The 62,741-nt window shown below is 43.8% G+C and overlaps 2 protein-coding genes across 2 annotated transcripts; one reads left to right on the top strand and one right to left on the bottom strand.

Moving 5' to 3' along the window:
* The first annotated feature begins 3,694 nt into the window (after window positions 1-3,694).
* Window positions 3,695-16,842, top strand: LOC142817796 (uncharacterized). Its single transcript, XM_075895526.1, has 3 exons — window positions 3,695-3,886; window positions 10,833-10,934; window positions 15,322-16,842. The coding sequence occupies exons 1-3, from the start codon at window positions 3,740-3,742 to the stop codon at window positions 15,781-15,783; spliced, it is 711 nt and encodes a 236-aa protein (XP_075751641.1). The 5' UTR covers window positions 3,695-3,739; the 3' UTR covers window positions 15,784-16,842.
* A 6,028-nt stretch (window positions 16,843-22,870) lies between these two features.
* Window positions 22,871-29,588, bottom strand: LOC119174507 (uncharacterized). Its single transcript, XM_037425439.2, has 3 exons — window positions 29,095-29,588; window positions 25,979-26,849; window positions 22,871-23,198 (listed from the first exon to the last, which is right to left on the bottom strand). Exons 1-3 carry the CDS (start codon window positions 29,101-29,103, stop codon window positions 22,894-22,896), a joined length of 1,185 nt encoding a protein of 394 aa, XP_037281336.2. The 5' UTR covers window positions 29,104-29,588; the 3' UTR covers window positions 22,871-22,893.
* Window positions 29,589-62,741: the final 33,153 nt, after the last annotated feature.

The following is a 62,741-nucleotide window of genomic DNA, read 5'->3' as shown; positions in this document are numbered from 1 at the left end:
GAAGTGACACAACATCATCACCTCAAAGGCTTGGCTAATATTTGCGCAGTTCATTCATTGTATCCTCTCTATCAAGTGGCAGAAGTACAAATTAATGATAACTGCTGCGGTTTCACAGCCCCTGCAACGATATGATTATGAGAGGCGCTGTGCAGGTGGAATCCGGAAATTTCAATCTCACGGTGCTCTCTAACACGTAACAAAACATAAGGATACGAACCAATAACACTTAACAAATGCGGCCACCGCAAAGAAAGCTTACTTTGATGTCACTGCTGATACTAATTAAAGAATTGTATAATCAAAAACGTAAGGCAAGGAATGCCAACAGAGACAACCGCTGTAAGAAAAAGACCAGTACAACATCAGCGAGGTGCTTGCGAGGCTGTGCCCTCTGAGATACGGCGTTGATTTCCTGTACTTCCTATCTAAATACTTCTGTGCATTCACTCGACTGGACGATAATCACTTTACTAAGATGATCTTGGGTGCATGGTCTTCAGGTGCATCAGCCCAGGAAGCCACACGAGCCCTTCTTCAATTCTTGAAGGTAACATCACTGATTCACCACCTGTGAAACGCTGTACCATGCATGTAGTGCGAAATGTAGTTCTCTCTTTTACAGATTTGAGTGCACGTTAAAGAACCCCAGGTGGTCGAATTCCCGGAGCCCTTCACTACGGCGTCTCTCATAATCATATGGTAGTTTTGGGACGTTAAACCCCACAAATCCAATCTGTATAATCTCTTTTAGTTGCTCACTCCCCTCTTCTAGCGTGTAGGGTAGCAAACTGGACGTAGTCTAGCTAACCTTCCTCATTTTCTCATATTCCTTCTCCCCCTATCTCTCTAGCAATGCACTTGCATGCATTCGTCCTCCCTATCGCAAATCATTAACATATCCAATCATTCTAACAATGATAAAAAGGCAATTTGCTAAATGTTGCTATACGGGGCTTCAACTGTTCACAGGTGACGTGCTCGCTCTATGGTTTATTAAAAGATCCATGAGCTATCCCGAAACCGAGTTACTTTTCACATCGCGAGGAATAAAGATGAAAAAGAAAGCGACTACGGAAATATTAGAAGTCATGAGAGTCAAGGGGTGATACTATCAGTAAGAGAGAATCCATCACATCTCTTGAAATATATAAAAACACAAACATAAGTGCAACAGAAGTTTCTAATGTGCCACTCGACAATATGAAAATGATGAAGAAAAAATCACATATTTCGGCAGCACCAGGAAACGTTTATTTAGGTGTCCTGTCTTTTTGGGTATTCGAGAAATTTTACAAGCATATATGAATGAAAAACTGCAGTTACATTATCAAACCTTAAAGAGCCCACACAAGCGCTTTCGCTTAATATCTAGACTTAATTTTTCATTGAAACGAAGACCAATGCTCTCAGAATCAATGATCTACTGATATTAATGTTTGGGGCTTAACGTCCTTAAGCTATGACATGACCAAGAGAGACCACGTAATGGAGAGCTCCGAAATTTTTGGCCATCTCGTGTTTTTCTTCTAAGTATACGGGCCTCAAAAATTTTCAACACCATCGAAAATGCGGCTGCTGCGGCCAGGATTTGATCACGTGACCTGCGTGTACACAGGTGAGCAACGTATCTACAAGACCAGTGTAGCGGGTGAAAATGTTCTGACAAGCAACATTGAGATTACCTTCTGCGAAACTTAAAATGTTCTAACTTGCCCAAAACTTCTTTCTGGCTAAACCATTCTAGCGAGTCGCTGCCTTCAATACAATAAATAAGCTCGATTTGATATGCTCTCGAAATAGCAATTGCGTTTAGCTTTTGGCGTGGAATGAACCAGTATTAACCTGGCCCTGTTTTCTATACCAAACTTCCAGCTTCAAATCCTGCGTACAGCCAAAAGCATCATAAGCGACACTGAGTAAACAACTGAAATGATTAACGATGTAGATTATTTGAAAGCAGAATAAAATATACAGTCAGCTAGAACAATTCAGCGAAAGAATGAAAACGCTACCTTTGTTGACCATGCGGAATAGCAAGGGCACGGTGAGGTTTAGAAGACAGCCAAATGCTTGCTTTTTTATATTTGAAGCACATATTGTCAGTCTGACTGCATGATTAGGTGGCTCAAGCCTTATTGTACTGTACTTACAGTACGGGATTGCAGCAATGCATTACAGACTTGATCGATTTCTTTAAGGCGGGGATGTATGAAATCGAAACGACGTCAAGGCAGCCACCATGACTCGTGTGAACAAAGGATCTCGCTTCAAGAGCGTACGAGCAGTCACAGTCGAACACCTCTAATTAAACTTGGACGTATAACAATAGAGAGAGTTTATAAGAAGTAGAAAAACTAAAGAGTACTCGTGTTCTGACGTATCATAAAGCTCGAGGCATGCATAAGTTAAAGGAATAACAACAACAAAATGGAGGTGAAGCGAATGTAAAGACAAGATGGCCGTGGGTCAAGTTCAGGTCAGCGTGTCGTCTTAGCGCTAAATAAAAATTGGCCACACCACGATAGTAAACCAAAGATCAAGTGCAGCGAGAGCATGAGAAAGTGCTTTCAGGATCAAACAAAAAAAATGGTGAGGAGGAATTGATAAAAATTGAAATCAAAGCAGACCGGCAGTGTTGTGACAAGAATACCGTGGCGCGATTTCGAACTACGTGTGACGGACAGCGAAGGAAAAATAACGAGATTATTGCCATCTCAGCCACCGCCTCGAAAACGCCAAGTTGAACAGCCGCGCTCATCGTGCCCTATCAAAACAACTCTGGTCGCTCGGTGTAGTTGAAAAAGAATCAGGCGGAGAGAAAATGAATAAGGCATTAAAGTCAGCTTTTTTGCCCGCGTTATTTCAACTGCTACAACTGCAAAAAGAAAGAGAAAGCTCACAGGGGAAGTACTCACCAGAATCTGAATCTCGCGTGAGAACTCCCCACCCCCTCCTGTAAGCTCTTAATACGCTTGAAGCCTAAGTAATTTTCCAAGCCAGGATTCTTTCTTATCTAAAGCTAACCCTGAAAAATAAGAAAAAAAAATAATCAATCGCGGCTGTTTCTGCACCCGCCCGTCTCCACCTTCCCTCCCTACCTCACGTATTTTGGCTCAATTTTGTATGGCCTTACGTACGCCGCTTATACTTGCAAGCCGCAAACGGCTCGGAGATGTATTGAGTGGCCATATCATCAAGGGGGTAAGTGGAGTGAGGTGCTTTGAAGAGGGAGGAAACAAAGATTGTGATTTGGCGCCGAGACGCGGCTCATGTGTGACGTCCCAGAGCCTCCCCTCTCGGCGATACGGCGTTCAACATTCCACACCATGAGCGCGTGGCATTGTTCCGATCCGGCTGTGCTCTCACAGGTGGCATCCTCTCTCCTCACCTTTTGAGACACGCGGAGATAAAGTAGGAGGTATGTAGCGAGTATAAATAGGCGCATAAGGCTCACAGGGTGTAGCTATACCGCGTATCCGTGGCTTTGACGAGCCCTCTTCGTTATCCTTGAACGCACGACACGAAGTACCTGGACGGGGGCCGTACGTGCACTGAGTCGTTGATGCTTTGATGTGAGCGTCGTGTTTTAAGCTGGCAAAAGCTGGGCAGAGGGGGCCGGTCACTTTTTTTTATTGATTTGAATTTTGTTTAGCTTTACATTTGTGAGTTGTCCGCGTTGGTCGTAGATGAGCGCACGAATCGGAGTGTGAGATGCTTGGTGAGTGGACTTCAGGCCATGCATAATTTTTTTCTTTCTCTTTTTTTCCTACCCGAATTCTCCGTCGAGTCGCCGTATAAAAAGCGAGCCAGGAACAGAAAGGGTGTGCTATTTGGATTTCGGTTACCCAGCAGTTCAGGATTACCAGTGCAAGCAAAAATGAAGGTAAGGTGCGCGCTCGGAAGGATACTGGAAGTTCAAATAATTTTTCAGGTCTTGCTATATAGAGCATATTTGCGAACGTCATTCGGTTTATTTGCATTCTTTCTTGTAAGGACAACCTTGTATAATATCGGGTGCAGCCTGCTGGCGTAGAGACAACATGGCATCACCTCTACACAATTTTTCCGAACACACCAGATTCGACAGTCTTTCCTAGTGGGTCAGGCAAAGCAAGATGTTAAGCTCAGTGACAAGCTTTTGGTTAGGTTATTGAACAAAGACTTTCTTTTCAATTGCTCAAGTACCATTGACATGCGCAGATGTCTGCAGCCTATGGAGGTATACGTTGAAGACACTCGTTCTACTCTTTCTGTACGTACTTTTCAGTCATGGTCAGCCCATGTTCATTTCATATGAGAAAAGTAAATAACATGGTAGGTGGTATGTGAACAAGCAATCTTAAATATTGCTTTTTGAAACCCGTGAATACAGCTTTCCCCATTGCGGCCTCACTTCAACGATTAAGTGCAGTAGTATAATAGTATAACTTTTCAAGCAAAAAAACAAAAAACTTCAGTGCTACAGACGGTTCAGCGACGTGGTTTGCATTTATGGCTCATTGTGTTAAGGTTCAGAACCGTGTTATTATGATGCAGCATATCTGTTACTGATGCAAGCTCGTGTTATTGTTAACAGTCTCCTGCTCTTACTCATAATCAACGAAAGTGTTTTAATAGCTCTAGGTTTTCATGAACAGGCAGTGGTTTTGAATCGGTAGCGACAATATACGCCGATATACTAGTGATAACAAATTCAAAAGTGGCTGAGAATCTCAAAAATGAACTGTTTGGAAGGCAATGTATGCTTTGAATAGTTGTGGTGGTCGATGAGATGCAGCCTTGACGCATAGTCGATTAGAAAGCACGGCGCTATACAATGTACAAATAACTTCGATGTAATTCTTAGTAACTGTCTAGTGTGATCTCTACGGTCCGAGGTGTGCATGCTGCCTTTCGGCCGCATGGTTTTGCTTCATTCAGGACAACATTTTCAATATGAGTTATGTGATTGTAGTTAGTCCATGTACATCAACAAAATTGTGTTGGTATGCTTTAGCGCGTTCATACTGCAGAGAGAGGCGATTCTCAACTAGAAATAATGCTTCAGAAACAGTGTAGTATTTATGGCACGCATAAATCCACATTGTTAAAGTGCTAGAGTTTTCTGCGGCTACGGACATAACTTGATAATAAGACAAAAATAGAGGTATCGGTGCAGTAAATCTTAAGTATTGTATTTGTTTGTATCGAATACGTTAAGATAGCTCATGAAAGTAATAGACCTCTGGCATATATATCCTTCCATATGAAATGTACCCGGAGAATTTTCGACCGTCTCGGATCATGTTGAAAAAATTGTCGAGGTATATGTAAATGTGAGAAATTGTTATTGAGGAGTAATATTATGCAGAAAAAAATTCTGTTGCCTAGACAGCGCTTCAAACTATCGACACCCTATTGACACTATGTCACGCAATATAATTTATAGAACGTTAATGGTTCGAATAAATAACACGTAAAAATTTTTTCTGTTAATCTAAAGGCCCTAAAGTTACACCACTATATTATCTTATTCACTTTCCTTTTAATTTTTTTTCACTCTGGCAGAAACTTGCAGTGCGCTGCGTATTTTTAATTTTATAAAAAGCCCAATTTTTTTCGGCAGTACTATATTTGCATTTTGTGTTTTATATGTTACTGTATTAAATTATTAAAACACTTCTGGTGCGAATTAATAAAAAACATTGCCGAATTCTGTCGCAAAGTAAAAAAAAACAGCATTTTGAATCATACAGTGGCCTCATTTTCACAATGTAGTGGCCCAAGTAAAAATATGGCGTTTATATTGTTGCATAGTATGACTTTTCAGTAAAGTAACCAGATAGTTCCAGAAAGTATATTCTGTTTCAAGGGAGAAAAAATTCCAACTGAACAACCACAAGGTAATGGGAAGCCTCCCTCTGCCTCATATTCACTGTATAGCACGTCAGTGCGATGTTCCAGGGGTGGCGTTTCGGCAGGGAATATTTAATGTTATACAACTCCTTGTCACTTGATTTAGTAATACTGCTGTATATGTAGTCAAAATGGGGCAGTAGTGCTTTCCTTATGGAATGGTATTTTTCCCCTTGGACCATCAAAGAGCAGGTTACATTGAAATGCTTCTTCATCTTAAGCGGCAAAATTCTAAGGCAGTCGATGGCCTGCAATATCGTATGGAGGCGCTGTGTGTGGCACCTGATAATTGTTACACATGGTCTTAATAACGGAGACATGACTTTGGCGTTCGAAACGTACTATAACAGTTTATTTAGCTCTCCCTCTGATGATCTTGACGCTCACCTCAAGGCTAGTTTTGTTTCTCTTGTGAACCCCTTGAAGGACAATGATTGTGCAGTCATTAATGGGCCCATTACTATACAGGAAATCGAGCAAGCAATCGACAACTTGCCTTTATTGAAAACAACGGGCCCTGATGGCATCTCAGGCGAATTTTACAAATCTTTCAAGAAAACACTTGCTCCTATATTGCTGAATATTTTTCAGATGAGTTATGACTTGGATACACTCCCACAATCTTTTTGCAGAAGTCACACTGCGTTAATATCGAAAACAACTGACAAGGAAAAACTTCGCTTCGTCGAGGGCTACAGATCAATATCGCTGTCAAACGTGGACTACAAAATTTTCACAAAAGTATTAGCAAATAGATTGCAATTCGCTATGTCGATCCTCATTGGGTCTCATCAGACATGTGGGATCAGAGGTCGATCCATACAAACCAATATACATGTCGCTAGAACAGTGCTTCAATACTGTCATGGTTCTCAAAAACTTCTTGCAATGCTACAGGTAGACCTTGCAAAAGCTTTTGATCGTGTTCGTCATTCCATCCTTTTTTCTCTTCTCGAACAAGCTAATGTTGGCAAAGTTGTTCTTAAAGGCGTTAAACTATGCTATAATGAATGCTCAACTCGTCTGATAGTTAATGGTCAACTCTCCAAGCCAGTTTCTATTCGCTCTTCTGTAAAACAGGGATGCCCGATGTCACCTCTTTTATTCGCACTTTATCTAGAACCACTGTGCATAATACAGTCGAGTTGCATTCGTGGCTTTAGTATATTAGGCAGTGAGGTTTAAGTATTGGCTTATGCAGACGATGTCGCATTCTTTTGCACAGATAAACCAAGTGTCGAAAGTGTGGTATATACTATTGAAAAGTTTGGCGTAGTATCAGGAGCTCGTTTATATGCCTCTAAAAGTTTAGGACTGTGGTTTGGCTTGTGGGGTAGCACACCGAACCACTTTGCAGGGATTAATTGGACAAGAACTTCTCCAACATACCTCGGTGTACCGTTGCATGCATATAAATTCAGTGCGCATTACTGGAAGAAGCGCGTCCCTAAGCTTGAACGACAGGCCCAGACACTTGTTCCCTATCAACTTTCGATATTTCGGAGAGCTGAAGCTTGCAATACTTTCTTAGCGACAACGCCTTACTATGTATTGCAACTTAATTATTGCGCAAGATTCTATATACAACGCTTTCATCGGATTTTCGCTACTTTCATATGGTCTTCGACTTTTGAGCCCATGCGTCGTGATAATATATTCAAGCCAGTTAGTGAGGGTGGGTTAGGACCGAAACACCTTTATCTATGGCAAATAGTGTCCCGATTCTTTTTTTTTTTTCGAGACAATTACCATCCTGTAATCCGTTCCTTCTTGCAGGTTACACTTGTTGATTGCTTACCAGATTTAATTGTTTTATCGAACTTCTCCGAACGACCATGCTTGTGGGGATTCATGCAGGAAGTTTACCTCACAGTTCAGTTCCTTAAAGCTCGATTTTTTGTAGAATACCTGTACACAGTATCGCGCAAGGTGCTGTAAAAGGACCTACTGAGTACACTCTTCCCACCTCCATTGTACCGCTCCCTGTACTCCAATCTTCCAGGCCATGATGTGTTGAAGCGAGTGCGCAAAATGTACATTCCATCGAATTCAAAAACAGTCTTCTATAAACTCCACTCTGAAACATTGACGGTAAACACATGGTTAGAAAGAAAAGGTATTTTCATTCCGTCTGTTAACTGCCGCCTATGTGATGTGCCGGAAACGATTGAACATTGCTTTGTTAGCTGCAAAGATGCCATGATGTTTTAGGATGTCCTTCAGCGAGCACTGAAAAAACGTTTTGTCATAAATTCTCACACAATACGTTATCTTCTACCAGCAGCACTTGATGATGTACCATATATGATATGTTTTTCCTCATGGGTATGCACAGCTTGTGGAAGACACGAATGCAAGACCAAAATGCAGAGCCCACCACCTCTTCAAGCGCACACTTCATTATAATGGCTATCCACCTAAAAAATTTTTACGACGAGCTAGACTTTAGACAAGACTGGTACTCTACCTTAGAAAACTGTTTGACCTCACCCCTTTTTTGTTTGTATAACACGATGTGAAGAACTCTCCATGTGAGGAACTCACGCTGTGTTAGCCATTTAGTGTTTATGAGTAACGCTTGAGCGCTTGCTTTCGCGATTTGATTGTACTTTTGTTCACTTGATTTAGTCTTTATTGCGCAAATACTTTAATAAATACCATGAAAAAAAATAAGAATTAACAACATGACGGAACTATATTTCATGTAAGCTTTTTTTATAACGTTTCATGTATGCGTGATTGCTTAACCACTGGTGTGCATGATGAAATGATGTATTATAGAGATGTTGGCGATGATTCAATATTGTTCCTATAAACGACACTTAATTCACTTTTGCGGTCGTCATTTAAATTTTTCATCCATTTTTCAATGACTCAAGGGTGTTGAAAACGTTGAGAGCACGTTACAATTATCGGATGGGCTTACAATTCAAACGTTTTCAGTACCTTTAGACATTAAGAAAAAAATCACAGCATATTCATGGAGTGAATGATGATCAGTGGGCCGAGGCATCTATCAGTCCGTCCGCGCTTCCGTTCATTCATTAGTTCTTGCTTCCGTCCGTCTGTGCATCCATACATGTGTCCGCCCATCTATTCATCCACCCGTCCGTCCGTCTGTGCATCCAACCGTCCGTCCTTGCGTCCGTCCGCGCGTCCGTGCATCCATCCCTCTGCTTGTCTGTCTGTTCATTTGTGCGTGCATCCGTCCGTCTATCTAGTGAACCCTCCAAGTAGTGCCATCTCGCATCTTTTCATCGCTATCCTAGTCACGCGATCGTCTCTATACTTCCCCTGTAGCACATACCCGTCTATTCCCTTTGGCACATACCCGCTCTCTCGGGTATGTGCCACCGGCGATTACGCACAACGACAACGGGGGAAGCACAAGCCACGCCATAAGTAGCTTCACCCCTAAAAGTGGAAAAAAATGTTAACATTTCTCCTGAAGTGGTGACTGAAGTATCATTTATGGTCACTATATCGAATCGTCTACAACGTGTGCAGGTTACGTTAATTCATCATGAACACCACAGGTTAAGCGATGACGCATAGGCCTATACCTGAAACAGCATAAAAAGAGCTTAGATGAAGTATACTCGATTATGTCATTGATTACTTTTATTATGGTCGTGGTACAACGTGAACAAAGCACAGGTATGGCTTGAGACAGCGAAATCAGCGTGTTCTCAACAGCTGAGCCGCAAGATTGTCTTCTTCGTTCTCGAGTCAAGCCAGAGGCCCACTACCTGGTGTCCGCTAAATCCCACCATCATCGTTTCTGTCCACATGTAGACACGGGTCAATATCATGTGTAATAAATATCAACAGCCACACACAATGCATCGATACTGTAGTGCAGGCCATCGAATTCATTAGAACTGCGCCCCTTGAAAATACGAAGCGGTTCAATATAGCTTGACCTTTCATTATGCAAAGGGAAAGATACTGTTCCACAAAGAAATCACCACTGCCCTATTTTGACATTATATACAGTGTTATTACTAAAACGAGGAGTTGCATGGTATGCATTACTCGGTGCCAAAACGCCACCGCTGGAACCTCACACTGACGGGCTATGCAGTGAAGATGGGGAAGAGGCAGGCTTTCTACTATTTTGTGGTTGTTTAGTTGGAAAAAAATCTTTCTCCCTTAAAACAAAAAAAAAATCTGCTGTTCTGAGTGTTTTTATTTATCTTACTGACAAATTATAGTAAGCACCAATGTAAAAGCCAAATATGTACTTCAAGTGCTACATTGCAAAAATTATGCCACAATATGAGTCAAATTGCTCTTTTCCCAAATTTGGCACAGAATTGTGGCAACATTTTCACTTAAGTTCCAGCCGAAGAGTTTTATTCATTTATTATAGGAACATGTAAAGCACGAAATAAAAAAATGGTACTAACGGAAAAGTGTGCTTTCTATAAAAAATAGGTAAACACGCAGCATATTGCCATTTTTCGTGCAAGTGAGAACATTAAAATGAAACTGAATAAACTATCGTATTGATGAAATAGTATTGCCTTGATAATATTGGTAAAGTATTTTTGTAATAATTATTTAAACTAGCTTTATTATGTATATTGTTTAGTGTGACAAAGTTTCTCTTGGGTGCCCAAACTTTGAAGCGCCCTCTAATCAACACATTTTTTTTTGCAAAATATAATGCCTAATTAATCCTTGCTCACGTTCAGAAATAATTCAAATATAATTCCACGATTTCTTTCATATGGTCTAAAAATGAGCGGGTACCCTTAATATAGACTTCCCTATAAATATATATATATATATATATAAGAAGCCGTTCTGTGAGGGCAAATGTTTTGATGGCAGTCAAAAATTATTCGTGGTTTATTACTTATTACCTTTTTTCTCTACGTTTCTCGGTAGTATCTTGATAGTTTCAACATTTGTCGTCACATTTCTTTCAGACTTCAGCCTTATTCCTGGCAGCCGTGCTGGTGCCGGCAGCAGTATGGGCAGTGCCTGCTGTCCCTGCAAGCGCTGTGACGAACCAATACTTCATCAATAGTGTACGTACAATACTCAGAACATTTTCAGGTGACCCTTGCCAGAGACACTTGTACCAATCTGAACTTACCTACATTTATTATTGTGGCAGATTTTTCTTTTGGTGCACAAACCATTAAACCACTCTGTCATTAAACCACTCTGTGTTTTTTAAACCGTTACTCAGAGCGGTGCAATCACTGGTGACCCGGACGTGATAGTACTATTGTTGTGCTAGATCTCGGCCGTAAAATTCAGTGTCCATTAAAAGCATGTAAAGTCGACGGGGCCGTAGGTGTGGAAACATTTTAGATTGTGTACTAGCTACCCTGGGTCTGTGAATTCACTCGTAAGTTGGCTCACTCGGACTAACTCGGACTTAGATCGAGCTGTGAGGCTGAGTATAAGTGAGTTCGCCTAGTAATATTTTGGTGAGTTTGAGTCCAAGGGAGGCATGTTGAAAAAAATTTCGTCAGCGTGAGTCCGCGTAACTTTTGCGCAGGAAAATTTTTGGGAGTCTGAGTCAGAGTGAACCTTAAATGCAAAATATATTTCATATTTCTCTGGGTCTGAGTTAGCTGAGAGTCTGAGTTAACATCAATTAGTTTGCGGTCCTTTGATACGGGGAAGGAGAATCAACAAGGGGGAGAGAAAATTGAGTAGAATGAAGGCTGGGTGCTCGAAAAAAAAAAGCAGGCGTGACGCGAAGGTAGCTTGTCAAGTATGTCACGGCATCTCAACAAGTTCAATCAAGCATTAATAGATTTTTAATTGATTTCCACTGCAACAACAGATCTGGTCGGCATTCTAGTAGTGACTGTTCCGAGATAGGTTGGTCGTCAAGACGAGCCAACTAAGTTGCCACAACAGTCTCGTGTGCGCTGCAGCGAGGAGGAAGAGACTGCACGTTTTCTAAAGTTTCTTCGCTGCCACAGTGATGGCAAGCATCACTGCTTTTTATGCCAATTCGGAAGTAAAAAAAAAATTGGTGAAAGCGATACCATGCCCCTGTCAGCAACACTCTCTTCTCTAGCCGAGGGAGTCCGGGCGGGGTCCGGAGTCGGCTAGGCGGGTCCAGTCAACGTGGTCGAATACGCTCTAAACTTGGTGTCTTCGATAAAAATTTTCTGTGCTAATTTTTAATCTGACAAATTTCTGTGGCAGCTTCGGTTCTTGAGCATTTAATGGAATATTTCATGTCATCTTCTTGAGCAATTCGACCAGCAGCATCGTCCAGTTGATTGGCCAATATGCTGCAGTGACTTATGAGCTACTAAAAAGAGATGTGAACCATTGGACGAAGATGCGATGGAGCAGCTCTCCAATTTCTAACACGACTTTTTCTTGGGGTCCTTTGTGAAAGACAATAACAAGCACTGATGGCCTTGGCACTCGTGAACACGCTCCATTTATTGGGTGTTTGATCGTGAATTACTCAAAGTGTGCTACGCGGGGCAGTAAGCTTGGTAGATTTACATGTCTTGTGGTGCGATAGCCTAACCTAATAATTATGATTACCGCAAGAAATATCACCGGTGCTGCAGACACATCCACGGTAGTTAAAGCCTCAGTGCGGTATGCTTACAATCGGTATGCTTACTTTATTTATATCAGAAGCAGTAAGAGGAAATAAAGCTCTGCGGCTTGAACAGTGAATTAGACATGACACTGGCAAGCCAAGAACTAATGTGTTAAGAGTTAGTAGCCTATAATATACTGGGTATACTAATCAACCGAAATATCAAGATGTTTTTGTGACAAGGAAAATAAGTCAGTAGTTCCAGTGGCCTAGTTGGTTCATTGCAGTTACACGTTTAAAAAAAAAACTCCATGGCACGGTCCCCCAACAATTCATGGTTTACAGCGAATGCAAGCAGGGCAGGGCCCGTTATGCCTACACAGATAATAAAACAGGACCATAAAAGAAAATTTCAGCGCAAAGCAGGTCTTAGAAGTCGCCGGCTGTATATCACGCCCACCGCCCACGACTGCCATTTCGCTATGAAGCCTGTGACGTCACGTGCAGCAAGGAGCGGTGCCGTCATCTTCTACAACAGTTTTAGTCACTGGAAATTGTGCCAAGTAGAAGAGAGCTCAAATATCTTGACTTCATGTGCAGCTGACCACGGAACAATGTCATTCACGGGACTGCAGATAATCGGACAGGAAGTTGCTTGTTACGTCAAGACTTGCGAGTGCACCAGTGCTGCCTGACTCACAGGCACTCGCGTGTTCGTAAAAAAGATATTCTATTGCGAAGTAAGTACACGACAAATTGTGCCAAAGTTTCGCTAGCTTGTTTGAAACTGCAACAGAATCGAAAGTTGGGCTAGTTGCATATGCATGGTATAACTGTCAGTTCAAGCGCACGAATAAACACTTGTCCTCTCTTCCTTTCTGTTTATTCGTGCGCTTGAACTGACAGTTATACCTTGTTTGAAACTACTAAAAAACTAACCCCCAGTCACACAGATTATGATCGAAAATTTGGTGTCATGGCTCCTTTACACGGCCCAAAAAGACGAGGACTAGAGTAAAAAACATGAAGAACACCACCAGAGCGCACTACGTGCTTCTGGGAACGGATTCAATGCAGAAAAAAAAATGCATATACCGGTTTCTCTACGAGGTCCTTAATTCTGATTTCTCGTCCCAACTATTGAAAGGCCTACGCTATCATGTACAATGACTGAGGGAAGTTTAGGATAACAAATTACTCTCAGTGGCCCCGTTAAGCCTCCTTGGAATATAACGGGTATTTTCTACTGAGGCTGCCATAAGCCTGCCGTATGTCGTGGATATAAACTTATAATCATAAACCAGCCACACTATATCTTCATGCTCTTTTTCATCGGCATTCTATTCCTGTTCTGTTTTGTTCCCAAAACACGTGGGTCGATTTCTCTTATGTGGAACGCCGTAAATCTGATGAGTGAGGCAGTGAGCACAAAGAATAAGAAGGAGAGAATGAGAAAGAGATAAATGAAGCAATAGAGAGAAGGAGAAAAATTTTTGGCAAGGCAAGATTCGAACCCACGTCCTAACGATCGAAAGGCGAGTGTCCCAACCACACGGCTGTTCATGAATTCTTTTCATTCATGGTATTTCTTATGATGCGTAAGCCGGCGCTTTACCTGTGCGCCATAGCATCTCCTTATATATCATATCACTAATATACCATTTGCTGTAGTGATGCATTCGCTCAGCGACAATAATCGCATGTGTACGGCTCAAGCATTCAAATTCTTATGTGCATATATAGTCTGCTTTCCTTGGAGCCTGGGAGATGTCGCTACAAAGTTTGCCCCGGCTTCCCCTCGCACTTGTCGGTGTAGGAAAGCCCCGTGATGTAGGAAAGTAGCGGTGCTTATTTAGGTCGCTACAACACCCTCGCCGCACCGTCAACCTCCTCTATCACTCTCTCTTTCGCGGCACCGCTCTATGCGTGTCGCGTGGTTGATATCACACGATTACCCGGTCTCCTCAACTTTGGAAACTGTCGCCCACGTGCCGGATGTGCTTTGCGGAATTCGCCAGCAACCCACCATGGTCCTCAGCCCGGCGAGCCATCTATCGGCACTCCGCAAACGAGAAACTACTCGGCCCCTCCCCGCCAAGCGCTCGGTTAATTCCCGGCGTTCGCTCACCTAAAGTATTCTTGCACCGTGCTCTAGGTGTTAGAGCGCACATAATCTGGACGTTCCTTGGTAACTTATATGATTACAAATACCTTCAGCAAGCTGAACACTTACTCTTTGGCAACAACCACCGCTAGGTAATGTTTCCCATAGAGCACCTATCGCTTCACTGGAATCATGAAACTGCTGTATTATGTGCCCCAGCATTGCGACAATACATGTTAGGTCGATGAAAGAAAGCACGTCCTATCGGACTTTAAATTAATGGCACGTAGATTCATCTAGATGAGTACAGATTATCGCCTTCAAATACCCATTTCATGTAAAAAAAAACTGGGCATACAAACATAAGGTGTAAGCCAAGGCAGCAGTAGCAAAGACTTCGTGAGTCATGCGAGTGCGAGCATGAGCCAACCCTCGGTTAACTTCAATGAAGAAAAAGGAATCTCCTGCCTGAAAACTTATCTCTCGTCTATACTACCGCGTGGGCCGCATTGATAGGTATTGCGCCTTGCCTGGGCATGAGCAGATGAATTTTTTTGTGTCTACGTTATTTTCCATTGCTGTGCGCCTTCTTTAGTTGCCAGTCGGTGCTTGTCGGGTCTTGAGTGCTTTGTTGTGTCTGTCTTTGCATACACTAAAATTAATGCTGAACAACTTGCTAAGGTCTCCGTTACCGTAAAATACTCCTTAGTATCGGCTGTTCTCTTTAACAGGCCAACTCTCGATCTTTCGTTGTCGATTGACACTTATGCTTTCTTTGGAAACGCAGGGTCTGGGTGCTTACCAGTACGGATACGACTGGACGTTCCCGGAAGGCCATGGTGCCTTCCAGCGTGAATCCGGAAACGCCGCCGGCCACAAGCAGGGTTCCTACGGCCTCAAGTATGCCGACGGGACAGTACGAATCGTCAGCTACATCGCCGACGAAGCCGGATTCCGCGTTAGCATATCCACGAACGAACCCGGAACGTTGTCGTCGTCTCCCGCCGATGCCCTCTTTCAAGTGCCTCAGGAACCGTACCAGGCAAGTGCGCTCGAAGCACCCAAGACGTCCCAGCCCGTTCAGTTTCAAGTTCCGACCAAGACGTCACAAACCGTAGCGGCAGTGCCCGTCGCCGTCACTGCGCCGAATGTGGTCCCCGTCGCTGTGGAAGCAGATCCGACAACGCACGAGATCCCTGTCAGCTACCACCATCGCCCACGTCCTCGCGGAAGTGTCGTCCATTCGTAGCCGTCCGGACTTGTTCCCGCGCATGATCAGACTGTTCATGGATCGTAGTGTCGTTTAAGTGAACACGTACTATCGGCATCAAATGAAACGCGAACAGCGGAGCGCGTGGCCCAAGTCTTATCAATGGCATAGTGCACTCTGTCCACGAGTCATTGACAAAGACAGGCCCGCACATCCGCTGTGGCAGCACTGCGTGTTCCAGGTTTGGTATTTGAAAGAAACAAAATTAAAAAAAAATCTGAGGTTAAACTACTGCAGTCGAAGGAGAGTATTGTAGCATGGTTTGTCATCACAGAGTCAATTATCACGGAATGCCTGGCAAATTCTATTTATACTAGACAAAGGTTTGTCCATAATGCTGGCAATTTCACGCTGTTTCACTTCATGCCAGTAAAACGAAACAATTTGCGCGCTCTCTTCCGAAGAACCACTCGGAATTTTCAGTTAAAATGAAGCCTTTTCGGGTCGTTCTCTGAAAGAAGGGTGTAGGTGAAGCAGCGATGGCGAACGAGATACGACAATCGTTTGAAAAATCAACCGCAAACCGATTATATTTCTCTTTTTTGTTTTATCGTGGCGGGACACTGATTGCACTGCGACGCTGCAGTAAAAGCAAGTAATTGCGAGTGATACAATCAAAAGTGCTCGGCATGCTCACGATTTCCGCCATTGTCACCATACGAAAACTAGGGCAGAAACGGAGATAACGCGCTCTAGGTAGCTCGCGCAGTGCTGCCACACCGGATGTGCACGCCTCTCAATGGTGATGACTGGACGGCCAACACTATACTGTTTCTAGTGCTTGAAACACGCGCTCCGCTGTTCGGTACCTCGAGTGTGAAGGTTGTGTGCGATAATGGCAACGCCCATCGCCAATCACGATTAGAAAACACAAAAAAAAAAATTAGTAACAGGTGGTTTGCCTCAGGGCGCCAGAAAATTATCAAGCTGTTGAATGCGAGCGGAAACTTTTCACATACATTGTTGCGGTCTATAGAAGTGCAGCGTCGGCTGATGCTCGTTGAAGTTAATAAATGCTCGTTGATGTTCCGCATTAAAGGTTTACAGTCTTTTCTCGTTGGCTGGAGCATAGCGCTACGTGTATAAGCAATCGAAATTGTGTATGACGTCTAAAACTCTTTTTTTTGTAAGTTCATCAAAGGTCTGTTCAAAATAGACACGTCACATCTTGCATATACGACAGGTAACGCTACCACGCACACACACTCATTAGCTGTTACTCCATTCACTACACGTGTGAACTTTTTCAAGTACTCTTTCTTTCCTAAAGCAAATCATCGATTGGAACAAACTGCCCGATAAACTGTTACACATCACTCACTATCGCAATTGGAGTCGCACCTTCAGTAGCAACTTCAGTCACAGCAAGCTTTTTTTTTTTCATTTGGGGTAACGTATTCTCTGTTCGATTTGAAAATTGTTAGAAAAGCGTCGCTTGCTTTTTGTTTCTTCTTGAAAGTACGTGTATAAACAATTCATGTTTGTTTGCCATTGTTAATTTTTTGTTGTGCTCAAATACTATGTACCACGCTGCCAAGATCTTGAAGAACAATTGCAGTATCAATAAATAAATTATTAGATAGATAAATAGATAAATAAATAAATAAATAAATAAATAAATAAATAAATAAATAAATAAATAAATAAATAAAAATCGCACTTGCTGTGACTGTCTCTCTGTGACTGATATTTCAAGCTAAGTCAACTTTTCTGCAACATTTGCTCCGGGCATATAACCGAGGCAAGTTTCTAGCCCACCGAAATTTTGGTAGAGGAGGGAAGCTAACCAAAAATAATAAAAATACGTTTTTATGAAGCAGTCATGGTTTTAAGCAAGAACCCCCCCCCCCCCCCCCACCAAAAAAAATTCAAGTATGCTCAATACTTTCACAAATGTCTTACGACAAAATTCTGTCACACGGTAGCATGTGGACATTTATAATTGTGTTGCCAAAAAACCTTCATCGCTGTTTCACATCAGAAAGTTAGTCAAACGATGTTTAAAAACAACTTCAACGCAACTATTCCAATCACTCAATTGCTGCAGGCATGCTCACTCTTATTGGAATACAAGCAATGTGTACTTGAATCGAGGCCTAGTGAAACATCGGAGCTGATAGCAAGAACTATTTATCAATCGTGGTCTTCAGTAACACTATCCAGCTTGTTACATTATTCTTTGATGCACGTGACCTGTGGCTCATTTCACTCTTACACCCTCTTTTTTCCACTAACGACCATCTCCTTGTACCGATTAACAAGATGAAATGTAAACCTGCTATTTTTTCTCACCCGAATGTACAACACAAAACTTTAGTTAGTGGGGGCTAAAATTTCAGCGCAATACAGCTCCAGTGTGTCACTTTCAAAGAAAAAGGTGCTTTAAAAAAAAACTACGTGTAATCTCTTCTGATTGCTGAAGAATAATTTTGGCACTCTCGCCATTTGTGCTCCTGTGCATTTACTGAAGACACGTGCCGATTCTGTGGCTGGAACATGAACGCGGACGCTGCAAAGTTAAGTACTATTATGTATGTTTCAGTAATTACGAATGTTTCAGTAAATGGGGCTCTCTGCTGTTTTTCGATGTCAGGTATCTATATCAAAAAACAAGCTAATCCAATAATATTGTTTTGCATTCTCGGCGCTGTATTATCGGATGCAGTCTCAGCCGTAACACGTACTCATAATGAAGGACGATGAGGCAACTGCCTACGCGGGAAAGGCCGGCCGTGCTCCCATTAGTCACACAATCCGAGTGAGCTATTATTCACCTACAGTAAATCTCGGTGAAAAGCAGAAAGTCATCATATCTGGCGACCAGAAAGAAAAAAACAGCAATAAGCCTGTCAATCCAAGCATCTCGGACACATTTTGGCTCAAATGTTCGGTCATTTACGTCTCGCGTGTGCTGTCGGAATTAAGTAGATCAAGTTTTGCGATACTCAGCCAGCCGGTACCGAAGCGGCTCATTGCGAACTCAAGGGCAGGCGCGAATCAGGACAGGAAGGCACGTCCTTTCGTAGTAATAAATTGTACCGAATCGAAAACTACAAAAAAAAAAAAAGCTTCTCCGTGGATAGTCCATGGGCGCGCCAAAAATTATTCTAAAGTGATCGTATGGGTAGGTTCTCGGGAGCACTTGTACTGCTCGCGATTACCAGTGAAGAGAAGCGGAGAGAAATAAACGCCCTTCGAGTTCCTGGTAATCCCCACGATTCGCTTCTTATCCATGGCCAGATCGATTCAATACTCTACGCAGTCACCTCTTGTCCATCGATGCATGTCCTTCCAAGGACGTCATGGCGAGGCTCCCGCTGGGGTTATTAGTCTGATTAGGAGAGCTCGAAGCCTCATAGCCGTTGGTATAGTGATCAGGCTCTTTTATTGGCGCCGCCGGGACGAACGAACAATGCGTTCGTTAACGGCACCTTTTGAAAAAAAAATTTCTGAATGTCGGCGCCGATCAATTCGTTCGCTTGCCTACCATACGACTAATTCACTGCAATTCAAGCGGTGCGTGTGAGCCGTATTCGCCTGACGTGTGGTGAAAATTCACTTCTTCATGTGACAACACCATGGCGAATAATGGCTATTGCCGAAACCTAACGGTCGAAAGGGTGGGTGAGAGTTAAAGAAACCACTGTGTGTTGTGGCAAACGAAAGCTCAGCACATATCCTTGTAACATTCTCGCCTTTTTTTTTTGTTCCTTAAACTTAGAGGCACATTTTGATTTCGTTAAGCGATTAAAAACTGTCGCGGGTGGTTTCTCCAAACAGCCAATGTAACAGGTGTTCAGGGCTCCTTTCATAATCCACTTGATGGCAATTTCGCAGCGCTTTCAGCATTTGTGATAATGCTACCAAATAGTTGCAGCTATTTTCGTTTTGGTGAGAAATAGAGAACCAATGAAAAATGCATTTAGAGTCACAATATGCCTTTACAACAGCACTGCCACTGCTTCTTTTTGCCCATCCCACCGCCCCTCCTGTGTGCTTCCGGACCTAATGCTAAGTAAACAAAGAAGTATTACGCAAATCACGACGGTGAATTCTGTGGCTGCAGCGTATACAAAGTTCGGCTCAATGTATTCTCGCGATAGGCTCTGCCTCTAATCTTCGACAACCTTTCTTCTTCTCGCAGCTTAAAGTAGCTCTGTAGTGTATTATACAATCGTATCTGCGGCCCTAAAAATGTACGCAAGCCCACACGGCGCATCTAACGTCGTACGAAAATACACAAGTCTACATTATTCATATGATAACCCATCTCTACAGTGGTACGCTTTGTACGGTATATCTAAATACTCGCAGTTTAAGAAACGTGAACCTCAAGCTATGCATCACCATTTCTCAGCAGAACTGCATACCTTAAAGTGACACATTTGTTGACCGCTGATTGTAACGTTGTATATATCATGCCACACTAAGTATGACGTATAAAGCCGAATAAAGCAGGGTTTCCTGCAGTCGTGAGTTGTGAGTTGGATTCCATTCGAAGTTGTTGGTTGTTGGCCTCTGTCTTCACTTTTCATGCTATCTTTTGCGCATAACGCAAGACCATTGAATCACCGATAAACTCCCATGCTTTCTTTTGTATAGCCCGTCGCCGCTTACACAATGTAGTTCCGACTGCTAAGTTCTTCCGCAGTGTCGGCAATCACATTTTACATTACTTCTTTTTTTTCTCAGCTCTGCAGTTTTGTATTGCGTATTTCTGACTACTTAGTCAACTAAGCTGAACCTTTACGCGGTTTTCGTCAAACTCAGAGCTTCATGTGGTCGCGAGTGTATATCGGTGCTATTTTCCCTGTGAAAAATTGGATACCTGCCACGTGATTGTATATTTGCAAGAAGCCGTCGTGTGACGCTCGCATTAAAATGAAAAGAAGTACCTCCTGGAGCTCTGTGGCACATCATGCGATGGCGGTATTTGTGACTGGAATACATTAGCGGCACGTAAATAATGTCCATGAAACTGGTTCAAAACGGTTTTTGAAAATACAGTATAAAAAAGGGAAGAACCATGGCAGTCGGATAGAAGAGGCGGAGTGCTAATAAAATGCAGTCGCCTTCTTCGAATGCGAAATGAAGTTTGCCACACGTGTTATGTGCATGTCATCGGCAACGTTCACAGGTTGCTTCGAATTTGTCTTGCATGCTTTCATTATTATGCATTTTTGCTGCGGCAGCGATAGCATTCTTTCTCTTTGGGTTTTTGAGGAAAGGCTGCCAAGAAACAAAGTTCGTGGCATGAAGGACGAAACACTTTGCCTATTTATCGCTGAGAAACTGATCAAAAAAAAAATAGTGACAAACAAGACCGGAAAAGGATTCAATTTGATAAAGAATAATGATTTCGTTTAACCTCCAATTCTAGAACGTGGCTAAGTACGTTGCGAACGGAAGGCACTATAGAGTAGCATAGTGAAGCTTAGTTCCTCCATTAAACACAGAAAACCAGGTGGCACAGCGAGGATCTTCAACCTAAGTGCCATCAAAATTCGCTCAGTGACCAAATATCATCCTGGGCACAATGGCTTGATAAATTCGCAGTTTTGCATATGTACAAATATGTACACACATCGCCCCATAATTTTGTTACACAAGAAAAAAAAGGCAGTAGAAAAAAAAATGTGGGAAAGAGTTGACAGGAAAACCCGGATGAGAGCACCCACTTTCAACGCCGTGCAAAGAAGGTGAAGGGTATATATAGTTGATAGACAATAGTCAAGTGGTAACGCAGAGCGAAACACCATGTCAGGTCCTGTTTAATATGAAAAGTCAATTACGCAGTCTATTACCAGCGAAGGCGATGTTCTTGCTACCAGATATTTAGCAGACCACTATATTCCGCAAACTTTTATATCTCGTAACAGATACCACACTCGGTACGAAATGCTGCTGGAACTTGATGTGGCATTCACATAAGGAAGACGTACGCATCTCATGCTTCGGATACCGAGCCGAAAGTGCAATTTTCCCTTTTCATTCTAAGTATTATCATGTATTTATAGCAACTCATCCTCTTTCATAATCAGCACAAGGACTGGATTAAAATGTGAGGTTCACTAACCACGGTTCTGCTCGAGATTTCTTCAAATTAAAACCGAGAATCTTTCACTCTCTTTTTTAACTAAAAAGTACCGTGAGAAAGACATATTCATTACGATACGAAGACAGAGTCGTTACGCAGTGTCTACGTCCTGTCCTTGAAAAAAAAAAAACCAGTCGAGGTCTTCGCACTGGAGACGGTAACACTTGTTGAGAGCCCCAATGACGAACTAGAACATGAAAGTGTGGAATACATTTCATATCTCAGAGTCACGACCCTCATGAGAATTTCGAGAAATTATTTACAACTCGGCACCAATGTGAAGCGTCCGACAAATTTCCTCGTAAAACATTTTTATACAAATATTGAATGATGAATATCCATAAATTTTCTGCCCCTTTGGCGAGAGAACTTACGTAATACATTGTGAGCAGACGCACATGACCTATTTTCTTCGGTTGTGCCTAATTGAGCCACTGTGAACTCGACGTGGTTGATTCATTTTATTGATATGTGGACTTTAACGTCCCAAAAAGCAACGTATGATTATTAGAGACGCCGTAGTGGAGGGCTCCGAAACTTTCGACCGCCTAGGGTTCTTTAATATGCACCCAAATCTGAGCACGCGGGCCTACAACATTTCCGCCTCCATGAATCGACGTGGTGAACATTGTGATCTATGAACCACAGCGCGATCTATGAACCACATTGCTAAGCTCTTAAAAAGACTTTTCGGAAGCTAAGAGAACCGCCGACAACCATCTTGCAATGTGACGTTACCCTTTGCTCACAGCCGCTTGCATTAAACGTACGTCCTATAGGACTCCAGTATGCTTGAAGTAATGTTTTTGGGAGTTCAAGATAAGTCGCATCATTCTCTAGTCTCGACAATCGAAACTGTTGTTCAGCACTTTTTAAATCGTTTTTTTTTTTACTACGTGTCGGAGCATCGAAGTCCCTAAATGATGTTCAGAAGCGTTTGAACCACGGCAACCGACAAGGACACGCGCACACACGTACGTTCCGTTTATTGTTCATCCCTGTAGCCTGACAAGCGCTTTCACTGGTTTCTGAATGACACCCGTGGCGTAAGGCACTAATGGTCCGTGGGCTGGCAGAAAATACTCGAATGCATAGCGACCTTCTTGCGCCGTTAGGTCTTGCTTTCGCTTCTCGAAGTGCGCGGGAGAGGCCAGCAAGGGTTGAATGTAGGGCATTCCTCGGTGAAAGTTGAGCACAGGCACGACGCGTAGTGGCAGCGTGGGGACTGCCTTGGAAACTGTCGGCTTTCGACGAGAAGAAGTGGTGGCGCCTTTCCGGTTTTTGCCGACAGAAGTCGCTGAAAGAGTCAACGCCGACAAGCACCCGTTGCAAATATTTTCTGAACGTCGGATAAACGGGCTGTGTTCTTCCCCCTTTTTTTTCAAGCAGATTATCGCTTATTATTTTGGGTAGCGACGGTGAAGCGATCGTTTCATGGTTTCCAAGAAACTTGAATGGAAGAATATATTACAGCTAATTTTATAAAGGTTTACTTGTTTAACAATAAGGACACCATTCACAGAGGTATTTACTTAACTCTTCCTCTATTTGCGGCTCATGATCAAATATTAAAGCTCCAGGGATGTTAATTGACTTGCAGGGCGTGTTAAAACTACACAGTGAGAGGGAAAACAGGGACTTAATTTTCGGAAAATAAAATGTCTTGATGACCGCTCAGCTACCACCCTCAGTGGTTGGCAATGAGAGATCGAAATACACAGCCGACTAATTACCGAAGCTGCACTGACTAAATTTCTAGTCAATTTTAAAAACACAATATTTTACGAATTGCACACGCTAGGAGTAATTGGTAAATCCTATTCGAAAAAAATTTCAGGATGGCATCTGTTTGCAGGCGGTCCTCCTCAAAGTGTGCTAGGAAGTGTGTTGGTCTTACTACTGTTTTTAGGCTTCACTGCATCACAAAAAAATTCATTCAGAAAATATAGTACCAATGCATTTTCGTCGCGTGGCTTACGCGCATATCATGAAATCAGCTCCAACTTTAAGATTTGTTGCCCCCTACATACGAACAAGCTCTGTATCACAGCGATGTTTTTGACCGACCTATAACATTTCAGAGTTATAAAGCATCCAGTTTATTCAGAGAAGTCCACGATGAATTGATGCCTGTCGTCTACAGAGGAGCTCTTTTGTTGCCACATTTCACGGATAAATCGACACGTAAGCTGGCGAATGTTCTAGAAGGAGTTTAAAGATGGAATATGACTTAAATATAGCTTGCAGTAGCTAAGTTTGCAAGCCTAATCATGGCAGCTGTCAGTGTACCTCCAGCCATTCGGTTAGTGAATTGAATGTGTAGGAATTATTCGCACTTTTCTTACGTCCTTATATGGGAATTAAAAGCGCGAAAATGTTTTAATCAATCGTAGAGTTTTCCCGCCAGCATTTCAAGCTGAGCCAAGCTCCTGATTGGCGGCATGTTATACCAGTGTTGCCGACGTCATTGTTTCCACCCTGCTAGCTCTCTTATTGTAACTTAAAAGTAGATATAGCGTTAACGTCGCAAACAGTGATTTGGTTCTGAAAGAGGCAACCTATGCAAAAATATAAAATATAGTACTTGTAGATGATTGCGCATCTTTGGTGTCGAAAGGTTTCGTTATTGCAACAATTTAATGACTACGTTGTTTCATTAACATCTGTATTCAGTGTTGTTATACCGAAATGTCATCTTTTGTTTATCCCTTCTGGTGTTTCGTGGTTTGTCTTGGGAACTGCGTCAAAACAAAGTTTGTTGCCACAATGAGTTCATTGTGATTTAGAGATGGCGTAACACTTGGGTGGTCGTACAGACGCCAATGAGATGTCAGTCAAGAAATTAAGCTGCACGCTTCTTCTTACATGGAAAATGTACTGTGATAAGAAAAGATTACCGCTCACAGAAAAATTGAGAACAAGTATTACCATTGTGTTTTATGATCTCTTCTATTAATGGCTTATGTATTTTCTTTTCTGTACGTTAAACGTTCGATGGGTGATCTTCGAAACGAATGATCTCAAAAATCGCTAAGTATCATTCATTTTCAGGCACTAAAATATATCTACATATATACACGTGACATCGTACTGCGAGTTAAAGAACTTCCTGCAGTGTCCTCCATGAAAGAAGAACGCTGGAGGGGGGAAAAACACCGCTAATTGGTATGGTGTTATTTATGTAAGTTTTCTAGGCAAATACTAAAAATAGTGATATACAAATGAGACCGTTCATATCCTCTTCATGGTCAGTGAAGTTTCGCGTGAGTTACTCTGTAAAAAAAAATTGGCTGGCGAAATCTAGAAACAAAGCATAGTGCTATCGATCCAGTGCAGTTAAAATCACTTTCGAAAATTATTTAGGACTTATGAGTTAACTGAAAGTACGCTTGTTACAAAGTCGATTGATTTGCTCTTAAGCTGCTGTACTTTTCATCACAATGGGGTGCCGAGAACAGACAAAAAATTTTTGCGCAAACAATGTAAATAGAAGCGTTTACTTGAAGAAAGATGAAAGGGAGTAAAACAAGTATTTCGTTCATATTGTAGCAGGTTGCGTGCTTCAACGTCTCATATCACGCATGTTCATGACCTAACTTTACCATAGTACCTGAAACAAATTCATATCAGGGAAACCAGCTGTTCAAACACACACAGTGAATTTGTCAAAAAGAAAAGAAAGACTCAGTGTTGTGAACTTGACCTTAGGGAGGAAGAAACGGATAGTAAGGTGAGGTTCGGAATGGGTTTAGGTTCGGGGATCAATGGGGCCACAATTTATTGAATATACAAAAACTTGGCTTCAACTACACTTTTATTCTAGTCATTGTCGTAATGCCCCACGCGGAGCCCCCAAGCCTAAATATCACTGCGTGAGCCTTCGGCACTTGAGGTACACACATACCCGCATTTTTTTTTCATTTTTGGTTGTGAAACCTGCACACCTTCATGACTTGAAATATGCCCACGATCGTGCGCTCATAGGGTAAAAAAAACTCAGTCTCGACACTCGCAACCTGCACGAGTGCGAAGCGTGCGTGCTATCCTTGACTAAGGGCTATCGAACGAGCGTAGCACCTTTTTTCGGCAGCAGAAGACGTGCTGGTGGTGGTTCGGCAATGGAAGAATCTTGCTCGGTCATCTGGGCTCCGTCTTCCTCGCTGGACTTATCTTCCTCCGGCTTGGGCTCTTCTCTTTCCGGTTTCTGCTCTTCCTCTGGCTTCGGCTCCTCCGGCGCTGGTTCCTCCGGCACTGGTTCCTCTGGCTTCGGCTCTTCAGTTGCTGGTGTCTCCGGCGCGGGCTCTTCCGGCTTTGGTGTTTCAGGTGCTGGTTCTTCCGGCTTTGGTGTTTCTGGTGCTGGTTCTTCAGGTTTCGGTGTGTCGTCACCTGCGGGAGGCACGCCCGCCCTGGGAGTCTCCCCGCCGGGCATCACACCCTCGTCCCCTCGGCCGCCTTCGTCTGGTGTCGGCAATGGTCCACCGTTACCATTGGGGCCTCCAGTGGGGCCTCCATTACCGCGACCTCCACCGACATTACAAACCGTGCACTCGGGGCTAGGTGGGAACGGAGCGCCAGGTCCGCCATCTGGCGCGGGCTCGGAAGGAGGCGGGATGTCGATTCCAGGTCCGCTATCCGGAATCACTCCTGGTACACCGGGAAAATGTGGCGGATAAACGGGTACATTGCCCGGATGGTGACCGGGTATCGCACCCGGAACCGAGGGCTTTCCGGCGGGATGATGACCGTGAGCTATGAGGAAGACCCGCGTTTGTACGAAGTGCGGGTGGTGCCCGAAGGGTACGTGGCCGAAGTAGGTTGGGTAAGGAACCAACACTTTGCCATGAAGGAACACTTTGCCGTGTGGCACGTCATGAGAGTAAGGATTGATGTGCTGAATGATGTATGCGTCCACCGCTGATATCGCGGCCAACAGGGCAACGACCGTGTGCTGGAAAAGAAAAAAGAATGAGTTGAATAGCGTTGAACGGGCTAGAGGGTTCAATATACAGGCTTGTCGTCATTTAATTTTGCAACAGCAATCATAAAACTATAGCGAAAGTGATGAAGACTGACCATTTATAATTATCGAAACATAAAAAAATACATGTGTGTGAACGACTTCGGCACACCAAATAATATATATAATGGAATATCAATGAAAAACCGAGAACGGTGATTCAAATTTTGTAAGCCTATCACGAATTGATTTTAAGTAACAAGGTATAGAAGCACAAATGGCATTGCAACACATTTGATGACCCCATAGCTTTGTAAAGTAACCTTTTATCTTTCCTGTCGTTGTGAAGAGACGCTACACCACATACTGTGCGACTGTGCGTTGTATGACATCCAGAGACGGTCACTGGCGTCCGTTCTTGCGCGCACCGACAAGAGCCAAATGTCTGTGGACACTATTCTTTCAAGTGCCCGAAAGGGGACATTGCAACATAAGGCGACAAAAGCACTGTTGAAATTTTTACGTGACACGGGCTTGAACAAGCGGCTGTAACAGCAATGTCACACACCACGAAAGACAATACTGGACTATGACTGAGTGTGCGCGCGTGTGCTGCCTAATGTACTGTGTTTATTTCTCTTCCCTCTCTCCTCTCTATCTTTCATCTTCCCCATCCCCCTCCCATGCGTGGGGTAGCAAACCAGCTGCCTATAGGCTGGTTAACCTCCCTGCCGTTCTTTTCCTCCTATTTGCCTTCCTTCCTTTTATCTTTCTTCTGTTACCAAACTTGCCTGCATTCACTTCTTCCCACGCGTTAGATTTTCCAAATGTCAAGAATTCACTTCGTTAAAAGATTAAAACGACAGCCATGGTGATCACAAGTATTCAATTCTTTTATTTAGATCTCTAGCCCACTTGATTTCTATTCTTTAAACCAACATTGATTGATGTAGTTTTAGAAGGATGGGGTTTCTGGAACCCTAAAGGGAGCACGGCTCAGAACATATAGGTCATTGCGATATCTTTTTTTCCTGTCAATCAAATGGATGTAAACATTCCCCAAAAGGGGCCAGGTGGGACTTCCTATCCTTCGTTCTCGTTTGGCGCAAGCTTTTTCTTATAAAGTGGCACGTGCAGATTAGGAGATTCACTTTGTTCATTCTCGCAGAGACAAATACAATTACTAATTAAGTGTTACGTCCCACAAACACGATGTGATTACGGTAGAGGACTTAGTGGAGGGCTTCGAAAATTTGGCATGTTGGGTTCTTTAACTAGCCCGTAAAGTTCAACACATGGGCCTCCAGCATTGCACCGCCACAGAAATGCGGCCGCCAGGCTCGAAATTCAATCGCGTGACACTGGGGTGGGAAGTCGAGTACTATAAGCACCGTGGCGGGTGTCACAAAGGCAAAGTAGAACATTGAGCGAATATCGTGCCTAATACGTATCCACAACCAACCTTCCCCAATTATCAGTTGGCCTATTTTGTCGCTTCTTGGTGTACACTTCATTTTAAAAAAATGATTCAGCCGAGCTACTTGAAACGGCTACCGAGATACAGCACTTCACAGCAAAAACACTGACACATTTCATGGCGGTGTTTCACGGGGGCTCTTGATATCTGGAGAATGCAGCTATGACCAGCCTACTTCTAGTAAGAGGAAACAAAAGTATATCTTTCGAGCAATACACACATATGGTGCTACAAAATTGTTGTATATTGTAGCTGGAACAACCCAGGTAGGAACGACCACTGACTTCAATCAGAACGTCATACTGAAGTCTGGAACTACACGCCTGATTCAGGCAAAAAGCTGGAAAGCTGCAGTGAACGTGGTATTGTGTCAGCCAATCAGTACAGGAACTCGTTTGCAAATCTATGTTCCGAATTTTCATATATACCACGACACAACATACTAGACTTGTGTCTTTTATTTTTGAAGGTGCACTATGTGAACAAAGACGCTGCACAGTACGAACAAAACACCGAACTCACACCACTGAGTGAGATAATCTGGTAATTTCATATTGTGCAACACCTGCGTTCACTTAGCGCCTCTTCGAATAGGAATTAATACCGATGAGAACAACTTGTATCACTTGCACTTACTTATATTGGAAAATATTCAGCATACACTGTTAGTTTTGGCACACTCAATCCTGGCCCACATCGGAGAAGGGCGCGGTTGCGACGCGGCAAGCCCTCAAACGTGAAGACAGGTCCCGCTCTTACCTTGTGCATGGCAGCTGAGGACGTCTCACTAGCCGACGGTGACGACAAGTGCAAGAAGAGGCGACGAATGAAGAGGATGTCGCCAACTGTCGCCGAGAGCCAGGAAACCTGGCACCGTGTACACTCCTCGCGAACACAGGCGCACCGCGTGAAACACACACAGCCGGCGGAAGAAGAAAAGAATTATCAACCAATTTTCCCCCCGGACGGGCCTCGCCTCGCGATATTTATAAGGTGTACCTGTGAGAGGGGTATCTCTCCGGCTGCGACGAGAGGGGGGCGCGGCCACGGCACGAAAAGCCGGCTACCGCGTGTCTCTCAATTTTTTTTTCTTTGCTCGCGTTTGTTTGCTTGTTTGTTTTGCTTCGGTACCTGTGTTTTCCCCCCTTTCAACCGGCTCTAGCTAAGCGAATCCTCGAGCGAAGACCGAAACTCGAGCTGCTAGCCGACATTCACTGAGTCCCATTCGGTGGCAAGGTCGATCTACACGAACGTGCTAAAACCCGAGACGCATTCACGCACGCGCGGTCATGCAAAGAAACCTTCTCGCTGCTTGCCCTCTCATTGATATGGCCCCTCCTTTGCCATGGTCACGTTCGTACGTTTCTTCTAATTCCCAAACGCAGGGATAATTCCCGGAAAAAAACACCGAGGAAAAGAAAAGCGAACGAAATGCAAGCTACCGGTAACGAAGAGGGTGATTATCCGCAAGCAGACTGGCTTTCCCCCCTTTCCATGAGACGACGGGGCCAATCAATGTGTTTGATTAGCGTCTCTCGCCCTCACCCGGCCACGTCCTCCCGGCAGGCTCCAAATCTTCGTCACGTGCTGGTGAAGTTCAATTGCCTACAGACCGTCCGCGTATTTCTCAAGATCGTAGACAAACTCAGTGTGTTGCAATCGGTTCGTCGAGTGGCACGGTATAGGAAGTTAATCGGTGTCGTGTACGCAGCGAGCGCGGCTGTTATGGCTAGGTTGCGTTAGCACGGCTCTACAATGCATAACCACGACGGGTTTAACCCCACATTGCCTGTTCGTGAGTCCGCCTTCAACCAACGAGATGAAAGCAGGAAAGCCATCGTTTTTGTTAGCACGATCTTACAGCTTGCCAAAAAGCAATTACTTTCGATTCATTTATGCCGCGATAAAGTATAACTTTCGGCCTATAATCTTCCCTGCGCCCCTGGCGAGGGCCGTGTGCAGCAGCATTCCAGAAACTAGTGACCGCAAGATCTGAACACTTGTCGAAAAAAAAAACTGGCTTTGGCAATTTGCCGGCTTAATGGCCACATTAGAGCGGTGACAGTCCTAGCGTTAATCTTCGACACCCTTCGCATACCATTCTTCTCGTGTAACTACGTTTAATAGCGCCAAACCAGAGATGCTTCTTTTGAGTCACTGCCACTTTCTTTCACATTGAAAGAAACCACAGTGTTCCTACTGATGGCTTCCTACTTGGTTAATTCTGCACCGCAGAGGCACGTAACTATGCTAACAAATCATCGTTTAGTATAAAAGACTGAAAGAAACAACTATCTACAAATGCAACAACTAACAAAACACGCTAACTAAATTTATGATTTACAAATGTCGGAAGGCTGTTACAAGGTATGATCAGGCATATTTGGTGCTATGATTGTATTGTACAAGAAACTGAACGTCTTCTCTAAATCATTCTTGCATGTTAGTTATTTCATACAGAACTAGCAATGTGATCCTGGAGCACGTTCCTCATCAGACCTGGAACTTATACCCATTTCATATCACTAGCACTTGATAATGTTAGGACAATACACGATGGCAAGGTAAATCATTTATTGGGCTAATAATAAGCAAAGAAAATGCGACACAAGGTACGGTATTGGTTCTAATAATTCCGAAGTGACCCTGACGCAGTATCCCTTCCCCTTTCATTGAATGGAAAGATTTATAGTTTTCCAGATATCATCTCTAAACAGCAGGGCGTTGTGACAGCCAATGAAAAGGGCGTACATACACACCCGTACGATTAAAAATCAACCATTGTCGTGACTTGTGAACTTGTTGTTGTTGTTTTTACCGTTTATCGAACGCCGTTGATTAAACTTCAGGGCTTATGTTGGCCTTGTTCACAGCCCTTTCAAAAAGTACTAGTGCCGAATTAATGAATGTTTACGTAACAATTTGTAAAAATTGGGACCAGACAAATAATTGGGCACCCTTGAGCACCCCCAGCTTCACTTATGTATAGTTTCTAATTCATCAGCCCATAGATTTGAGTGCCCTTCTCATTTAGGAGCAACCTCGCACTTCCAATTCACCGACTTCGATACATCTATAACCTACATCAAGACTTATTAGTGAGGCAATCGATTATCTTTAAAATGCACGCTCTAATAGGCCTTCGCCTACAAAACTGACAACGCACACATTCCAGCTCACATGCCGTATGCACCCGCTTATAAGCGCCACGTAGACATCAGTCCCATGTCTGCAGTCTCCTATTGGTTGTCGTCTCACAACCATAATCACGTGTTCGGCATAAAGAAGTGTGGGTAAGTATATGATTCAAGTTACATGTTGACAAGTAGCTGAGGCAGAGAGGTACTAACAACATTTATAAACATATGACTCCCTGGTCACTGCGTCTGGGGCCCATCGTCCAGGGTCTCACAGGCGACTGCAGCTCACCGGGCCTAGCTAACGATGAGCTTCAGGAGTGCTTCAACTTGCGCGTGTTGGTGAATCACCTTGATGGGGAGTGATGTGCGCAATAGATGGAACACAAAAAAGAACACAGATCTGTGTTCCTTCTTGTGTCCCGTTTTTGGGGCACATCGCTTCACATCACGAAATGGCGAGCATGCTTTGTAAAATCAATAAACTCCCCTCATCCCTCGCCCCCAAAAAAAACAATGAACTATCCGCGAACAGTAACCGGTTCTATTCAAGGTTAAATATTCAAGTCTTATTTGGTTTTGCAAAAGTGTCCACTAAAATCGAGATAAAAGTGCCACCATTGTCGCTGAAACTGGCGTTAGTGAAGACAGTCGGTGTGTCCAATATGAAACTCTTTATCCGGCCGAACATGTGACCGAAAAACGGAGAGTCAAACTACACCAAGCAATAACCACTGTACACTGATATTGGCAGAGCATTGGACATCGATAAAATTGATCTGTGCTAAGTGCGCCGGCATTCATACATGCGGCATCGGACATTGGAGCGATATCTCTGGTGGCCGTGTTTGTTCGACGATAATAAACTCAGCTATTCAGGCCTTCACACGCAATCCTAACAGAATATCCTAAAATAATCTTGAATGCTCCGAGACTTTCTGTCGTGGTTTGCGCACGGCAGTATCCACACGTGCAATGATGTGCTGAGATGAGATGTAGAAAGAAAGGAGCGTGTGGTGGCACAATTAAATCTTGTTTACACTCGTATACTAATTCTTTGTATGGACATTGTCGTGAGTTCTTTGCAACGGGTTTTGCGTACTCCTTCCGCGTAGGAATGGCAGATAGCTCCCGATGTGAATCGTGCGACACGGACGAGACAATAGAACATCTACTGTGTTCATGTGAACGCTTTGCGAGCGAACGCAACTTGCTACGCGAAACGTGAGAGACACTAGACGGTAGGCTTTTTTCCGAAGAGAAGATCCTTGATTGATGGCTCTACGCGTCACAGGCCAGCAAAGCGACGCGGGCATTGCTAAGTTTTCTAAAGACGACTGGACTACGCGACCGCTTGTAAGCGTGCAGTGGACAAGGTCACATCTACACACACGTTGTCCTTCACTTCTCTCTCTCTTCTCCTTTAATCCCCTCACCCCTTGCCCAGTGCAGGGTAGCAAACCGGACGTGCGTCTGGTTGACCTCCCTGCCTTTCATTTCTTCCCTTCCTCCTCCTCCTCCTCCTCCTCCTCCTCCTCCTCCTCCTCCTCCTCTTTTGCAACGGGCTTCAATTGATTTTCGTTTTGATATTTAAACAAAGTTAAATATTGTTTACTTATATCCTGTTTCAGAAAAACAGCTCGCATTACGATGGCAGTGCGCACGATTGGACTTTCATGGCCCCTCACTTCTTTATATTTCGATAATGAATTCATACGATCATATACTCATGAAATTGGTAGACCGTACCCTGTTATGACTTGCTGAAGAAAACTCTTTGGGCCCGGGAGACAGGTTGTGTGCGATATAGTCAGGGGGCGGAAATTCCCTATACCTCCCAATGATGTATTTGCTCTCGGCAGTGACAGCGCCGATTTTACCACTGGCGGTTGCCGGACATCCAGATAGAAATAAATCAGGAACAGAAAGTGCCTTTCATGACGTCACTGGTGACGTCCACAAACAGAAGGAAAGAACGAAAAATCGAGAGCAGGAGGGTTGCTGCGAAAGCCCTCCTTTCCTGCTTTGCATGCAAGTGGAATGCTCTTGTGCCTTATTTCAGGTCCGTTGGCCACTCGGGTGATGCGGCCATTCGTAAAATTTTCTAAATCTTTTTTTTATTTTTGATTCTGTTCATGTTTTCTGAAAAGGTGGAAGTTAAGCTGATGGACATCTCACTAAGATTAGACTCGATATAGGCACGAACAAAACTTTTTATTGTACGTTTTGTATAAAAAGCCGTCACTCATGTAAGGTGAAAGTGTCAATCTATAAAAGCAGCTTTAACTTTCACCTGACGTGTGGACATAATGAGCAAACTTTGTACCCGGAATATCCGAACCAACACAAAACTTATCAGCAATCACGAGTACGACACATTGTATTTGACACAATCCCGCTTGTTATGAAGACAAGACTATACTTTTTTTACGGATCTTGAGTATCAAACGAGACTGAAGTTCAGAGGTGCAGAGAGGCCTGAAGCAATGAGAAGTTTTTTCGAGAAAGAATGTCGCTGAAAGCAGTGTTTCCGCAAGATTACGTCAGGGCAACAGCGCTCTCTTGGGGGAAAAAAGCTCGCTTGTCAAAACGCTGGCTCCACAACATTCCCTAAAATTATTTTTAGAAGCATTTAGTCCATTACCTGTAATTGAGTGGCACTATTAAAAGTAAGTCCTCGCAAATGCTGACCCTCAGGTCGTGGGATTGAATCCCAGCTGGGGTGGCTGCATTTCCGATGGAGGCGGAAATGCTGTAGGCTCGTGTGCTGAGACTCGGGTGCAGGTTAAGAACCTCAGGTGGTCGAAATTTCCGGAGCCCTTCATCACGGTGTTTCTAAGAATCATATGGTGGTTTTGGGACGTTAAACTCCACATATCAATAAATCAATCAAATACTCAAACCACTGCTACAAGAATTTCATGATCATGAAGCAATCTTTAATTACTTGACATCATTTGAACTACCCGCCGAAAGTAAAGGAAAGCAAAACTATCTAGCCGAGCCAACTCGAATTCAAGCATTTCGATAAACGAATCTTCCCTACAGGAGCTGAGCTGCCGTCTTCAAAAATCAGTCAAGAAACACTGCACTTTTGTCAGTCCAGACAGGCTTGCATACACTGGATTTAATCATATGTGCTCATGCAAAATCAATACCTGCTCAAATAATGAATTCGAATTTTCGGGCTCACCCGTCGCCTTTAGAAAACACTGAAAAACCTTCGAGGAACTAGAAATCTCCGGGTCAGCACACCGCAGAGCCGGGCAAAATATGTGTTTCCCGATTGAGCCATCTTCGACGAGTACACGGTTGACTTGTAAGGCGTAGATCACTGCGGCTTCCGTTTTCTGCCCACCACAACTTGCTGCCTGTATCTTTCTCGTAGGTGACATGCCAACACAGCGGGATAACTGAGCGCGATCCTACTTCTAATATCGCTGAGCAAGGGGCATGAAGGGTGGAGGCAAGCGCTGGAAACGCAAGTCAATCACTTCCAGCGCTTCGCCTGATTTAAAATTCACAAAATAAGGAGTAAATTAACGTATAAAATCAAAATAGAACTCTTTATAGGGGTATCGATTTTTTTATTTGTGAAAAACTTGTGAAAGTCAATAAATACGAGCATTCCCATCAACCTCACTTCGCTGGACCAGATCTCAGGATGCCCGGCAACCGTTACGAGCGCGTGCGTTCCTTAAAACTGAAACTACTGCGCTGAGTTTCCGGGGCCTGCTATAATCGCGCCAGTACGGTACCTACTGCCACCGTTTAAACATCTGTGTAATCGCAGCGGTAGGAAAACGGGAGTGTCGGCCACTGCGCTACAGAGTTACTGCTCTGATCAAAGCGTATCATTGAGGCCACTGAGCCCACGTTTATGTATACACTGCGCAAGACGCTTACGAGCTTGCGAAGGTGAATTCACACAACGTTAAAACAGCGTACGATCGGAAACTACAGCCTCATCGAAGTCAATTAAGGCGCCGGTGTATCGTTGGGGTGCGTGTATAAAACATTGCGTGTACCAAGGTCCCAGGGTATGCGCGGACAGGGCAGGCTTTCGAGGTCGCAATCTGGAATATCCAACGGTTTTGGCGTTTCACGCTGCCATTGACGTCGTGGCCTGATAACACTTTCCTCGACGCTAACTCGTGTGATCTAAGGGTCATGCACGCGTCCGCTCCGCCCCCGTTATTCCGGCTCGGTACCAAACTAAGTGCGAATAACTCCTTTCATAATGTCGACGTCAACACTTGTCAGATCGATAACGTGGCTGAAATGTGAAGACCCTTTGTCCTCCGCCCGATGAAAGGGCACGATGAGAAAACACACAGGTTCCGTTTTCTTTTTGCATATTATGGCGCTGTTCTCACCATCGGTGTGATCACTATCAGACCAGTGAAGTTAGCGCCCCGGAGAAAAGGGTCTGTCTCGTGTAACCAAACGGGTGCACGTTAAAGAACCCCAGGTGGTCTAAATTTTCGGAGCCCTCCACTACGGCGTCTCTCATAATCATATAGTGGTTTTGGGACGTTAAACCCCCCATATCAATCAATCGTGTAACCACACAGTTGTTCCTGTTTCTCGTGAAGCGTGTTGTCCGCAGGACATTTCCCTAGTCTTATCGCTTTATCCTGATTGGCACTACCACTTGTGTTCGCAGAGTTCTCCTTCATGAGGGGTGAAGGGGACAGAGGGCCGGCGAAGTTTTGTCGCCAGGCCCCCTTAACCTATTACGTCATTGTATGGGATTGACATATTGCCTCTGCCCCCGAGCCGCAGCACATTGAAACTTTTCGCAAGAAAATATTTCGCCTAAGCATGATGCTGGACATGTACGGTAACCAAAGGCTATTCTGGACAATACAAAAATACACGTACAAAAAATTACCTTCGTAGATTCGGCTCCACTTATATAACAGCGGATATGACCACGCTTAAGTGTTCTCATTTCAATATTTACGCACTCCGTGGTTGACGCGACTTTGTAAATTTTAAAGATCGCGAATATGAGGTATGTGAGCTAGCGGGGAAATAACCATTTCTGAGTAGCGCTCCAACGCACTAAACGCGAAAGAACAAGTTGGTACAAGCGCTAGTCTAACTGCTCAAATATTTATTCAGTGGAAAGCCTTGGGACGCCACGTCAAAAAACACTGACCAGTGTCTCACGTGAGAATCCCCCGTCGGTGGCGTCTACACAGGTGATGTATTGAATTATCATCATATCGAGATGACATAACCATGGGACATCACCGTGCCATAACAGAGTGTCAAAATGGGTGACGTCATGATGGAGATAGCACGTCTTGCAACATGACCTTATCACATGACACGAAAGGTGGGCCGCTCCCGGAGCTAGTGGAATCGCAGCATATTTACGAATTGAATGATGATAAGTGGGCGAAGTGTGGAGTTCACTTACCCTCTTCGAACCACGTTTACATTAAACATTTCAAACACTTCTATACGTTGCTCTATATGCGTGTTTCAAAGCGGATAAGTGATCAGGTTTTTATGGGTAGCAGTATAGCCGTATACATAACGCTTTCGGCGTTTTGCAGCTGCTTCCCGCGCTCTGGACGCCTCCTGACCCGTTTGAGGGCGTCAACGACATGCCGCTCCTGCTTTGCGAGACCTCACTGCCTCCGGGTCCGCTTGTCTGCGCTACCGTGCCACTGAAGCTTCGCGAGCCCCCACTTCCAAGTTAGCTCGCCGGCGCGGCCGTTTCATTACAGTTTCTCGAGCCCGCAACTCCGGATCCGCTTGTCTATGTTGCCCTGCAGCAGCCGGTCTACGTGCCCTCAGCTGCACATGCAGTTTTGCCGTCTTGTCTTCATTGTCTTCGACGTCAAAGAGAAAGAAATCGCATGCTGGTAGCGAGTTTAGCGAGCTAGAGTTACTGTATATGGTATACCTTTAGGTATCAAAGTAGCGAATTTGTTTTCCAACGCCGCTAGAAACCATGCACTACGGACATGTTGGAGCCTAGTCCGCACTGTCGAAAGTGGTTGCCGTCCCCCTGGAATCTAAAAAATTACCATCGTACGCTCTGTAGTTTGTTAGCTACGAACTGGTGGTTTTTATTTGCTTTGGATTCATGTTTACGCATTGACAACTAAATATTTGTGTGCATTTGGCACCATTTTCAGAAAACATACTATATTTTGCCGCTGCCTCTCCTAATGTTTGCTTAGAGTTTGGTCCAAGTTTTTTTATTAGCATGATTGGGATGCCGTAAGGGCCTGTTGATATGCTATGAGGAACCCTCTTCTCAGTCCTTTCCCACTCTCGTTGTCCCAGTGGTCCCACTGCCCTAATTGGTCCATCCTCGTGCGGTACGGTACATGCAGCGCTTTCTTGGTGCTGAAAATTTTCTGTCATCATTGTTCATATATATTTCATTGCCTCATTCCCTTCTTGTCTAACCCATCGAACTGTAGTTTTAAACCTATGATCTATGCTTGTCTTATCACTCAGAGAATTGAGATGGTTACTTTGCAGCTGCCTTTCGATCCTTCTTGTTTCCTTCCACCATCCATTCGGCCCCCTTTCTTCTAACCTTTTCTGTGATCAGATTGGACGCTTACTTTCTGCAACTCAAACAGCTATAACATTTTTTTTTTTTACATAGCAAGTGACACAGCAGTGGTCCTCAAAGCCAGAGCGCGCTGTGGGAGCGAGCGCTTCATTTTATTCGCTGTCGAAGAGTGAGACCGCATGCTGAGAGGGAGCACGTGCTGCAGCACCTGTCAACCCGATGAAAGACAAGGCTCGACCATAAGGAGCTTCGCCCCTTAAACAAGGTGTTGTAGAAAGCTTACAGTGCTTGCGATTCTGGATGCATTGCAAAAACGCGTTAGCTGGAGAAAGCTTTCGGAGGCGGGCGCGGGTGATTCAGTGCATTGCATGACATGGCAAAAAAAAAAAAACAGAACGAGGCGGGTTTCGACTTGTTAACTGAGGCGGATATATTAGGGGCCCCGTAATTTTTTTTTTTTTGAAAACACCAAACATGTGCATGCAGAAAACGTAAACAACACACGTAGTTTCGAGTGATCAATGAATATAATCTCTTCTGATACTGACGCCGATGGTTGACGAATGCGAATGCTCACGCATGGCTACGTGGTACGTTTCGGCTATGTCCTCCCGTGTACATTTATCGCGATGATTCGTGATGATTCACGGAAATTAGCTGAATAGCGCGTCGACTGTCTCATGTCAGCACTGCTCGTAGCATGGAGACTTAATATGCTTAGAAGTATAGAAACGTACTTCGTAGCTACACTATCCAAATACGCATTTCAAGGTCCATGCAACAGAGCTTTTCGCCCCTTTATTCCTCTCTTTCAGTGCAGGGTAGAAAACAGGACGTGTGTCTGGTTAACCTCCCTGCTTTTCTTTGCGTCTCTCTCTCTCTCTCTCTCTCTCACAGTCAACAAACAAGATGAACGGCTGTTATTGGCAAACCATCCATAACAGAGCAGAAATATACAGAGATGTCAGCACAACTGTTCATAAAAGAAAAAGTTTAATAACTTTATGTTACTAATATACTACTACTACTACAACTACTACTGCTACTACTACTACTACTACTACTACTACTACTACTAATAATAATAATAATAATAATAATGTGATATAGTTTTATTATATTACGAGACCAAATATGCTTTCCTGTCCCATGGTTCTCACCATGTCCCTTTGTCCTTCTATTAGCTTTGAGACAACAGACGGTAATGGCAAGCGATGCCATTCGGCGAGGATCGATGAAATTCATGAGTTGACGCTCTGACGCCAATCACACGTTTTCATAGAACCTGAAGCACTGTTTGCAGCCCTTGTGATTTCCCAGCCTTTCATTAGCAGTAGAGTAGATTTTTCCACACATTTGAGAGATCCGTGAAGTAATTCATGAACGAAAACGTGCAGTGACGCAGAAAAGAGAGAGCACTACATGGAGGCCTGCAAGCGGCAATGGTCATGCGCAAAAACCCCTTTTCACGCGAAGATCGTGACGTAAAGGATTGTGACGTCGACATTTCCCACTCTTCGGCCAAAGTTTCGCAAGAAGCGGAGCATCGGACGCTATTTCCAGTCGGACTTAGGCGAGCGTGACAAACTTCATTTGCAGACGGTGGACAAATCTACGATACGAGGAGCAGCCGGAGGCAAAAGAATAATTGCCGGTGGTCCTCCAACACTTGTTGGCCGCGACTGCAACTTTCAAGGGCCGTGCTTATGTTTCGGCGCCGTGAGTCATTTTCGGTCCGTGACGTAGAAAGGTTAGCTAATTCGCACCGTCACCCCTCTATATACTCGTGCATAAGCTCCGCACACCTCCGGATAAGGACGCCAATTTTGTCTCTTCACGCTTCTACGAATGATAAAAGAAGCCACTGCAGGTATCGGTACAAGCCTGAAGCGCGTATACCAACTCTCACGTGCCTATGGCTACTGTGTAGAAGAAAAAAGAGAAAACCAGGAGCTGGAACCATCCGGGAAAGAGAAAGGCCGCCCAGAATGGCCGACTGTTAATTGCGGTCGTTTCGGTGTCGAGGCCAAGGAACAGGCGACAGTCTGCAGATAAGAAGCGCCGTTCGTGATCCTTCTAATAACAATGGCGCGACGCATTCTTATAAGCCCTTGTTCGTGAGACGTCGCACTAAACGCTATATTTTTCTTTTTTTTTCTGTTTTTAGTGAGCTGTTGAGCGTGCCAGCTTGCCATCAAGTGGGCGCCTCCTGTATAAATGTTCGCTGAACTCGCGCTACTTTGGCATTAGGCTCGCCTGGAGTCATTAGGATGACAGACAAGTGGCCCTGTTAGCACGTCACCGAGTGTAAATGAAAAAAGAACCCGACTGAACAACAGGTGGTTTCAGTTCTCAGTTTTGAAGGCTAAACTATGACCTAAAGTATTGCGTGCCGGGAGAATACAAGAAGAAGAGGCAGTTGTTTTTAGTGTAGTATATTTGAAGGTTCAAAATATGCTATAAATATTACTCTGACATTTCTTACAATGAGACAGAAAAAGATATTGAGACAGTAAAAAATGAGGCACTTAACACTCCGGACATCCTGAAGAAATAGCTCGGTAGCTCTTGCTCACACATTTTAAACATGGTAATGTTGAGATGATTAGATAGACTTGTGGAGTCACCAGTCATAAGCGAACAAAAGTACACCATTAGTCCTTAACTTACGGTCAGACAAAAAGGATCGCCTTGGCGTTCACAAGAAGAACCATGTAAGTACGTTTAGCCAAGACCGAGAAGGCATCGCTTGTTCACCCGTTGTCAGCGAGTTCACAATTACGTCACACTCTAGAAAAAAATGGAGTATTCGGGGAGTAGTTCTGCTGCACAACAATAGTGGTCATCCATCTTAATTGTGTTTTCTACCTTGAAAACCTGACACTGGCCACTTTCCTGTCAAGAATGCTATGTCACACTTATAACGCGCGCCGTTCACGACCATGAACTACTGAAACCGTGGGGATAACTCGGGGAAAGTATTCGAAGTAGATGACGGTTTTTGTTGTAGGCAGAAACACTCCCCAAATACTCGATTTTTTTTAGAACGTAGTATAGGGCATAACGAAACCGATGGTTTTCGCTGGCGTCTCACTGCAGGGATATATGTGTAGACTCTGATGCTATGACACGATGCTGGTGTACGTATGAACGACTGTGCGAAGGACCAGTGATAATTAGCAGAAAATATTGCTAATAAAAGTACAGGGAGAAGGAAGAGGAGTAGAAAAACAAGAAAGAAGGCAGGGAGGTGAACCAGGCACGTGCCTGGTTTGCTACCCTACGCTGGAGGAATGGGAAGGGGGAGTATAAAGATGACATGGAGAGAGAGAGAGAGGAAAGAGAAGCGAAACAAAAAAAAACATTGTCCGTCAATGGGCTGACGCGTTTGCAGCAGTGGCACTACACAAAAGTTAAAGGTGTTCACATAGGCCTGTAGTCGTCAAAAAGCAGAAGATGGCTTTGACTGTTTTTTGAGCCGACAAAAGACGCGTACGGTGCTCCAGTAGCATCTGCATAAAGATTGGCTGATTGTCCACTTGTCGCAATGCGTCAGGAAGCTTCTGTCTTTCAGAGGCAAATCGAGGGAAACGGCATAGCAGATGGTTGATGTCTTCTTCGGTGCCACAGACTTCGCATTTCGCACTGTCGGTCAATCTAATGAGGGTTTACACGCTTTTGTGAAGACCACCCCCAACCAAAGGTGACAAAGAAGCAAAGCCTCACGTCGAAGAAGTCTGGGTGGAGGTTGAAGTTTCAGTCGATGGTTTATTTGGTAGGGTATCGTATGCCTTATGCTTGGGGTGTTTCACTCCAGCAGACACAGACTACGCGCCAGGTGACGAAGTTGCTTTGCAGCGTTTGTCCTTGACAAAGGAATCAGAAGGGTGTGCTCTTCTTGGTGTGATTTGCGAGCCGCGTTGTCTGCGGAATCATTGCCACTGATCCCACAAGGGATACCACAGAGATCCTTAAAAAGTACCGAGGAGCCCTTAACGTTCCCTTTCTTTCCTTCATTCACTTCAGGGTCTTGTTCTTGTAGATTTAGTGCCTTCAGGTAGTATGCGAGCAGTATTGGTCAGCAGGCCTGCTCATAAAGATATCACGAACTTTATGACGCCACAAGGCAGAAAACAAAGAGTGTTCGACTATCTCCGCCATGTCTGCGGTAGGCGCTGTCAAACAATCCCAGAGATAAATGCAATGATATACCCAACAAAGTTAACGGGGCGATGACTGCCGAGGTATATAGCTTTAATCAAGAAAAAAATCTATGGTATATAGCTCACTTGGCAGAGCCTCGGATACGTAATTCAAGTGTTACATGTTTGGTCCCTGCCAGCAGCTAGTTATAATTTCGTCCCCTTTACTTTCCTCTCCTTTGTTGATAATTACTGCCAAGAGCATATTTTGTACCCTTCTGGGTATTAGTGTCTGTTAGTTATCATTCATATTGTGCATCACACACACACACACACACACACACACACACACACACACACACACACACACACACACACACACACACACACACACACACACACAAAATGACCTCTTAAGGTTCTTATTGTTTGCCTATGTACGGGAAGAGTAGCGTAGCCTGATTTTAATTTTTTTAGGGGCGAAGCTCCTTAAGACCTCACGATGTCCGTCGTCTCCAGTCTGTCCGTAACACGTCTTCATCTGTCTGACATTTCTGAACCATCTTCCATGTAACCTTCAACTTATAAGCAACAGAGGGCGTTGGTGGTAACCGTTTTGCACGTAACCTTCAACTTATAAGCAACAAAGGGCGCTGTGGCTAATTGTATATGTGATGGCGCTGCTGTCAACGCTATATATATATATATATATATATATATATATATATATATATATATATATATATATATATATATATATATATATATATATACATATATATATATATATATATATATATATATATAAAATAAGGGAGAGAAGTGTATACCTAAGGGCTCGTATTTCCGTGTTTTAACACAATATTAATGAGATATAACAGACAGTAATGCCAAGGAATGTACAGGGGAAGTTATAAGAACCAATGGAATGTAAATAAGAAGAAAGAAGAAAGAAAAGTGGATGAAAAAATTACCAGCTGTGAGCTGGTAAATATATATATATATATATATATATATATATATATATATATATATATATATATATATATATATATATATATATATATATATATATATATATATATATATATATATATATATATATATATATATATATATATATATATATATATATATATTTTATATATATATATATATATATATATATATATATATATATATATATATATATATATATATATATATATATATATATATATATATATATATATATATATATATATATATATATATATATATATATATATATATATATATATATATATATATAACCACGTTCTATACCACACATTCTCTTTTCTCATATGGACGAAGACGAACGCAGGAAAGCGCGACGTGCTGAGTATCAGCGTCGCCATCGACGGGAAGCTACCGCGGCGACAAAATAGAAGGAAGCGGATGCAAGGCGGTAATACCAAGAAGAAAATTCTACATTCGAGACGATAGCAAATGAAGCTGTGATTATGAAGTCAAAACGTAACCCGGAACTCGGAACCTCATATCAGCTATAAAGAAGAACCACCGCTATATCACAATCGGTCTCAGCACTATCTCTTTGAATGAAAAAATATATAAGTATCACAACCCCAATCAATCTCAGTACTATCTCCACTTTAATCACAATAATCACCTCCGAAAGCTTCGCCCCATAATTATCTTCAAGCAGCTTGAAATGCAGTGATTTTTGGTGGGGCGGGGGAGAGTTCACCATACTTTGTGTATATATTTCGCAGCACTCTAGAAGTATACAACTCCGTATATACTTCTAGAATTCCAATGCTCCTGAGGTATACATAGTGCTATGGACGCCGTAGTGGGGTAGCGAAAGAATTTTCACATATAGCCGGTCTGCCCACCACCACGCCAAAGAGGCGTCACTTGTAATCTGCTGCTGTCTTGACAGGATAGCGCCTGACATAAGTCGCCTTGAGACGACAAACAGTGCAAGTACAAACATCGATTGTGGCCATCGACCTCGGAACGCTGCGCTGCGGTTCGAAATTGCCCGACGTCAACTTGCGGTGGGTAAGAGGACAATAAATTGTATGAAATGATTGCAGACGCGTGTTCAGGTCTTACGCCTATCCCAGTCAGAAAAAGAAAGGTTTGCTACAACTGCAACAAAATTTAGAGTATTTATAGTGTGTATTCACTTCAATCACTTCAATCGGTGTCTTTTTGTGCTAGATAGATGTAAGTCGACCAAGCCGCCATTTTGTGGACGTGTCTATTGCGAATTAAAGTGTATTGCTTCAAACCACGTCACATCGCAGGAGAGTTTCTCGACCTGAATTATGATCATTCATCTAATATTCGCATTCAGACTTCATGTATCACCCCCCCAGAGCAGTAACGGTTCATTGTGATGATGCCTGTAGGGGAGATTAATCATAAAATGTTCTCGTCAGGGAGAAACATGAAGACAAACGTTGGAAAGATGGCGAAGTAGGGGCACGGAGGCAAGGGTGCCGTTTCGTGTCAAGATCCACAATTAATATGAGTGAAAATGTCTGCATTTGAGAAACAAAGTATGATTTATGAAAATTCCCGTGGAGAATATTACATGACGAAGCAAGCGTAACAGCAATAAAGAAAAAGGAAGTGAACAGAAATAAAAGATAAAATAGTATTACCAACTTGAATCATTATCGCAAAGATATTATATGAGATGTGCCCTAGGTGTGTCGAGAGTTGAAAAATAAAAATTTGCCAGATCTCGTGTATTACGGTAATCGATGTTACGTGAAACATGCGGAAGAAAAGTGACTGGAGAATCTTTTTCTATTCAGCGAGACGTTAGGCAATGATTCTTAGAATATGTACAAATGTTTTACGCACGGACATATATGTATAACAGTTCCTTATGTTTTATATAACTAGTTTAAACAACTAGTTATATAGTTATAGAGTTGCGTAATGATGTCTACAGCAACATGACTATGACCAGCACCTGAAGCAGGAACATTATACGTAACCCTTGTGCTTTCGAGGATGGTATACCCCTGGCTCGTGCTGCGTAAGCAAACGTCAAACAATGGCGCTAAGTATGCTTAATATGACGTGGTACCTGTATCATAGCTGTACATATTTATTGTTCATAAAATTAGATAGCGAGCAACGCAACCACAATTGACGTTTAACCAATGTTACACCTGTATACGTCTTTTTCCCAAGTGTTGTTTTTAAGAACTGACATGGCTCTATAGTATAATACTTGACTGCCACACAGAATAATTGCGTTCAATTCCTTCTAGGAACCTGCAATTCATAATCCACATTTTTTGTTTAATGCTGCTGTCATGATGAGTGGATTTCATCTGGCGCGTTTTGTTTGAGCAAGCGGGGTTGACACATGAAGGCTGCGAGGTCTTAAACAAAAACATAGTTCATGCACACCCAGAAACACGAATACATACACACAAACAATTAAAAATATCTACATACAACCAAAGCAAACTAATTAACTCGTCCTTGCATGGGCAAGTCCCACGAGTGTCTCTGGTCGATCACCACATTCGTCGGTCCTGGCGTCCTCGCTGGTGCGAAAGGACGTTTCACAAACGAGGCGAGGCATACAGATGTCGTTGCCATCCGGTGTTGAACTGGTGCTGGCCAGTATTCCGGGCACGTCCCAGGCTCCTCTGCCCCGTGCGACGTTGGTGCCCGCAAGCTTGGGCTCTTTCAAGGACGGCGGTGTGACGCTGACCTGTCTCCCGGCCACTCCCTGCAGCACTCGCCAGCTGGGTGAGCGGAGCACGAAGACGGCAGCCCACCGTGAGGCTAGAACTCTGGTGGCTCTCGAAGCGTTGCAGTCCTGGGGCAGGACTCAGGCTGCCTCGACCATCCGTTCTCTTTTCTTATCGTCCTGGGCAACGTTTTCCTCCGAACATGCCCGCCTTTCAATACCTCGCGTGCCCCGTACACTACTTTTTCTTCTTTGTCTTCCAATTTCTTCTGATCCTCGCGTTCCGTGCATTTTCTTTCTGTTTCATCGTCTGCCCCTTGTCATCACTAAGAGCTGCCAATGTCGGTTTGTTAAACACTCTCGAACTTAATTTACTAATGTCTGTTGTCGCAGTTGCTCGTTTGACTCAAAATGTCTATCATCTGTCCTGTTTCAGGGCTAGATGCGATAACGTTTTCTTATTTCGGATGCCAGGAATGGCAAGAAGGGCTTTGAGTGGGTGTAGGCACGACAATGGTATCGGGGGCCGCGCTGCATGCGTGAAGTGATATGGAAGCACTTCCCACTGCTGAGCTACAGATGCGCTTAACGCTGAGTGGGGTCTAGAAGTTTGAAGTGAGGTGAGGTGATGTGATGGAAGTCGAGCGAAATGTCTTGAATGCATTCTCAAAGCACAACCGAAGTTTTCACATTTACACGGATGGCTCGGTGTCTTCAGTAAGTTATGCTGGGGTGGTGGTTATTCCCGCAAGGCACATCACAATTAAATTCATGACATCGCATTTGACATCGTCGACAGCTGAAGCATTCGCCGCCATTCGTGCATCTCTGGAGTTTATAGTTGAAGAACCTTAGCGAACTTCGTCTGTCTTCTCGAACTCGAAGGCAGCTCTTCAATGTTTTATGTCACCCTTTCGCCATAGACCCAATGAACAGTTAGTAGCTGAAATAAGGCTTCTTCATCACCATGGCAATCGAGAAACAGCACAGCATAGAGTATCAGTGGATACCAGGCCATGGCGGTATGTATGGCCATGACCGCGCAGATGAGGCCGCTAGATCTGCACACGACGGTACACAATACACAGCCATCCCGTTCTCAAGAACCAACGCAGCTACAAGACTTCGCTCGCTTGCATGTGACCTCACATTGCTACAGTGGAACTCAACAGAAGTCACAAACAGCGCTTGCATAACTTGGATACCGATCTGCAGCTTCGTCTTCCCTCAGGGATATCTCGAGCTGAGGAGACCCTTCTATGCCGCTTGTGGCTTGGAGTGGCCTTCACGAACGCATACTCATATCTCAATGGGATGGCCAGTTCTTTCACATTCACTTACTGCAGCTGCGAAGAAACTATCACGCACCTTCTATGTGAGTGCACCCATTTGAACGCGCCAAGATGAGAACTGACTGCAGCTCTGAATAGGCTGGATGATCGGCCTTTGTCGGAACAAAGGATTCTGGGTCATTGGCCGAGTACATCCTGAGCCAAGAAGGCTTTGAAAGCTTTGCTGCGCTTTTTGCGGACAACTGGCCTCAGATACATACTTTAGTGTCTTATACTTTTAGGGGCGAAGCTCCTCAAAGCGGCACCCATTCGTCCCTCATAGTCGTAGGCGTAGTGTGTAACAAGTGTTACATTTTGACCTGCAAGGTGGTGCCGGTGGGAGATTTCTCCTGAGCTTTGTTGAACAATAAAAAAATTGGCAGCATATCCACGGAGTGAATGATGGAGAGTGGGGCGAAGCATTCGTCCGTCTATGCGTCCGTCTGTGTGACCGTCCATGGGACCATCCGCCAGTGTGTGCTTGCGTCTGTTGATGCATCCACCCCTGCGTCAGTTCATGCGTCCATCCATGCATCTGTCTATGTGTCTGTTCGTCCATCTATTCAACACTCCAAGTACCACCATCTTGCATCTTTTCATCATACATTCCCAATATAGAAGCACCGCCATCCAGCGGACATTCCAATGACTAAACGAGAGGTGCCACACGCACACTTTCTTACGGCTTGCGCTTCGGGTCTACTTCCCATCATTAACCACCTCGAGTTCATGGTATATAGTAGTTCACTGTATTCATGGCACTGCGGCTCAACGCTCGCGAAACCTTTCTAAAACAAAAGAGGTTACACCCAGCGAGTATAACGTAGCAACCCTTTCTTGTCCGGGCTCAATGTACATGCCAACGGCTGCTAATTGGAATCGCAGCGTGCATTTACTAAAAGCCAAATGCTCCTGTCTCTCATTCCCCATTAGCAGCCATCGGCACGTACATTGAGCACTATTTTCTATTGTTCAACAACGCACAGAAGAAATCTCTCACAGGCATCACCTTGGAGGTCAAAATGTTATAGTTGTTACACTAAAACGGCTACGAGAGACGAACAAGTGCCGCTATAGAAAGGTTCGCCCCTGAAAGTTCGCGGCGTGCGCGTTTACTAAAAGCCGAATTCTCCTGCCTCTCATTCCTTATTATCAGCCATTGACAAGTACATTGAGCACTATCTGACAAGACAAGGTTGCTACGTTATACTCGCTGGGTGTAACCTCCTTAGTTTTAGAAATGTTTAGTGAGCGTTGAGCTGCAGTGCCATAAGTACAATGAACTAGTATATACCATGAACTCGAGGTGGTTAAAGGTGGGAAGTAGATACGAAGCGCAAGCCGTAAGAAAGTGTGCGTGTGCTACCTCTCGTTTAGTCCTTGGAATGTCCGCTGGATGGCGGTGCTTCTATATATGGGAAATATATGATAAAACGATGCGAGATGGTGGTACTTGGAGTGTTGAATAGATGGACGGACGGAAACACAGACAGATGCATGGATGGACGCATGAACGGACGCAGGGGCGGATGCATGGATGAACGCTGGGACGGACGCACAAACAGACGCACGCACGGACAGGCGGACGGATGCATGGATGGTCACACAGACGGACAGAAGCAAGAACGAATGGACGGACGAATGCTTCGCTCCACTCTCCATCATTCACACCGTGGATATGCTGCCAATTTTTTTATGTTGCCTTTCCTCTGTCGCTATTTTTTTGTAATTTCTCTCTCTCTCTTCGCAACATTTCTTTTTGTCATTTTTTATTCCCCTCACCCCTTTCCGCAGCACAGGGTAGCCAGCCGCTCTAAGAACTAGCTAACCTCCCTGTCCTTCCGCTTAAAATTTCCTCCTCCTCCTCTATCATCTGTGGCACATACTCGCATACTCGCATACCGTCGGAATACAAGTATGCGGCACATGTGTCGAGAATAAAGTGTTTAATGACGTACGTGGCAGACTTTTAACGTTATTTGGTACCATGACAAGCTAGACATATTCGTACAACCCTCTCACTATTCCATACAAATTTCGGCAAACTCGTAATTAGGGAGGCGATCACGGAAGCGCCCAGACGTAGGCGCCTAGACATCGACGTAGATAGTAATGCTCAAAGTTCCTGCAGTCGGCTAAGAAATGTTTCGCATTTAGAAAACAGCACCGCGTACTTGAGCTGTGGCATCTTTATGTTGTGACAAATCTGTCCGTGTTGAGGAATGTTGTGATAAGCAATAATAACGTAGTGAGTTATTTTATCAGATCTGCAACGTTTCCACCCCTAATACCCTAAGTCATTTTTAATTTTTTCTTTAAAGTGTCTCAACCTCAAAGACATTACACTATGCTTACCACTTCTCTTAGTGGTACCAGTTTTCAGACAGGAGAGATATCAGTCGGCAAAACACTAGGTGAATGCGAAAAGTGAATTTTAACCAAATACTTTACTAATCGAAGGGTGATGACATCGAACCAAGTACGACTACGAATTGAATACTATTCGAATTGTTTTCGAATAGTAGGGCATCCATTCTCCAAGCACCCCCAGAATGGGAGAACGCAACTATTTTCTAAATCGCCTGAAATTTCGCATCATTTTATTTGACACAAATATTGACAAGCTTCAAAAAAGCAACATAATATTACTTTTAATGGACAAAGAAAGACTAATTTTACATACTCTGAAGCGACGTCGCATAGAGAAGCAACTAGAGCCTCAGAAATATTTTGTGACCTCAGATTGAAATACAGCAGTGACAACAGTATTGAATATAGCACTTTTTCGGTATCATACAAATATACTGACACACAAATTTTAAACACTGTTCATAAGACATCATCTTGACTTGGTGATTACATTCAAGATAAAGAATACGTGACCCTCCCACCTCAGCGACGCAAGTTTTGAGCAAAAATACCAACATTGCCTAAACAATATGACACAATGAAACCTTGGACTGCATGCATCTATCTGATGAGATGACAAAAACAAAAAAAAACGTCACCACTGTATATTGCAACCTTTTGTTGCTTTGAGGTCATTTATTGGTACTTATTATCAGGAAAATATTTGGTATTTCTAATGTACACGCTACTTCGTTCCAGGACCACGTTTAATACAACGCTCCTCGGCTCATCATTAAAATTTTGAAAGTTTCGCGCACACCTTCACAATGCGCGTTCGTTCATTGTTGAGCTTAGACTTTTACATTTTTCAACGTTCCCTTCCCAGCAGGTGTTTTCGTGTTCCTGGAATAAAATTTAATGGTATATTGCGTTTGCTAGGTTTTGCTAAATATTTAATTTTGTCATTGAAGCACACACTAAAAGAATACGCAGCTTATCTTAACAAGCGCCAACTATTTCGTCAACATTCGCCTTCGGTATTCGCATTCAGCTGGGGATTGCGACAGAATGTGGCTGGGAAAACCACCTCCGCAGATAAACGGAAGCTTTTTGGTTCTTGTGACGAGACCATCCGACACACATTATGTTCGAGTCACACGCATTTTAATAAGCACTGGGTAAAGTGCTAGCTATAACCTTGACAATAGAGCAACATATCTGGCTCCCGGTACTTTACGAAGGGATAAATAAATGGTACTTTACGAAGGAATATAAATGGTACTTTACGAAGGAATCGGTTACGATGTTAGGGGAGAGAGAGAGAGAGATAAAGATGCAAGGAAAGGCAGGGAGGTTAACCAGACGCACATCCGGTTTGCTACCCTGCACTGGGGAAGGGATAAAGGGTAGAAAAGAGGTTGCAGAAAGACGAGAAGGTACACACAATCACGAGCACACTCGGGGAGCACACACAGTCTACAGGCGGTCGCTCAGGTTTGTTGACTTGAGGTAATGTAGCAGTGCTTTAGTTGCTCTCTGCGCAACTGAGGCAGATGCCCAAGGTCCTAGTATCTTCTGCGCACAAAATGGTCCGGGGTCAAGTCGATTCAAAACCATCCGGAGCTGGCATCGCTGTGTGTCGTAGCAAGCGCAGCTGCACAGGACGTGTTCGATGGTCTCTTCAGCTCCGCAGTAGTCGCATGTAGGAGTGTCTACCATACCAAAGCGAAAGGAGTACACCTTTGTAAATGCAACACCCAACCAAAGGCGGCATAACAGTGTCGCATCGGAGCGGGAAAGTTGTGATGGTAGCTTTAGCTTGAGCGAAGGATCCAGTTCATAAAATTGACACCTTTGGAAGCTGGTAGACGACCAGAACGTGCGTGTGAGATCTCGAGCCAGCAGGTAAAGTTGTCTTCCTGCATCATTCCTTGATAGAGGAATCGGGACTACACGGGTTTCTTCATGGGCTGAGCGGGCTGCATCATCGGCTAACTGATTTCCGGTAATACCGATATGTCCAGGCAGCCATTGATATATAATATCCTGCCCTCGTGCTAGAGCTTCATGATGGCAATGTCTTATTTTTTGTACCAGTTGGTCATGACTCCTCCTACGCATGGCAGACTGCAAACTCTGAAGCGCTGCCTTCGAATCACAGAATATGACCCATTTTCCTGGACGTTCTTGAACGAGATATTGTAAAGCAGCCCTTATAGCAGCAAGCTCTGATGCCGTAGATGTAGTCATATGCGACAACTTAAACTTGATTGTCATTTCTGCAGCGGAATTACAGCGGCACCTGATGAGCTGCTGGATGAGACGGACCCATCAGTGTATATCTGCGTTCGGTCTAAGCACAACTCATGTAATAATAGCAGTGTTGCTTGCTTCAATGCTACTCTGGAGTGACTGCTTTTCTTTTTGATTCCCGGAATTTCTAGACGTATTGCGGCTGGTCGAGGCACCACAAAGGACAAGCCGTTCTCGCAGCTGGCGTATATCTTGATGGAATGCTGTTTAGGTGCTTGGCTATGACGTCTGAAAACGTAGCACGTGGTCTTCCGGAAGGTAGAAGGGCCAAGTGGTGGCCGGGGACACGGCTAGCATGTCGAATGTGCGCTCTGAGGCAATCCACAACTATATATGTCCTGATCGGATGGTCTTTGGCAAGCATGATTGTGGCATAAGTAGAAGCGCATCGGGGCAGTCCTACGCAGATACGCAATGCCTGACCCTGCAAACTCTCCAATGAATGAGTATTCGATTTGCAAGTGTTAGTCAGTACCGGCAATTGTAGCGCAATAGACCCAGAAATAGGGCCCTGTACAGCTGTAGCATGGAGGCCACAGAAGTTCCCCACGCTTTACCGCACAAGAATTTCATGATATGCACAATAGATAGCAGTCTCTTCTTCAAGTACGCACAATGTGGGCTCCACGAAAGACTTCTGTCGATTATTATGCCCAGGAAACGATGCGTCCGTGCATATTTGACACTCTGCCCATTGATGTAAACAGGATATGGCGTCATTGGTTTGCGTGTAAACGCCATGAACGCGCACTTCACAGTTGATATATTTAGGCCTTGTTTCTGAGGGTAGGCTGTTGTGAGGGTTGCTGCCCGCTGTATTCGTGCACGCACCTGAGGGCGAGTAACTGCAGCACTCCAGAGGCAAATATCATCGGCGTATATAGATAGGCACACCGACTTTGGCAGAACCGTCACCAGACCAATGAGGGCCACATTGAACAATGTGGGGATTAAAACACCTCCCTGAGGTACTCCGCAGTAGGTGTAATGTTGGGCAGTTGCACCCTCATATGTTTGTACAAAGAAACCCCTGCCAGTTATATAATCTTTTATCCATTGAAACATTCGTCCACCAATGCCCATTGCTGCGAGAGAAGTGAGGATGGCATCGTGAGCTACATTATCATATGCACCCTTCACGTCAAGAAAGAGTGCCACTGATATGCGCTTGCGACTTTTTTCTTGTTGAACAAATGTCGATAAGTCAAGGACACAGTCAATGGAGGAGCGGCCCCGACGAAAGCCTGCCATGCAAGAAGGGTATTTGGTGTATCGTTCCAAGTACCACTCGAGACGAAATAGAACCATTCTTTCCATCACTTTTCCGAGGCAGCTTGCGAGGGCAATAGGGCGATACGCTGTCAAGTCCAATGGTGATTTTCCCGATTTCAAAAGTGGTATTAATCGACTTATTTTCCATTCTCGGGGAACACTGCCGCTGAGCCAGGAGTTGTTGAAGCATGTTAAAAGTTCTTCTCTGGCTTTTTGTCCAAGGTGTCCCAACGCACTATAAGTAATACCATCAGGACCTGGCGATGACATGCGCTTAGAAGCGACTAACGCACCTTCCAGTTCTTCTATGGTGAACGGAATGTCCATTTCTGGTAATCGCGTCTCAGGAACGATCACGGCGTCGATGCTCTCGTTCATAATATTCCCGGCAACTCTCGTGCAAAATTCTTCAGCCACCTCGAGTTCTGTTTTTCCATTATGGAGTGCCAAAGCTTTAAAGGGGTGCCGTTGTTGTGGAGAGGAGCGAAGACCACGAACTGTTCTCCAGATATATGACAGCGGTTTATGAGGGTCAAGAGATTCGCAGAATGCTTTCCAGCGTTCGCTCTCCAGTTTGTAAATGCGTCGTTGAATCTTTTTCTGGAGCCGCCTTGCTTCCCTCAGATCGTAAATTGATCTTGTGCGTGTGTATCGTCGTTCAGCACGCCTTCGTATAGCTCGTAATTTTTCCAGTTCGATGTCAAGCTGTGTTATTTTAGACGAAATTTGGACGCTTGCATAGCTTCCGCTATGGTATTTTCCAGGCTGCAGGCGAGGCCTTCTTGGCAGGCGTTCTCCACACGGGATGCAAACATCGACCAGTCAGTGCCAATTGCAACACCGGAAGAGAAATTTTTTATGATACCATCGATCGTCACGTAGGTGGGTATGTGATCACTCCCATGAGTCTCAATATCGCAAAATCACTTAACTTTGTGAGAGAAGCACCGTGACACCAATGTCAGGTCAAGGCAACTGCCATACGTGAGACACCGCAGATATGTGGGGTTACCATCGTTCATGATGCAAAGGTCGTAATCGGAAGCAAATGTAACAATGTTCCGGCCCTTGGCATTCATCCTAGTGCTCCCCCAAAGCATGTGATGGGCATTGAAGTCACCGGTGATGATCCAAGGCCCATGGGTTCTCATTAGGATGTCTTTTAATCTGTCGCAGTCAATTCGCGATGACGGAGATATATATCCACCAATAAGCGTGAACGAAACTGCATTCTTCTTCACACGAAGACACACGTACTGATTGTCGTCATTTGAACTTATTGGGTGCGAAAGATAAGTCAAGTCTGTGCGAATGTAAACAATTACTTTGCTTCGTTCTTCGCAAGCGGCTGAACAAAAAGCTTCATAACCGGACAATCTATAAGGCGTTGATACGTTTGGTTCACATATGACAAGTATAGGGAATTGATTGGCCCGAACAAATTGGCGAAAGTCCGAGATACGGGACTTCATGCCTCTGGCATTCCACTGAAAAATCGACGCACTTTTAACTTCAGTGCGGAAGATGAGATTTTGTTGAGCCATTGTGCTTATACGAAGTTAGCAAGAACTGGATTCAGTGCATCCAGTATTTGCAGTGCACTCTTAGCAGACGGAGATTGTATGCTGCTCAGTAGCGTGCAAATCGTGGCAATTAATGACTGCACGATTGCAGCCACTTGCCTGTCTTGGTTGGAAAGATCTCGAACCGGGACGATTGCAGTCACTTGCCTGTCTTGGTTGGGAAGTTCTCGAACCGGGAGCGCGGACTGGCCGTCATGAAGCTCCTTCAGTTCGCTTGATGCTGCTTCCCTTTGAAGTGCAGGCCACTCTGTCGCAGTTAGGGCATGCTCACTGGCTTTGTCCTTTACAGCCTTTCCTACGGCATGTGGTCTGGGAGGCAAAGGAGGTGGTACTGATGAGGGATCACGCAAACGTGTCGAGGAGGTAGCGGGCGTCCTCGAAGACCGACGTCGACGTGAACGACGCCTTCTGACTTTAGCTGCGGCTTCTCGATGAGATGAGTGATCGCGCACCATCTCCTTCAGGATGGCAATTTTCTTCTGAATCCGCGGGCAGTCCTTCGATGTGGCTTCATGGGATTCATTGCAATTAGAGCATTTCTCGACAGTTGCGACGCACTTATCCGCTTCATGGTGCTCGGCGCAGCGGTGGCATACCACCGAATTCTCGCAGACGCTGCTCACATGTCCAAGTTTCATGCATTTACGGCACTGGAGAGGCTTTGGGATGAAAGGCCGCACAGCATGTCTGAAGTACCCCACCTTCACATGAGAGGGGAGTGATGTGCTCTTAAACGCAATCTTCACACAGCGAGACTTGCCTAGCCGGGTGACATCAACAATTGGAGTATCAGTTGTTGACTTGACAAGAAGTTGTAAGTCTTTATTGGAAATAGCGACATCAATGTCGTAGATCACGCCGGTTACTACATCACATCTCAAGGGAACATGAGAGCGCACCTGGTTGCCGTCCAAGTCAGTTACACAGCGCAGAACGCCCAACGCACTTGCGTGCAAAACGTCCACAGCAAGTATATTCTTTCTGGCGTTCACTCTTATGTCCGTGATCTCATTTAGCACGAGCGTTTCCAGAGACCACGACACAGACTGTCTGTTAAGGCATTTCATGCTGACGGTAGGAAGTGCAGGCAGAAACAGGATGGTACAAGTGTTAGATTTTGGCGCTTCACTTACAGTTTGAATAGTTGAGGATGAGGATGTCCTCATGTTCCTTCTCTTCGCCTTGCGGCTCAGCACAGGTTGGAAACCGTCATCTGAGAAGTCCTCACTGCTGAGATAGTAAGCATGAGTATCTTCACTGTCGCTGTCGCTCGCTTGTCCCATCCGCTTCCTGGAGGCGGCCGCCGCTGACGCCGCTGGTGCCGGCAGGCGCCCGGGGTGGTCTACATCCATCCCCTCCAAGGGAGCAGCGAAAACTGATCAACAGACTTAAATTACAACTGAAATACGCCGGAGTTAGCAGAAGTAGCTCCCTTTCAAAACACACTTCTTCGTCTTCTCCTTCAAACCATCAAGTGGAAGAACAGTCAGCGCTCAACTGCAGCCGCTATTTTGGCTGGTCGTTGCATACGCCTATTAAATTTTTGTCATTTTCGCGCCGAAAAGCGCTGCCTCATTTCAAGACACATCTTATAGTGCCGAAATCCGAATCGATTCAGACCAGTCAAGGATCTTTTAAGTACACCTTATGTTATAGATGGGGTACAAAAAAAAAAGTCTTAATCACTTGCCTTGCACCGTGATGCCCCAACACAATCCAACTTTAAAGAAACTTACTACAAGCTGTTCAGTGTATGTTGTGCGAGCGTAAATTACATTTATACGAAAAAAACCATAAAATGTAATATCGGTACCGTTCGTATTATGGGAGGATAATTATTTTTAGGTAATTTGTTTTGCGAACTATTTACATATAAAAGGACACCGCATTCTTCAGAACTGTATACATTAAGGTGCACATGCCTTGACTATATCATGCTTAAGAAATTTCACATACAGAACTTGGCTTAGCACTCGTGGTACACGAGCAATCGCAGTGTCATGTTGCAGGGTTAACCCCGAAATACACATCGAATTCGAAACTGGTCCGTGAGTGAACTTCATGTACAGTTTAAGTTTACTTCATTAGCTTGGCTCTTTAAACAAGACACTATTGGTCACATCTGTGAAAAACAGACCTAAGAAACATGGCGAACTGTACGGGGAACACCACATGACCATGTCATGCCTTATATAAAAGTCATAAACGACAACAATGGGCTTCGTCATACAAAGCACCTACATAAATGCATTATCCACAGTCATTAGATTTAAGAACCTTTAGAACAGCAAATACACTCATGATACCCTGAAAATTATGCCTCAGATCACGTACTGCCCCTTTGAAAGTTTTAGCCAATGCTAGTTTTCTCGCTGTTAGAATCTTTGTGTGGAAAATCACGCTTTTCGCTGCTTCATCATGGTTTTAATGAATACGGGAAATAGTTGTACATGTATGTATAGCATAGCTACTCGCAGTCCCGCTGTAATAAATAGCTTAGTTGAGACCCCACGTTTCACATATATAACTGCATACAGGAGTTTTGCGTGCGAAGTTCCAAGATATGATTATAAGACACACGGAAGGAGGAACTCTGGTTTGTTTTCGACTTTATTGTTTACTTATTATTTAATTTATTTATCAAATTCTGCGTACACGTAGTTCAAGCAGGAAGGGCAATAATATAGACACTAGTAAACATATTGGGACAACTATTAAAAGAACAAAAAAAAACAAAACAGTAATACAGAAGTCAAGTCAATAGGTTTGGCGAAACGCTACAAAACAAATCAATAATAATCAGCATTTTTGTGCCGATTGGTTTATACAATTCTGTTCGTTTATTGTACGAGGAACAAAGGATTCCTAAATGTCTTAGTTCTCTCGAAGTAAGGTGTTCATGCATCTTCTCTACGGTGACGCGTGCTTCGGTTTAATATGGGCGATAAACATAGAGATGAGTCTATACTCTGTTTTACGAGTTCCATGCTGCAGAGCCAGGGATACGTAATCTTCGAGCACTGACTATTGCGAAGTCATATGTAGTGTCGATTTTCAAAACACGTTGCCTGTCCCCATAACCTTTACAAAGTCTTGTCAGGAGAATTTCACTTGAAGCCTTCTCTGCGTTTTGAAAAAGCAATCTGCCTTGCGAATTTGCCGAATGTTTTACAAACAATTTTCATGGTTTTAGGATGAGAGTGTTCTCGCTTGTTTGTGTTTTAACATGCAAATGGCGAAAAAAATGACACAACTGTTCCTCGTTTTATTAGATTTTCATATCTTAAGTACAAACTGTTGCTAAGACATTACCTAAAACTTTACATATAATCGGCACAGCCAAACACTCCACAGTGCCGCTGAGCAACCAACATTGGATCTCAAAAACGTGGCTGCACAGCCGGAAGCAGTTGACACCCACCTCGAATTTATCAAACAGCTGTCGTGCGCTCTTTAGCTTATGAGCTCCGAACTCACGCTTCTATTCGCTTTAGATTGATGTCCTTACAATTTGGCAGCACAGAGGTCGGGTCGATCTAGCACCGCTTTTGAGAGCCACACTCACATAATCAATATTGTAGGCTTAGACAGCGGTGATGCGCGCTTTGTGAATCTCGGAAAGCATATAGTGCGCCTTTGTAAGCTTTTTTGTGTGCTAATTATCGATAGGTGGCTTCATTTGTCCAAGAGCCAGCAGGAGGCTACTTGGTTTGACGCTACGTTTTTTTCAAAGACCGAGACCATAATCAAGAAAAGCTGCAGTATGACTACGACATCAGTGTGTCGCAGAGTCGTTAAACAAAGGAAAGTGCAACGCTGCGCACCGCTGAAGCAGCGCTTGTTGCTTGCAGACGACAGGACGCGGAATTACACATTTAGATGTGCTCGCCCATGACTGGTCGAGAAAGACGGCAGCTTCCACAGTGTTGCATGGAACTACTGAAACAGAGCACAGTGGTGAGTTTGTGCAAAGTAGTTTCAGAAATTCCAGTCTCTGCTTCTGTCTTCTCACGGTTCAATATGGTTAACTTTCATAAGTTCAATGGGTTAATCCCGTCTTCAGAATTTGTTAATTATAAATCAAAGTGCTCTTCGCTGCACTCACTGGAGGTAATTTATATTGGTTTTAGTATACAAATCTCAAGTTATACATGCATATTTTAGTTTAGTTATAATTACGGTGTTGTAGAATGCCAGTTTTACATCGTATGGTGCTTTGTTTAAGTTACGGCCTCAGGAGGTCTACTTTTCTCAAAACTGGGGTGCAAGTATTACGTGGTCATTTAATGTTAGCATGGTAAACACTGGTAAGCATGAAAGGTAGACGCCACACACATAAATTCCACTCGGACCTCGTCAATTCAATGCGTTCTGTGTCTACTTTTTGCGATGAGCAGTTTAGTGATGGTACAGCAACTAATCCGATCCAATATTTTACGGATTTTCGAGAGCTTAGATGTTCTACCATGCGATTGAATCAAGGTAAAAGATCCGTTTCAGCATTTAACCTTCATTGAAATGCGCCTTCAGTGGCCCGGAATCCAATTCGCGCTTCAAGCATAGCAGCAAAGTGCTACAGCCGCGAAGCCCCTACGGCGCATTCTATTTTCTTTTTTTTTTTAGCAGCGCTGTTAGGTAAACGTAAGCAGCACAACCTAGGAGGAAGTTCACGCAATATCTGCATAACTTTCATCGCTTCGTTCTTACGCTAACATTTTTTTTTTTCGTCCTTGTTGCCTACTCGCCTCGCCTTTTATGACTTGCAACGTCGCGTGCAACTTTGGATGCGTGCAATCAGCACCTTAAGCAGCACAGGATGTTAACTGCCGCTCACATTACACAGCGCACAGACCGGTTCATTTAGGTGCCTAAAGATATAACCTATGTCCATTTTGTTTACAACAGCATGGCGATGTAATTGCTACAACAAATGACTGACTTAATGTCTTTTAACATTGTTGCATTGGTAAAAGAATAGGGCTAACCTTGTTCTCAATGGCTGACCGATAAATTCACCAGTTTCAGTCAACGTGAGAGCTGTATGAAGTGACTCGCGTGCCCTTCAGCGACACCCGTATTCGCGGGCAAGCAATCACTGCTGTTCCAAATGTGCAGCTTCCTCGACGTGCGTAGTCACTTTTTCTTAGCGCACACTGACACGCGCCGGTGGAGTTCCCTCTCTTCGCCCGTGTGTCCGTGTGCGCTAAGAAAACGTTATTGTGCATTCATACTAACTAGCTCGTCTTGCAGTATTATTCCTCGACGTATTGTGACGAGAAAGGAAATCTGCATTCGTTATGCATGTGTTGCCCTGTCCTCTCATCATTTATTTCTCTTCGCCAGCTAATATATCCCCCTCAGCTTCACTTGTTATAACTAGCCAAAAGTGGCCGCTATATTGTATTTATTCAGAAGAATTCAGAAAGGTTATGAAACTGTGGCGATATATTCTGACTGCTTTGGTTCCAGTATTTAACGTCATTTTCCCGTGTGTCTCGTCATGCTAAGTCACATTAAAATGTGTTTGTACTAAAAGAAGAGACGTATTCTGAAAACAGTACACGTACGGAATCGGGAAAGAACGCGCGAATGGAAGTATACAATGCAATGCTACATGAATTCGATTCAAATGGTACTGCATAGTATAATTTCATTCGAGAAGAGTCGGTCTATTTGAATTGATGCACGACCACCCGAATTTACATATCTGTCTAGCCTTTCTTCAAGAGTCCTCTAATTTCGCATTACGCAGTGTATAAAGTGCGTGTTTCTTCTGTGGCTTGCAAGAATACACAGTGTATTGAAACCACCATTATTATTCTTTGGATATATTCGGTATTCTGGGGTGCTTTTCGGGTATTTTTACTGTGCGCCGTGAGATAAAGGAGACAGCTTTTATCATGAAAGATTTGCAGGATGCTTGAGCTTCGCCTTCAAGAGTTGGTCGCGATAGCGAGATCGGGCCTCGCGCACATCGAACTCTGAACTGATAGCTTAACTTCGGTTCTCGGTGGATGCATCAGCTGAACCGAGAGGAAAAGAATGTCTGTGTGCGTAACACCATGGCTGTTTCAGGTTATCCAAAAAACGTTTACCGTAAGTACAGTTTCGATGTGCCCACTACGCCATAATTCGTCGTTCTGTCGAATCAGCGATGAGCTCACCACGCGTCTTAAGTGATCATGCGATGATACGCAGCTGCTAACTTTGTTGATGCTTTCGCTGTTGATGATGAGTAAATATATGTGAGTGCTTTGTAATAGGTCGGTCTTTATAACACCTGCTGGTTGCGTAATTCACCGCATGTTTTTTTTTTGTTTACATCTGGCATGATTCTACGCGTATGCTTTGCGATATTAGCTGCGTTAAGAAAACTCATCTAATTGCATGACATTCAATGGTTTTTTTATTATTCTACTTATTTATTTATTTTTTACAAAGTAGCTTCATGTAATGACGTGTATCTGTGCTAAAACATCTTCTTGCTACGCAAAAGGCCTTAATTTAGTTACCGCTACAGAGCCAAAAAAAATTCATTATTTATTATTATTATTTATTTTGTTTGCAGCTTTCTTGGCTTTTCGCTCAGGGACAACGCTAATATCTCGCTAACAACCTACGATGATAATGCCGACACCAGAAATTCTCGAAACGGGCTCTTTAAAGCAATCGTTTTATTACAATGTTGAACGGGGGAAAATGAAAAGGCAGGAGTCAGGGGTACATAAAAGCTCGTTCTGAAAAATGCGTGAATAAGGGGTGTGGGGTGAACTGACAAAATAAATTAGGTTACCTATTTTCTCGCATACTACCGGTCGCTGAAGAAACGCTCAGGAATACCTTGAGTACGGTGACGTGTTGATAGTTCGCTATTGAATCTAATAAATAAGTACACATTGTTTACATACCGTGAAGCTCCCGTGGTGATAAAGATGACTTGGTAGGCCATTTTTCTCAGTTCTGAAAATATGATACAACAAACCAGACTTATTTAACTGGGCGTGCGGATGATCTATTGTATGCAAAAAGAAAGCACTTGTAATACCTTTCTTTTTAATAAATATCTTGATTTTATAAATTCCTCAAACAAAACACTATTTATAAATCTATCTATCTATCTATCTAGAATTCTACTGACTGCTTTACAGACTGTGCTGCAACGCCTTGGTATGTGTCGAAATTCCCCTTATTATTATTATAATTATTATTAAAATTCTTCTTCTTCTTCTTATTATTATTATTATTATTATTATTATTATTATTATTATTATTATTATTATTATTATTATTATTATCAAATTCGAAGCATTTCTTAGCGAACTTCGGTGACTTTGAGCGTATCTATCTATCTAGCTGCTTACGTTTAGGTGCTCTCGTGGTCACCCCATTTACTTGGCGTGAACCAAATTAACATGAGAGGGTAAGATGGTTTGACGAATACAACGCGCTTGTCAAGACATGAATAATGTCACAATCAAGTCGCGTAAGTCGTCAAACACGTCCCGTCAGATAGTGGCACATACCCACGGGCGGGTATGTGCCGCTGGTATGCGGTTATGTGCCACAGATGAATTAAACTTGGTATCTACCCAGGAACGACGAGAATACACGAGAATACACAACTTGAACGAGCGTGTGTCAACAAATACCCGACGTCGGTAGCGGCGACCCGACGAGTCCCAGCTGGAATTGAACCCAAGTATTCTGGGTTCCAATGAAGCATTTTACCACAAAACTACGCCAGGTCTCGGAACTACTTTTCAAATAGGCGCTAATCTTCGTGAAACGTTAATATTGGCTGCAGTGCTGCTTACCCAATTTTATAAACATTACATATGCACTATTCTGATACAGCCGTCCCATCAGGTTAACGTCAGATGTGGTTAGTTGCCATGCGCTGAAGTTGATTTATGTAGCAATATTCGGGGCCAGCATCTTCGCGAGCATCGGCGCCTCATGTCAGCCTCTGGTGTTGCTAATGCGCATGTTCCAGGTGACATCGTTGTGCAAGTGGAAACAACTAGTTGTA

Source organism: Rhipicephalus microplus, chromosome 5 (assembly GCF_043290135.1).
Source record: "Rhipicephalus microplus isolate Deutch F79 chromosome 5, USDA_Rmic, whole genome shotgun sequence".
NCBI classification, from domain to species: domain Eukaryota; kingdom Metazoa; phylum Arthropoda; class Arachnida; order Ixodida; family Ixodidae; genus Rhipicephalus; species Rhipicephalus microplus.
The sequence above is the reverse complement of the archived record's forward strand: the minus strand, read 5'-3'. Positions and strand labels throughout refer to the sequence as shown.

Bases quoted from the DNA above. Each gene is read 5' to 3' on its own strand.
- LOC142817796 (XM_075895526.1), top strand. From the start codon at position 3,740: ATGCATAATTTTTTTCTTTCTCTTTTTTTCCTACCCGAATTCTCCGTC. The intron at 3,887-10,832 runs GTAAGGTGCGCG...CATTTCTTTCAG, and splicing joins CAGTGCAAGCAAAAATGAAG to ACTTCAGCCTTATTCCTGGC. The intron at 10,935-15,321 runs GTACGTACAATA...TTGGAAACGCAG, and splicing joins ACCAATACTTCATCAATAGT to GGTCTGGGTGCTTACCAGTA.
- LOC119174507 (XM_037425439.2), bottom strand. The intron at 23,199-25,978 runs GTGCTACGCTCG...TGACTCTTTCAG, and splicing joins TCTTCTGCTGCCGAAAAAAG to CGACTTCTGTCGGCAAAAAC.